The sequence below is a fragment of the Phascolarctos cinereus genome, unplaced genomic scaffold, assembly GCF_003287225.1.
Source record: "Phascolarctos cinereus isolate Bilbo 61053 unplaced genomic scaffold, phaCin_HiC Scaffold_5;HRSCAF=322, whole genome shotgun sequence".
NCBI lineage: Eukaryota > Metazoa > Chordata > Mammalia > Diprotodontia > Phascolarctidae > Phascolarctos > Phascolarctos cinereus.
In genome coordinates this window covers 251,733,618-251,804,516 of record NW_027555958.1, presented here as the reverse complement: position 1 = coordinate 251,804,516, position 70,899 = coordinate 251,733,618, and the positions used below count along the sequence as shown (strand labels likewise).

General features: G+C 42.4%; 3 protein-coding genes across 5 annotated transcripts; 2 read left to right on the top strand and 1 right to left on the bottom strand.

Annotated features, from left to right (window-relative positions):
* The first annotated feature begins 22,756 nt into the window (after positions 1 to 22,756).
* FIS1 (fission, mitochondrial 1) lies at positions 22,757 to 26,866 on the top strand. Its single transcript, XM_020966509.2, has 5 exons — positions 22,757 to 22,898; positions 24,112 to 24,244; positions 25,529 to 25,605; positions 26,019 to 26,124; positions 26,465 to 26,866. Exons 1-5 carry the CDS (start codon positions 22,854 to 22,856, stop codon positions 26,560 to 26,562), a joined length of 459 nt encoding a protein of 152 aa, XP_020822168.1. The 5' UTR covers positions 22,757 to 22,853; the 3' UTR covers positions 26,563 to 26,866.
* Positions 26,867 to 26,964: 98 nt separating this feature from the next.
* Positions 26,965 to 46,220, top strand: CLDN15 (claudin 15). 2 transcript variants are annotated; one of them, XM_020966507.2, is made up of 6 exons: positions 26,965 to 27,129; positions 28,842 to 29,343; positions 32,502 to 32,666; positions 45,226 to 45,307; positions 45,540 to 45,653; positions 45,759 to 46,220. In XM_020966507.2, the coding sequence occupies exons 2-6, from the start codon at positions 29,127 to 29,129 to the stop codon at positions 45,877 to 45,879; spliced, it is 699 nt and encodes a 232-aa protein (XP_020822166.2). In that variant the 5' UTR covers positions 26,965 to 27,129; positions 28,842 to 29,126; the 3' UTR covers positions 45,880 to 46,220. The 2 variants fall into 2 exon arrangements, with proteins under 2 accessions (XP_020822166.2, XP_020822167.1); XM_020966508.2 differs by lacking the exon at positions 26,965 to 27,129 and having other exon boundaries at positions 28,770 to 29,343.
* Positions 42,952 to 70,181, bottom strand: ZNHIT1 (zinc finger HIT-type containing 1). 2 transcript variants are annotated; one of them, XM_020966597.2, is made up of 5 exons: positions 70,073 to 70,181; positions 69,780 to 69,950; positions 67,733 to 67,812; positions 67,427 to 67,596; positions 42,952 to 53,631 (listed from the first exon to the last, which is right to left on the bottom strand). In XM_020966597.2, exons 1-5 carry the CDS (start codon positions 70,092 to 70,094, stop codon positions 53,589 to 53,591), a joined length of 486 nt encoding a protein of 161 aa, XP_020822256.1. In that variant the 5' UTR covers positions 70,095 to 70,181; the 3' UTR covers positions 42,952 to 53,588. The 2 variants fall into 2 exon arrangements, with proteins under 2 accessions (XP_020822256.1, XP_020822257.1); XM_020966598.1 differs by lacking the exon at positions 42,952 to 53,631 and adding an exon at positions 66,426 to 67,121.
* Positions 70,182 to 70,899: the final 718 nt, after the last annotated feature.

The following is a 70,899-nucleotide window of genomic DNA, read 5'->3' as shown; positions in this document are numbered from 1 at the left end:
TAATCTTTGTCAAGAAGGGGGAAAAGTCTTCATCCAAAGACACCATGTGCCCATTATTTTCCAGCACTATGTTCTTGCAGAAGTGTTTCTGTGTGCTCTCCACCTGTTTGGATTCCTCTTCTATTTGTTCATGGCCCCAACCTGCAATTTCTGGAGTTCTAAAACAACAGGTACTGCTCAATGATTACCTAATATACTCACCATTGCAATTTTTTTCATAGCTTCTCCGGTCTCCTCAAACTCAAATTCCTTTCTTACCACTTATGTGCATTAGATGACCTTCACTCCTTATCTATGTTAGAATTTGAGACTATCTGGCATGAACTTAATAATATACTTCCATATTCACCACAGCCGTTGTTTCCCTTTGCTGCAAAGGAAGAAATTTATTTCTTCTTTCTGAAGCTAATTCCTCCAATTGTATCCTGGAGCAGAGGTGTCAAATACACTGAACCAAGTTAAAATGGACTGTAATTAGGAAATTTCAACAAAATAAACAAAACATAGATAATATTACATTTTGAAACTAAATCAATACATGGCCCCTAAGAATCCTTATGTAAAGTTTAGTGGCCCTCATTTCTATTGGAGATTGACACCTAGTGCTATCTCACCTGCTCTGGGATCTCTTCATTACAATTTTTACTCTTCTGGTACCTCTCACTCTTGTATTTCCAATCCCTCCCCCCTCCACAGATTTCTTTTCTTTTTCATTCAAACACACTCATCTATTTTCCCTTAAATAATTTCATTGACCCAAATACTTCTTCTAGTTAACTGTCTAATCTTTTTTCTTTAAGTTTTTTCTTTATGCTGTTTTTACATTGTCTTCATTTCTTTTTTTTATTTTATAAAGTTATCTTTAATTTCAAAAAGTGAAACAAAGACTTGACTTTCTATCTCCTAGAAGTTTCTTGATGTATATACTCTTCTTTCTCTCTACTAGTATCCCATTTGTTATAACTATTATAACTTTGACCATTCTATTATCAATAAAAGTGCTATGCTTTTAAAAATTTTTCATTTTTATTCTCAAATTGCCATGCAATTAAATTTTGGTAATATTCATACTATATGTCAAATATGGCCACAAATCTATGAAAAAGAAACCAACTTGTTATACCTATAATGATACTTATGACTAATACAAAATTATAAAAATCAATAGTGTTCAATTGACCCAAGTAGAGATCCTCACACATTTCCTTATATCCACTATATGAACCATTACATGACTATGCAGAAGTACTGCTTTTCCCTAAGTTCAGGCTAAAGAATGGGGGTCTCTATTATGTTTCTTTTTTTAATTAATTAATTTTTAGTTTTCAACATTCACTTTTTATTTATTTATTTGTTATGGGGTTAAGTGACTTGCCCAGCGTCACACAGCTGGTAACTGTTATGTGTCTGAGATCGGATTTGAACTCAGGTCCTCCTGAATCCAACGCCAGTGCTCTATCCACTGTGCCACCTAGCTGCCCCCAACATTCACTTTTATAAGATTTTGAGTTCTAAATTTTTTTTCCTCCTTCACCTCACCACTCTCTAAGAAAATGTCCTCACCCTCAGTTCTCTACTTCTGCCAAAAATCTCCTTCCTTTCAATGATATACTCATATGTATCCTACTTTTGCTTGATACAATTCCTATGTTCCAGAGTAGCATAGCAGATATAGCATTGAACCTAGAATCAAAAGTCTTAGGTTTCAAATACTGCCTCTGACATTTATTAAACTGTGTGATCAGTGGCTTCACTTAACTCAAGCCTCAGTTTCCTTGGCTGTAAAATGGGAATTAATAACTGTAGTACTTATACCTGGTTAGGTTGTTTTATATGTGACACAAGAATGTAAACCACTTCACAGACTTTAAAAGAATGTATAAATGTCTGCTCTTATGGTCATTTAACCTCCCTTTTCCTATTCCCATCACCCTACTATGTTATTTTTTTTTCCTTCAAAGGCCACCAATGACCTTCTTTTCTCATTCTTCATCTGGAATAGTCCAAAAAGCTGGAGACTTTGGGCCTCTGTGACCCATAAGTTCACTTGCAGCAGGTGACATATGTTCTCATTAGGCATGGTCTCTATTCCTTTGTAACCTGCCTGTATCCAGCCTTCTAAATGCTGGAAACCTCCATCCTATATTGGTACTTCCTATTTGTTATCATTAACCAATACCTAGCATTCTACCTGTGAAATCAAAGACAGGAAAACCAACTGGACATTTTTTTTTTTAGGCACTTGGGGTTAAGTGACTTGCCCAGGGTCACACAGCTAGTGAGTGTCAAGTGTTTGGTCTGAGGCCGGATTTGAACTCAGGTCCTCCTGACTTCAGGGCTGGGGCTGCTCCTCAACTGGACATTCTTGAATGAAACTCCTTCCCTACTTCTACCCCTACCCAAACAATAACAACATCAACAACAAGAAGAACGCTTGATTTTCAGGTGCCACAGTATGCTGTCCTGGTATGAAAGTGAGTGCCACCCAGGCATCCTGCTCACATGACTGACCAGGAAGTGACACAGAGCAAGGTGTGCCAAGTCCCAGTGCAGCCTCTGCAAACATCCAACATTGAACCCCTTTCTCTTTCTGCTGCGGCCTGAAGACCATTGTGCATGAGGCTCTAGTAACTGATCCCTCCAGCAGCTGAGACTCAGTAATATTCTTTGCCCTCATTGTGCTTGTACACCCCCATATGATTCTGCCCCTGGGATTTTCATTTGAGGTCTTGAATCTTCCCTTGTGTGAGTCAAAACAAGTTGTATTAAAAGCCCTATTGTTTAATGCACTACAAGTCTGATTCTTCTGCAACCGCCTTCCCATAAATTCTAAAACTGTTTTTGCAGACTGAGACATCATCTCCCCACATCTCTGCAGCATTTGATGCTGACCACCTTGCATTCTATTATGTAGAGGAAATTCTTCTCCCTTGTTTTTCGTGTCACTACACTGACGTAGTTCTTTTCCTACATCTCTGACTGCTCTTTCCGTCTCTTCAATCGTTTCTTCTTCCTCTCCCCTATGTCTTGCCTTTAGTCACATAGCTAGTGCCAGGGGTCAGATTCAGAGGTCTTCCAATGCCAACCCTCCCTTACAACTACAGTTATTCCTCTTTACTTTGAATCCTTGCAATACTTTTCTGTCCCACACACCTCAGCACTTAACTGTCCTACAAATTGCTTTACATGTAGGGGTTTCCTCTCTCCAGAGAACCTGCATGCGCCCCAAAGGCAGGAATCTTGTTTCCTATGGGGAAAGGATGGATAGTGTACACTTAAGTATGCACCAGCACTGGAGGGGAGGGGGGGCGGTACGGTGTAGACAGGTGTACATGCAGGTGGGAACTGTATCCGCAAGAGGAGTTCCGCCCCCGTCCCCAGAGTCCCTGGTGCAGCCCCCTTGGTTTGGGACTCGGGGCAGGTGCAATCTTTTCACCTGCTCTGAGCCACCCCCGCTCCCTGCCTCCCACCTGCTCCGCGCAGCATCCATCCCACGACCCCCGGCTTCTGGAAGTTCCAGTGCAGATCTTCGCAGGGTCCACGCGATCACCTGGGGCTTCGCGGGCGAGGCCTCGCGGGGCCTGACCACGCCCTCTTTCCCCTCCACTTTGCGGGGCTCTGCTCCCAGCTCGAGCCCTGGGCGGAGCCTCCATCTTCTAGCTGGTCTGTATAAGGGCCACCAGCTTCAAGACAGTGGACTGTGCCGAGTCTGGAGGAGGCCCCGGGCTTGCAGACCTCCTGAGTCTCTGCCTTGGGTATTCGCTGCGGGTACCTTCTCTCCCTTGGTTTTGCCATTCCCCGGGTACTGGTCCCAGGTTTGTGCTTGTAAAAGGAGACCTGTCCGATCCCACTCTCCCACCCCTACCTGATGGGAATATTTTCTTTCTGTTCTAGGTACTGTGATAAGCACTGGGGATACAGAAAGAGGCAAAAAAGACAGTCTCTGCCTTAAGAAGCTCACAATCTAAAGGGCGAAACAACAAGGAAGCAAGTGTACAAACAAGCTAAATACAGAATAAATTGGAAATAACAGAGAGAAGGCACCAGAATTAAGAGGGACTGGAAAAGGCTTTCTGTGGAAGATGAGATTTTGGTTGGGATTTAAAGGAAGCCAGGGAAGCCAAGTTATCAGAGTGGTAGAGAGAGAGTGTCTTTTTCTTGGAATTGAAAGGTGGCCAGTATCAACGGATTGATTGAAGAGTATGTGTAAGAGACTAAGGTTGTTGCCAGCAATCAAATAGTACACCGAACGGGAGGGCGCGAAATAAATTGGAGGCGTGGTCCAGGCGGACTCAGTTTATTCATCTGAGGGTACAGGTTATATAGAGAAAATCTAGCCTACCTACAAAGAGTCATCCCCGTGAGACAATCCCCGAACATCTGCTGATAAGTGACAATACCTATTTTCTCGTAATCAGAGTTCCTAGAGTGGGATGTAAAACTCCAAGACTTTTCCCTGGCGCCTAGGTGCCACCTGCATAGAGGGGTGATATGTAAATCTAAGGTTCAGAGAATGAGAAGGAATGTCTCCGGAACCTCCCTTGCAGGGGGAGATTTGGAGGGCCCTGCCTCCTAAATGACTGAGCCCTGTGGGTTAAGCCTGGGCAAAGGTGAAGCTTTGTCCTGGATCTTAAACCCAGATAGGACCCTTAAAGCCAGCCCTCTACATAAGATGTAAGAAGGAAAGGTAGGAGGGGACAAGGTTACAAAGGGCCGTTAGCACCAAACAGAGGGTTTTGTATTTGGTCCTGGAGATGACCGGGAGCCACTGGAGTTTAAGTAGGGGGTGTGACATGGTCAGACCTGCTCTTTAGGAAAACCAGTTTGGAGGAAAGAATTGAGGCAGGCAGATCTACCAGCAGGCTATTGCAATAGTACAAGTGTGAGGTGGTGAGGGCTTGAACCATAGTGGTGGTAGTGTCAGAGAAAAGAAAGAGGAAAATCTGAGCTATGTTGCAAAGGTGAAATTACAGGCCTTGGCAACAAATTGGATATGGGAGTGAGAGACAGTGAGGAGTCAAAGATGATACCTAGGTTGTAAGCCTGAGGGACTGGGAAGATGGTCTTGTCCTTGACAGTAACAGAGAAGTTAGCAGGGTGGGAGAGTTTAGGGGGAAAGATCAGTTTGGAACATGTTGAGTTTAAGATGTCTACTGGACATCTAGCAGTTGAAGGCATTTGGAGAATGCCTGAAGGCAGTTGGAGATGCCAGAATGTCTATCAGCAAAGAGGTTTGGGAAGAATAGGTGGATTTGAGAATCATCAGCATAGAGATGGTAATTAAATCTATGGGATCTAAGAAGAGAAGAGGGTCCAAGACAGAACCCTGCAGGAACCCTGAAGGTTCTGGTCGTTACAGAAGGAAGAAGTTCTACACTGGGATTACCTTATGTCAAAGGTGTCAAACTCCTCTGCTAACCAGTGCACTTCAACCACATTAAAATATAATAGAGGTAGCACTTCTAGGGCTGTATCCCAAAGAGATCATACAAACGGGAAAAGGACCCACATGTACACAAAATATTTATAAGAAGCTCTTTTTGTGGTGGCAAAAAAATCGGAAATTGAGGGGATGCTCATCAATTGGGGAATGGCTGAACAAGTTGTGGTATATGAATGTGATAGAATACTATTGTGCTATAAGAAAGGATGAGCAGGCAGACTTCAGAAAAACCTGAAAAGACTCATATGGACTGATGCTGAGTGAAGTGAGCAGAACCAGGAGTACGCTGTACAGCTCCGTTGTGCAATGACTAACTTTGATAGACTTAGCCCTTCTCAGCAATGCAAGGATCTAAGACATCTCCAAAAGTCTCATGATGGAAAATGCTATCCACATCCAAACAAAGAATTATGGAGTTTGAATGCAGACCAAAGCATACTATTTGCTCTTTTTTTTCCCTTCTGTTTTGTTTAGTTTCCTCTTTCTTGTGGTTTCTTGTATTGACTTACAACATGACTAATGTGAAAAATATGTTTAATAGGAATGTATATGTATATCTTATATTAGATTGCATGCCATCTTGGGGAGGGAGGTGAAAAGGGAGGGGGAGAAAAATTTAAAACTCAAAAGCTTATGGAAGCGATTGTTGATAAATCAAAATAAATAAATAAAAAAAGTATAATTGAGGAATATTTTTTAAAATAAATAAGAATAAGGGTACCTAGGTGGCGCAGTGGATAGAGCACTGGCCCTGGAGTCAGGTGGACCTGTGTTCAAATCTGGCCTCAGACCAGACACTTGACACTTACCAGCTGTGTGACCCTGGGCAAGTCACTTAACCCCAATTGCCTAAAAAAAAGTATAAGAATACAATAAAACATAGACAACATTCCATTTTAAAACTAAGTCAATATGTGGTCCTCAGAGATGCTTTTGTATGGTTTAGTGGCCCTTGTTTCTATTTGAATTTGAGACCACTGCCTTATATAAATAACATTTATGGCTCAGTGTTGCCTCCTGTCAAGATATTAGGAGACACCCTGTTTTCCAGAGCTAAAGCCCAGCAAGCAATCTGTGTCCTGAGCTTGGCATAACAACAACAATCCTCTACATTTACCCTCTGGATGATCTTACCCTCTAGCAAAATCACATAATTACTGTATTGCTTTGATCAGCGTTGTTGCCATCTGAGAGGTTTAGACTCCTCAAGGACCAGAGTACAGGACGGGGTCATCTGGAATGAATTCACAAACTCAAGCATTCTTTAAGTCAAGGTGGCAAAGATTTATTGTTATGCTATACAGCAGGCAAGGATTCTCAAGGAAACTGCCAAGGTGGGCAGAGGTCCTTAGGAAACTTGCAACCTCACAGGAATGATGCTAAAGCTTATATAGGAAAAGGAGTGGATTGTATGCCAACTATACTAATTAGATGTTAACACATAACCTAGGTCACAGGTGTCATTCACTACTGGAAACCATGGTCGGGGGGAAGGTTTCCTAAGGGGTGGGTTTTTGGTCTGTTGTGTCTATAACCAGATAGCTTCGGGAGCTGACATCTATAGCTTGACCTCTGGATTGTATATAACTGTGGGCATCAGTACTTGATAGTTCTGCTGGTACAAGTTAGTCCTGTTCATAAAAGGAAATTTTACAGAGATCAGCTTGTTCTTGCAACACAGAGAGATAGTTTGCCTCACTGGGGCCCACTCATGAGTTGTTGCCAGAGATAGGGTCCTTGGGCTAGAGGGAAACTGTCAGGGATAGTGACTTGAGGTTAGGGAGAAATATGATCTTGGAATGGGGTCCAAGTACAAGCACCCAAGCACTCCATCCGCATCAGGTGTTCTCTGAGCTCCAACAAGCACCTGCTGTATTTATGTTCTGGTCATGAAGCCCTGCAATGAATCAAACTTGTGCGTAACCCCTCATTGTCAGGGCTACAGCTCACTGTGCAGCCATCGGTATAAGTATTGAGATCTCCCCACACTCCCCACTAGAGGCGGGTCTCTGGCACATGCATCCTTCGCTTTGAAATCAAACTTCTGTTTGATTTCTGACTCTTCTGTCTCCAACTTGCTTTGTTCGGACTCCAGCCATCCACACGTTAGGGGCTGGTTCTGCGGATTGACACTCCTTTACTGTATTTTTATTTAGATAAGTGCAGTATACAAACTGGCCACCAGATGGCAAAGTACTTAAACTAACCACTAGCGCTTTTTGCTTCTCTCTGCCTTAAGTGCAAAAGATAACTTTTCTAATGATCTGCAATATCCCTATTGGTTGCTAGAAAATTACCAAGCCTGCAAACCACCGAGGCTGCCTCTCTCTTCTTCTCCCCATCCTCCAATACATGAAGGTGTTTCAATGGGGAAATGGAATGGAATAAGTATTTATATAGCATCTACATAGTGAGTAGAGAGCTGGGCTGGAGTCAGGAAAACCTGAGATACTCAGATACTCACAAGCTGTGTGACCCTGGGCAAGTCATTTAACCTCTGTTTACCTTAAACGGCAAGCCATGCCAGTATCTTTTGAGCTGAACATGATTAAATGACTGAACAGCAATGTGCCAGGCACTGTGCTAAGAGCTTTTACAAATACTATAACATTTGATTCTCACAACAAACCAATGAGACGTGTGCTGTTATTATCCCCATTTTATGATTGAGGAAATTGAAGCAAACAAAGGTTAAGAGACTTCCTTGGGGTCACACAGCCAGTCTGAGGTCAGATTTGAACTCAGGTCTTCCTGACTCCAGGCGCAGCTCTCTATCCACTATGCCACCTAGCTGCCTCAGTGCTAGGTTAGAAGTGGCTTCTGTTTTAATTCCTTGGAGTTCAAGGTCCAATTTACTCTAAGAGACGAAATGAGATATAGTTCACAATATTAATATACAAAATCTATTGTCTGTTTCAGAGTTCACATCCCACAGGGCTGTAAGACGAAGAAAAGAATATGTCCTATGTTATAACAATTGAAATAATTAACAATATGCTATATACCTTGATACCATTGTCAAGTGAGACTATCTTTTAGTTAGGTTATAGAATTAATTAATCGAACAGACATGTCAAATAAGTGTTGATTCCTAGATAATACTTTTGGTGAATCAATTAATCACAGGTATAAACTAGATGTAAACAATCTAGTTAATCAAGTTGGGAATGAGTGAAGTGCTTGGTTAAATCAGATAATCCTACATAGGAAACATGTTAGGATTGGTTAAAGATAATCAGTCATGTCCTATGGGGTTTGAATAAAACATCAAGCCAGTTCAGAATATTGCTTTCCAATAGCAGGCCAGTCTGGTGTTGAATTCCTCTATTTCCCTTAATTTCTCACCTATTGGGTGAATCTCAACTCTAAGTGGGGAGCTGAAAATTTCCACTTCAAGAGTTGGAGTCAGGCTCCTGAGTGGGCATATTCTTGAAAGAAGGAGAGAGTCTCTGTCTCCCTTGTCATCAGAAAGACTGGACCAGTTGGAGAAAAAATGTCTCCAGAGAAATATATCATGAGTACAAAACATAGATGAATATAGAAAGATAGCCACTTGAGGGAGAAAGCAGATCTTGAACCCTTATTCCTGAAAATATATATATAGGCTGTGGATTCAAAAAGGGATTTCCAGTAACCCAAAGTTTTGATTTACCTCTTTTCCAAATGTTATTATACAAGTTTGCCTTACCACCATTCTGCTCTATGTTTGAGCCCTTCCTATGGACCTATGTGTACTTGCGGGAAAATATACCTTAGACTTTTGGGAGGATATTTCATATTGTTACTATACCATATTAGTAAATGTCCTTTCTAAAAGCTAATTAAGTCTGGCTGAGAAAAAAATGGAGAGCACACCAATAGGGGCTCATAAATAACAATACTAGAAAACCATCCCCAACTCCCTAGGGTTATCCTTAAAGGGCACAAATAGTCAGCCTTCCTCTAGGTATCAAACTTGCCTATGTGAGTGGGTTCTGGGGATACTTACATTAAGCTTAAATCTGCCTCTCTGCTTTCTACCCATTGCTCTTACTTCTGCCCTCTGAGCCAAGCAATCAGTTAACCAGTTAGTCAAAAAACATTTATTAACTGCATACTTAGTCCCTCATGGCAGCTGATTGACTTGTCCTAAAGCAAATTCCACATATCTGGTGGATATGAGTTGAGAGCAGTTATGAGAGACTGACACGGATGTGAAGGAACCTCATTTGCCAGCCAAGGGGTAGAAGGGTAATGAAATTATAACCTTTTTTTCTTATGAAACTTTAACATCAGGGTGTTGACATGTTTAATAAAAGTTATTCAGGAGCCCACATAAGAACCAGGTGCTGAAGATAGGGTAGGGAGAATCAAAGATATAGACTTCACTAACAATGTCTAAGCTCAGAAAATTGGGAGTTTCAATGCTGTGTATCTATCACTTTAAATAGCATTTAATTGTTTTTCCCTTTTTAAAAAGCACTATTACTATTTCTCTTCTCCACATAACTCTCCTACCAAAAAAGGTAAAAATAAATACATAGTAACAAATAAGTATAAACGATAACAAAAATAAATAGAACAAATAAGTATAGTTTAACATTCATTGTGGGGTTTTTTTTGCTTTTTTGGGGGGGGTGAGGCGATCGGGGTTCAGTGACTTGCCCAAGGTCACACAGCTAGTAAGTGTTAAGCGTCTGAGGCTGGATTTGAACTCAGGTCCTCCTGACTCCAAGGCCAGAGCTCTATTCACTGTGCCACCTAGCTGCCCTAACAAATAAGTATAGTCAAGGAAAACAGATTCATACTTTGCCATGTCATAAAATGCATGACTCATTCTATACTTCTAGTCCATTACCTCTCTGTCAAGAGTTAGAAAACATGGTTTCTTACAGTAATGGTTGTTCATTAAATTAATGTGAGTTCTTAAGTCTTTTCAAAGTTGTTTTCTCTTCAATGTTGTAGTCACTGTAAAAAGTGTTTACCTGATTCTACTTCTTTTACTTTTTTTCAGTCCATACAAACCTTTCCAGGTTTCTCTAAAATCACCCTCTTCACAATTTATTTTGGTAATAATATTCCATTACATTCATATACCATAATTTGCTCAGCTCTTCCCTAATTCATGGGTGCCCATTCGGTTTCCAATTTTTTGTTATAGCAAAAAGTGCTGCTATAAATATTTTCATACATATGGATTCTTTCTACATTTCTTAAAAAAAGATTGGGTTTATTGTCTTATTATTTGTTTTGTCAGAAGGGAATAGAAACATCCTTATTTTATCATTTCTATTATTAAACTAATAGCTAGACAGCAGGCCCCGAATGGATTCTAACCTTAGGGTCAGAAAGCTCAGGGCTCAAGTCCTCCCTCTGACAAATACTAGCTGGGTGATTATAAGCAAGCAAGCAACTCTTTAATTAAAGACTTTGAGGTGGTGACCTACAACAGTGAAGGAAGTACTATGCTACACAGGTAGGCAGGGAATACTTAACACAAATTACTAACCAAAAATAACACAAAACACAATTGGTAGATTCCTATAATATTCCTAATATTAACTTTCAAATTGTCCCTATAACTCAGTCCTTCCCACATTATTCAATATAGCAGCTTTGCCTTGTGATGGCTGATCTCCTTTTCCTTTTTTTTTTCCATTTTGAATTCAATTTTATTTTCAGTTCTAAATTGTTTCCCTCTCTTCCCCTCCCCTATTCACTAAGAAGATCATTATAAATATGTATGGTTATGCAAAATAAATCCCTGTATTAGCTGTGTCCAAAGAAAGAAAGAAATATAGAAAGAAAAATATAGGAAGAAAGAAAAAGAAAGAAGGAAGGAAAGAAAAAATATGCTTTGATTGCACTCTGATTCCACGAGCTCTCTATATGGAGGTGGATAGCATGTTTCCCTCTTGAGTCCTTTGGAAATGGGGTTGGTCATCGTCCTCATCAAAGTTCCTAAATCTTTCAGAGCTGATTGTCTTTACAATATTGTTATTGAATATAAATTGTTCTCCTGGTTCTGTTCACTTCACTTTGTATCAGTTCATACATATCTTTCCAGGTTTTTCTAAAATTGTCCCTATCATCATTTCTTTACAACGCATTAGTATTCCATCACATTCATATACCATCTTCCTATATTTCTATAATCTCTTTGGGATGTAATCCTAGCAGAGGTATCAAATCAAAGTATACAAATCAGTTGGTGCTTGGAAGCGGGATACAATTCCTAATTGTTTCTTAGAATAGTTGAAACAATTCACAGATCCACAAATGGTGCATGATTACTCCTAGGGTCCTCCAACAATTGTCATTTTCTTTTTTTTTTTTAATCTTCTTTGTCTGACGGGTATGACATGTAACTTCAAAGCTGTTTAACTTGCATTTGTATAATTATTAGTGATTTGGATTATTTTGTCATATGGCTGCCTCTTCTTTTGAGAACTTCCTGTTCATATTCCTTCCATTTCAACAGGGGTGGGGTAAGAATAGCTCTTGTTCTCATTTGACTTTCCCCTGTATCTTACATGTTAGACTTTTATTAAAGAAGTTTGCTGTGAAGATTTTTTCCTAGTTAATTGTTCCCATCTAATAATAATAACTGCATTAAATCTGCTGTGCAAAACCTATTCAAAATTGTCCATTTTATCTCCTGTTACCTTTTCTGGCCTTTGTTCAATCAAGAACTCTTCCCCCATATACCAAGACACATAAATGAAATACTACAAAATATTCTTTGCAGACATAATAGTTAATATTTATATACCATTTTAAGGTTTGCAAAGTGCTCTGTGATTTTTGGCTCTTTAATAACTATTATATTTATGCAGACTTGCCTCAAATGACCTAAGATTAGTAAATCTGGCTGAAGTTTTACTATATACATTATTTCCATATGGCTAGTCACTGGTACCAACTCGATCTGACCTCTTCCTGAAAACTTTCCCATATTAATTATGCATATTTTGAATGTTTTGCTGTCTAATAGGGTATAAGCTGGAAGTAAAGTTTTTTTTCACATTCTTCATATTCAAAGGTTTTTTCCTTAGTATGAAGGTTCAAATGGTGAATAAGCCCTCACCTGCGACTAACAGCTTTCCTACATTTTTTTTCCTTTCAAACATGGGGGGTTTTTCTACTGTGAATTCTCCTATGATGAAAAAGAGCCAAACATCCCTGAAATGATTTTCCATACTCTACTGTGAAAGCATATTAAAGACCTTTTTAGTTTCTTTAGAAATAAAATTTCTCTAGCCTAAAACCCTTTCCAGACTTTTCCCATTAGGAAAGTGGGTAGAAAAAAAAAAGCTATGGCCTTTCTTAGGGAAGTGGATTAAGGGTAATAACCAATTAATTCTGAAAATACAGCTTATTAGCATACATTGACCATCTGGTGATATCCATGTGTAAAGTCACCTTTTAAGTTGTTGAAAAAGAGTATTTGTTTGACCAGTGTCAACCAGAGGGAAACGCCTTCTAATCTGTGGGTAGACGAAACCAAACACAGCTAGTCTAGAGACAGGAGGGTCAGGAATCAGACAGAAGTTTAATTTTAAAATCAGGGAAACTGCTTGCAAGCAAGGACACACATGCTGGAGCCTTGCCTAGTACGGGGTAGGGGACCCACTTGAGTGTGGCCAAATCTAAGTACTTATGCCAATGGTTTCCCAGTGAGCTGTAGCCCTGACTATGATGGGTAATAGTAACAATGACAAGTTTGATTCACAGCAGGGCTTCATGACCACAACATGGATATAGCAGGTGCTTGTCCGAGCTCAGAGAATGCTCGTCAAAGCAATACAATAATTATGTGGTTTTGCCAAAGGATGAGATCATCCAGAGTGTGAGCACAAAGGACTGTTGTTATGCCAAGCTCCTGGTACAGATTGCTTGCTGGGCCCTAGTTCTGGAAAACAGGGTGTCTCCTAATATCTTAACACCAGTAAGTTATCTTGACAAAATTTTATTAGTCTCTGCCCCACTTCATTTTGTACTCCAAGGCCAAACTTGCCTGTTATTCCAATTATCTTCTGATTTCCTACTTTAGCATCCCAATACCTTATTATGAATGTGATATCTTTTTTGGTGTTATTTCTAGAAGATGTTTTAGGTCTTCATAGAACTGATCAACTTCGGTCCCTTTGGCATCAGTGGTTAGAGCACAGACTTTGTATTACTGTGATCTTGAAGAGGTTTGCCTTGGATTCAAACATATCAGTCTGTCATTTTTGAGAATACACCCCAGTAGTGCTTTTCTCACCTTTTCATTGACTATGAAGGCTACTGGTCTTACTGGTTTGTTTTCAATGCAAAAAAAAATCTGTCTCCCCCTCTATTCGGGGCAGTGCCAAAGCTGAGGAGGCCTGGTCCCAATTTGTTATGCAACTGGCATAATAATATCGATATGCTTAGAAGCTTGAACTTTGTCTCCTCAGTTATTTCAGATTCTACCCACCACAAAAGAAAGAGGAAAATGAGCTATATGTATAAAAACATTTATAGCAACTCTTTTCATAGTAGATAAGAACTGGAAATTAAAGAAATTTCCTCCTGTTGGAGAATAGCTAACCAAATTGTGGCGTGTGATTGTAATGGAGGACTTCCACATCATGTAAGCAATAAGATGGTAGACTAGACAGTTTTTTCCAATCCCTACATCTTCTCAGACCTCTCCAAAACAGAAATTATATGCCAAAGACAAAACAATTTAGCTGTTTCCATGGTCTAGGATATCTAGAATCCAAAAGTAGGTTAAAAAACAAACAAACGAACCCAACAATCCCCAAACCCAGGAACGAATGCTTACTAATCCTCAGCTTACTCAGTATTCCTCCCTTACTTCCTATGGTACTAGCAGTGAGGCTGCACTAAAAGACCTCAGGATACAACACGAGGTTACATCAAACACGCTCACTGTACACCATTCCCCCTTCTCTCTTTCTAGTGGCATATAGACTTCAGCTCTAGGCTGTCAAAGTTTGCTTGGACCTTAACAACCAGCTTGGCCACAGCCCTTGAGGAGCAAAAGCCTGCTGGAGGCTAGAAGTACTGGTGCTGCAAAGCTCTGAACTGCCAGTACTGGGGAAAGCAGGCTTTGAATTGGTGGTGCCAGGCCAGACAAGTAAGGAACTGAGGGAGTGGGACAGATCATGAGGACAGGACACTGTGTGTGTGGGGAGCTGTTCAGCACTTCAGCAGGCCTGAGGAAAGGACCATAGCATCCAGCTTGGGGAAGGGCAGTTCTAACCACCCAAAAGTCACTTTGGGCAGAGACCTAGGCTGGTGAACCATTAATTGCCCATTATGGGAGGAGGCTGAGATGCTTTGAGATCCAGCCCCCAAGGAAACCATAATCAGAGGGGAGGGAGTCAGGGAGTGGTAAGGAAAATAAGGAGGGAAAAGATTGAAATTCAGTACTGAAGATTCCAGGAAGAATAAGTCTCAAAGACCTTGAATGTAAACAGATAAATCAACAGGGAAAAAGTAACAACGAAGGAAATATGGCTTCCAGATTTCATAAATGAGTTCAGGTATCTATGAATGAATACTGTTAAATGAAGGAAAATGATCCAACAATTGATGAGACAGAGGACCCTGTGGAATTTGAGGAAAACATGGAACCACAACACACTATTCCTGAGTGGTTCAAAAGAGAAATGAGAATTATGAGAGCAGAATTTATGTCCTGTGTAGTAAACATAATGAACAGAATAGAAAAACTAGAATGTGCAATGGCAAGCCTCACTAAGGAAACAAAAGAGAAAACAATAGATTGGGAAGGCAAATAAGCAGAAGTTAAAAGCATCCTAAGAGAAGAGAAGCAAAAAACAAGAACATTAAAGGAAAATATGTTCACTATGCAAGTGAAGCATATGGATCTCAAAAACAGGATGTACAGAGACAATGTAAGGATTATAGATCTCCTGGGAGAACACAACAGGACAAAAAAATCAACACCACAATGGAAGAAATAATAGAAGAGAACTGTCCAGAACTTCTGAATGTAGAAAATAAAATTCCAGTTCAAAGAATTCATAGACTGCCTCCAGAAAAACAAACAAAACAAAACTGCAAACTCCAGGACACACAGTGGTTAAATTTAGCAATTCAATTCAGAAACAATAAGTTCTGCAAATCATCGGGAGAAAGACCTTCAGATACAAAGGAAAAGACATTCAAAATAACATAAGACTATTCTGTGCCCACTAGGGAAAAAAAGGAAGGAATGGAATAATGTGTCCTAAGGGCACTGGGGCTTAGGATGCAGCCCAGGGTGATGTATCCTGTGAATCTGAGCTTAGCCATACAAGAGAAAAGATGGACATTTAGTAATAAATAAGAGTTTGAAACATTTTTAGAAAGCTTGTAACAGACTAGCGTGCCATAAAGAAATTATGAAATGCATAGTTTCAGAGGAAACTAGGAAGACATCTATGCACCGATGCAAATCAAAATGAGCAGACCTTGGAGAACATTTTATACAATGATAACAACATTATAAAGAAAAACAATATTGAAATGCTTTAGAACTCTGATCAATGCAATGAGAAACCCTGAGTCCAGAAGAATGAAGATGAAGCATGAAACTCATCTTATACCAGGGAGGTCATGACCTTAAAATGCAGAAAGAGACATGCATTTTCATACACGACTAATATGGTAATATACTTTGCCAGACTACACATATATATAACGAGGCCTTTATTTTTCTTTATTTTTAAAATGTTTGTTCAATGTGTATGTGTGGGTTGGGTGGGTGGGGGCAGTGTCAGAAAGTGGGAGAGGTAGATTAAAGAAGAAACAAATGCACAGAGAACAAAAAGAAGGCCAGTAAGAAACACAGGCAAGTAGGACAGCTTTGAAATTTACATGCTGAATTTATTATGTACTTAAAATGAAAAGCAATCTGTATGCAATTGAAATTCACATTTTCATGTGGAATCCTCATTTTCTGTTTGTTCGTTTTTTAATTTAAAAAATGAACAGAAGAGAAGGAACTTTAGAAGGAAGCAAGTCACCTCAAATCAAGTCAAACATTTGTTAAGGTCCAATTATGTGTTAGGCACTGTGCTAAAATACTAGGGATACAAAGAAAAGCAAAAAAAAAGCTCTCTGCTCTCAAGGAGCTCACAGTCTAATAGATGGAACAATGTGTATACTGTAATGTATAAAAAGTTTTAGAGTCATATTTCTGGATAATTAATCATTTTATTAATCATGCTAGCAGATAATTAATTAGTGGCACTCTCGAATGCCAAAGATCCCTCGTGGAACCCACTCAATGCTTACAGGCCCTTAGAAGATCGGATGTTCCTGAGAATGGCAATCAACTCTGATTGGTTAAAATCAATGAGAAGAATGACTATTATAATGAGAGGTGGGCTTAGTCTAATGGCGGGATGGAGGAGACATGACCGATCACTCAGTCTTGAACAAAGAGATTTATTTCTTTTCTGGAATACTCCCACCCACACCCACCCCACCTAGGGCAATCTAGACAATAGGGGGTCCACCTCTGTTTAGACCTGACTGAGTGGAACACAATGGGTGGGAATTCACCTCAGATTAAATTCTTTGTAAAGTTCTCTAGTTGGGTAGGCTAACAATTCCAAGATTTCAACTCATCATCTACACTACCCTTCAGAGAACTAAGTTTTGACCTAATCTCCAAATGAGGGAGAGAAAAAATCCTACATCTCCCAAATATTTGGTTATTTAATAATCATTTCTCTCAATACATTTATATACAAATAAGACACATACAGGATACAGAAAGAAGGCATTAGCATTAAGAGAAAGGCTTCTTGCCAGTGCTTCTTAAACTGTGGGTCATGACCCCATACTAAATGTGGGGGTTGCAAAACATTTTGCAACAATAAAAGGTTTCTGAATGCGAATGACCAAAAATTAATTAAAAATCAAACACATAATGAACCTGAGGTGTTTCTGGCAGCATATGCCAGTATTGCATCATGCAACTTCTTTGCAGCCTTGCTTCTAAACACATAACATGCACACTTCGCACTGTGCATGATGTCACGCTACTCAACACCAACAAACACTGCCAGAAATATCTCAGCTCATATTTGAGACTATTGTATGTTATTAATTGCAGTGTCTTTACTGGACATGCAAAGTTTTCTGCTCTTACAGAAACATGATAGTTTAATTGCAGAAAATAAAGACTCAGTATTTTCCTACCATTATTCCTCAACATGTAAGTATCAAATTAGTATATCTTTGGAGTGTATTGCATTAGAATGTTTAGTTTTAAAAATTGCAGTTATCTCCTTCTTTTACAGAAACATATTGCTTCAAGGAAAAAATTGTAACATATTTGTGTTAAAAGAAAAAATGGAAAATTTTGCTAAAAAAGTTAACATATGAAAGAACAGGGTGGAAAATGATTCTTTAGACATGTTTACAGCTACAGATGATTTTATAATTGAAAATAACCTTCCCAAATATTTAATTGTAAGAGTCATAAACCATAGTCAATTTAAATAAAAAATGTTAGTCATCTACCATGAAAAGTTCAAGAAGAATTTGCCAAGTTATCAAGTGGCACAAGTAAAACTTGAGTTTCCAAAAAAAATTAAATGAATTTTGGCTTGGAATTAGGACAGAATTTCCAACAATTTCTGAAATGGTCCTAAATATACTTCTGTCATTTTGTATTACATATTTGTGCAAAGCAGTGTTCTCACCATTAATAATTATAAAATCAAAATATCAGTCAACTCTGAAAAATGTTGAAGATGTTCTACGTCCTGCAATATCAAATATTCCACCAAGATTTAATTCTTTATGTAAAAGTAACCAACAAATTTTTTGTATACCTATTTTATATACCTATATACCCGGGGTTTCGTAAAAACTTCTTAAGTGAAAAGGGGTTACAAGTGGAAAAAGTCTAAGAAGCCCTGTTTTAGACGATGGGATTTTAGTGTGGACTTAAAGGAAGTTAGGGAAACCAGGAGGTGGAAGAGATGAGGGGGAATATTTCAGGCTTGGGGGACATCCATTGAAAATACTTTGAGTCAGGAATGTTTTGTTCCAGGAACATCTAGGAGGTCAATGTTTAGACCAGGAAATGGAAGTAATTTTAGGTGCAAAGAAATAAAATGTACTGGGCCCTGGTTCAGTCCTTATCATTTCTCTTCTGAATTGTTGCAAGTAGCCTCTTCCCCCCCTGCCTCAAATATTTACCCTCTCCAATTCCTTTTTCGCATATCAGTCAAAATTATATATTGTGATAGACAGGTCTGTCTTTGTCATTCTCCTGCTTAGAAAGCTACATGGCATCAACCATGATCCCAAAGGACCAATGATAAAGCATGCTACTTACTTCTGACAGAGAAATGATGGATTAAATATGCAGAAGGAGACACACATTTTTGGACATAGCCAGTACGGGAATTTGTTTTGCTTGACTTCATATTTGTTTCGAGAGTTTGCATGTAGGGCAGGGGGAAAAGGTTAAGGCAGGCCTGCACAATCTGAGGCGTGCCAAAGGATTTCTTCTACATACAAAGGATGTTTTCCTGAAGGTTGTCCAGGCTTGGGTTAAGGTATAAGACTGGCAAGGTAGGAAAATACCAAGAAAAAGTGAAGAGCTTTAAAAGCTAAGTAAAAGCTTTTATATTTCATCCTGGAGGTGATAAAAAGCCACTGGAGTCAGGGGCAAGGGTGGGAATGGGTGGTGGAGGTGACGGGGTCAGACCACTGCTTTAGGAAGATTACTTTGACAGCTGAATGGAGGATGGACAGGAGTGGGGAGGAACATGAAGCAGGGAGAACAACCAGAAAGCTATTGCAATAGTTCAGGTATGAGGTTGATAAAGGCCTGTACCAGGTTGGTGGCAATGTCAGAAGAGAGAAGTGGGGTTATAGAAGAAATGTTATCAAGATAGAATTGACTTGGCAACTGATTGGACATGGGAGGTGAAATCGAGTAGGGAGTCAAGGATGACACTTTGGTTGTGAGCCTGAGTGACTGGGAGGATTATAGTGCCCTTGACAGTAGTAAGAAAGAGGAACAGAGGAGGATTTAGGGGGAAACAACAGCAAACATTTCTAATAATACCAATTTACAATTATATAGTGCTTTAAAGTTAGCAAAAACACAAATATTATCTCATTTTATCCTCATGACAACCTTTGGAGGCAAATGCTATTATTATCCCCATTTTACAGATGAGGAAACTGAGGCAGATAGGTTAAGTAACTTGCCCAAAGTCACATAGCTAGTAAACATCTAAGGCTAGAGTTCAACTCAGGTATTCCTTCTGGCAGATACAGTTCTCTATTCACAGAGGCAACTAGTTTCCTCATAAGACAATGAATTCATTTTTGCACATGTTGAGTTTAAAATGTCTATGGGACATCCAATTGTAGTTGAAGATATGAGAATGGTGGTCAGGAAAGAAATTAGGACTGAATAAACATATCTGAAAATCATCTGCATAGAAATGATAATTGAATCTATAGGGGCTGATGAGATCACCAAGAGAAATAGTAAAATGTGCTCCAAAAGTCTTGGTGTAGTTTTATGCTTTAATAGTTTAAAAGTATAACAAGATTTTTGGAACACTCTGTATAGAGGGAAAAGAGGGCTCAAGACAGAGCCTTGGGGGACATCCATGATTAGTGAGTAGGACCTGGATGGAGATTCTGAAAAAGAACAGTCTGAGAGGTAGGAGGAGTATCAGGAGAAGAATGTCATGAAAAACCAAACAGATGATAGTATGCAGGGTGATGCAGACAAACAGGGAAGTTTTGAAATCAACATTTAGAATTTATTATATACTTTTAAATAGCAAGGGGTAGGAAATGGATTTTATATATCTTCTGTAGAATATAGATTTTATATAGAATTTTATATAGAATTTTTTATACAGATTCTGTTTATTTTTATATAGAATCCTCTTTCTGGATTCTGCTGTGTTTACAGAAATGATGTTTTTTGGTGTTAAAAGTGCAGAGTAAAATATACAGGGAATTAACAAATGTATAACCCAGAGCCATCCCTGATACAATGGTTTACAAATTTTCTTGATTGTATACCCCCAATATATGTAAATTTACTTATTTATAAATTATATGCATATACTTCTCTACTAACTATATACTTTGTAAAAGTTACATAAAAACAGACATTAGAAATAGAGAACCATAATAATGGTTCTGCTGCGGTCTGAGAGGTTGTGACCCTTCAAAGACTGGAGTACATGATGGGTTGTCTGGAATGAATTCACAGACTCAAGCATTCTTTAAGTCAAGTTGGCAAAAAGTTTATTGTTATGCTTTTCAGTGGCAAGGATTCTTAAGGATCCTGCAATCTTAGAGTGGTACAGTTAAAGTTTATATAAGATAAAATACAATAAAACATGTGCCAAATATGCTAACTAGGTGATTCAGGATGGGATTAGGGAGTGGTTAAGGAGTGGTCAGTTCTTAAAAGAACATGCACTTCAAGTACCTATTGTGCAGGTGTTTTACCCAGAGTTTACTAAGAAAAGCCCATAAGGGGGGCCACATGGAGGTGTGGTTTTAGGCTTGCTACCTAAGTTAATAAGCAGTCAGGGACAACTGAGAGTTGTCCAGTCTGCCACCAATAAAATGTTTTGTTTGACAAGATAGATGTAGGGAGTATACATATGTCTTAAGTCTAGAATACGGTTAATGAGGAGTCCAGGATGTAGATAATGAGGTAGGGAGGTAGTATAGATAGTCCAGTGGATAAGAATGTCTTTATGACCCAGTGCAAAGCCAGTTCAAACTAATAATTCCTTCAGGTGCTGTTTGTTACTGCACCAAGGAGAGAGATAAGGCTCTTGCTGGGGCCCGCTCATGAGTAATTGCTAAGCAGTGTCCTTGGGCTGAGGAGAAACTGTCAGGGACAGTGTTTCTGAGGCTAGAGAGAAATTGGAGTCCAAGCACAAGCACCCAAACACAAGCACCCAAGCACCCTGTCAATTCTATAAATAGACATTATAAAAAGGATGAGGTAAAGATGAAATATTTCCCCTCTGAGATTACCTTCCATCTACTCTGTACATATCTTGTATGTATACCTATTTACATGTCTCCTGCAGTGTACAGCCTTTAAGACAGTGACTATTTTGGCCTTCCTATCTTGAGAGCTTAGTATCTGACACATATTGCACATACCTCTCAAGGTTGTTGTGAGGCTAAACTGAGGTATTTGTAAAATGCCATACAGCTTGGTCCCCATTAGTACGAATAAGGGAATTCCCCAGGGGAGATCAAATTATTACAATGTACTGTATACTTTTCACTGGGCTGAAATACTTAATTATAACTTTTAATAGTATAGATCGATTATGTAGTATGGATATACTAATAATATATAATAGTATATAATATATATGGTATATATATAATAGTACATAATATAATTAGTATGGATCACTAATAGGGACCTGGCTGTATATATGCTAGCTGCATTTTTTTAAAAAGTTGTATTCTTTAAAGAAAAAAAAACCAACAGAAAAGATTATAAAACAGCTGAACTCAGTTTAAAGCTCACCAACATGAACTCCAGAGAACAAATGATGAAATTTTCTTCTCTGGTAAGACACGGGGCACTATGGATAGGGAATGTAGCATATGCTGTACGTTACAGTGCACTGTCACTGTTTCTATTTGTTTTGCTTGTAACTTTGTTACAAGGAATGGGGTACACATCAATAACAATTTTTTAAAGAGGGTAAGAAACGTCCTTGGCAGAGCAGTACTGTAGGGAACACATGACTCCATTCCCTAGTTTGCCCAATGGCGAGAAAGGCAAACTGAGGGCAATGACATGCTGAATTTGGGTGGGGCAGGTGAGAAATCCAGATTCTAATCCCAGTTCGGCTACTGACACACATTACAACCCTGGGAAGGTCTATTCTCTTTGATCCTCACTCTCCTCATCTGTCAAATGAAATAGACGACCACTGCTTTTTTTTCCACGCTGGTCCTATTTTGCCTTCCACCAATTCCTTCACAAGCCTCCAATTGCTAAGGTCAGCCATCGAGACGAGGCGCTGCTGTCCTAGAGTAGCCACGGCGGGGGGGGGGGGGAGGAAGCGTCAGGGCGTGTATACTTCCGGGCCATGTGGCGTGGTGTCCCAGTACCTTAGTTTCATGGTTCTGGCGGCGGCCCCATCTTTTACTGAGAGTCTGCGCATTGGTGAGGCATTCCCCTAACCCCGCCCAACCTCTGGAGTGAGGTGAAATTTGGCTATTAACGTTTCTCGATGACTTGGAGGCGGGAAGTTGACGTTAGGCTGTATTCGGTGATTGGTTAAATATAGTAGGGCAGCGGAATTAACTTCCGGTCCTTCTCAGGAAGCATTAGAGATGGCGAAGGTTCTGGTGGCTTGGGTTTGAGAAGTACGCAGGGTAGTTGGTGGCTATGGAGGCCGTGCTGAGCGAGCTGGTGGCCGTTGACGATTTAGTGGTGAGGCCCTGCTTCGGGAGAGAGCAGGAGGAACCCGGAGGCGCGTGTCCCTAAGGGCTGAAAGGCTGGGTTGGGCCTATCTACCTTCCCTTCTTCTGTGGGGACGCTATAGAACTACAAATCCCAGAAGCTCTCGGGGGCCGCCACCCTCTGGATATCTGCCTCTTTGCTCAGGGTTTGGTGGGGACTGTAGTTTTTCATCTTCAGCACCCCGGAATTTTGTCAGAGGGTTTGAGGGAGCCTGGGAGAAGATGGATGCCTGAGTCTCTGAGCAGAAGTCGGGGCAGAGGTGGATACCTAGGTCTTTGAGAGGAATTTAGGGCGGAGATGGATACCTGGTTCTTGAGAGGAATTGAGGAGGGGCTTATGATCGCCTGGATTCCCAAAGGGAATAGGAGAGGGAGAGATTGTCGCCTGGGTCTCCGAGGGGAAAGGGAAGCGGAATCTCTCGAGCCCCTCGGGGTGGGGGTAGAAATGGTCCCCAACCTTGTGAGTTTTGGAGAGGGTGAGGATGTACTATGAGTGCCCAGCCTTGAGTCCTCCTCTAGGGAGGGGGCAAAGAAGTGGAGAGTGAGGGAAGCTCATGAGCTTTGCACCAGAGGTGGACACTGAAGGGTCCAGTCCTTGGTTAGGTCTGGGATCAGCTCTGGAGGTGGCTCCTGTAGTAACAGTCAGGTTGCTTCTTCACCTCATGCCTGCAGGCAACTGGCAATGCCTTTCTTCTTCTTCTTCTTGTTATTATTATTAATTTTGTTATTTATTTATTTTTAGTGTTTAGCATTCACTTCCACAAGATTTTGAGTTCCAAATTTTCTTCCCATCTCGCACCTCCTACCCATCCCAAGACTGCGTGCATTCTGAATACCCCTTCCCCTAATCTGCCCTTCCTGCTATCACCTCCCCGCCCCCCTTTCTCTTATCCCCTTCACCTTCCATTTTCATGTAGGGCAGGATAGATTTCTATATCCTATTGGCAATGCCTTTCTTAAGGGTGTTTGTGAGGGATGGTGTTAGTGAGTAGGAGCCACTGCAATTAGAGACTTGCCAGGGACTGGGATGGTCGGATGCCTTGGTTAGTTAAGGGAAGGGAAGAGGGGAGGGAGTCTGCCACATTAGGCAGTAGTAGTAATGGAGGACAAGGAGAGGAGGATGCTCTGAGGGTGGTAATGTTTCCTTGCTGCTTGATCTGAATCATTCTTCTCTCTGGTGGCAGAAATTCGAGAAGAAGTTCCAGACAGAGCAGGCAGGGGGCTCCGTGTCACACAGCACTCAGTTTGAGTATGCCTGGTGTTTGGTGCGGAGCAAATACAATGATGACATCCGAAAGGGCATCGGGCTGCTGGAGGGTGAGGTGCCTAGTTCCCCAGTTCCTCTCTTTTTCCCAGTTTTCTTTATTGACAACTATAACCCTCCTATCCATCTCCTCTGCCATTGGTCTTAGCCCTTTGACTCATCCTCTTGTCTTAGAGGTCTTATTCTCAGCACAAGACTTCATAATGCAGTCAACTCTCAGTTCTGCATATGTGAATTTTCCCAAGACAATCCCAGACAGGTTTCTTTCAACACTTTCCTTGCCACTACCCTTGTCATTGGTTGGTAAATACTCAGATATTCATTCCTTTGAAATAGCTTCTCTGTTTGAAGCCTTTTATTGGTGGCTGGGGGCAGTGTAACAGATTTACCTGTAAATGTATTTCTCAAAAATTATGAGTTAAATGGCATTTTTATATGGTTTCTCATTGATAAAGAGACCCTTTACTAATCAGTCTTTATTGGTTCAGAAACTGGCTTTAAATTTTTCTAGACTTTGATAGAATAATTAATGATTAGTAAACACTAACCTTGCTATAGAAAAATTGGTCTGTAAAAAAAACCTTGGGGCAGCTAGGTGATGTAATGGATAGAACACTGGCCCTGAAGTCAGGAGTACCTGAGTACAAATCCGGCCTCAAACCAAACACTTGACGCTTACTAGCTGTGTGACCTTGGGCAAGTCACTTAACCCCAATTGCCTTAAAAGAAAAGAACTTTATTTACATAAAAGTAAGATTTTTTAGTGCTGCAAATAAGTACCCCTGTATATGTTTCAAAATTTTAGATTTTTTTTTTAAACACAGTAGTAAGATGGCTCTCCAGGCATCCAACTTAAGTTGTGTGACAGGACAACATGTAGAGATTTTAAAGGCCCTATGGCAGAACAGCACACCAAATTCAGTCTATAAAACAGAAGTCATAGAATAAAAAAACATCAAACTTGGGTAGGGGTCAATCAAGAAAGGCTTCCTGGAAGCAACTTTTGTGCTGGTATTTGAAAAGGGGAAAGGAACTCTAGCCAAATTATTCAGCACTGGCCAAAGCCAAGTAAAAGTGATGTGTGTGATACTGTTATTTTATAGTATTATCTGTGCCTTGATTTTCCCTCATGCAGATTAATGAGTAGACCTTGGAACTAATACTTCCTGCCAATGCACGCTGAAGCAGTGCATGTCATGTTAATGCCATCCTTGGAATCAGAGAGGGCTGGTTGGGGGTAGGTAGGGTCAGTGAGGGCCCAGACTAGGGCACTAACTTTCCCAGGGTCACAGAGGGCATTTCAGCCTGGATGTGGTTTCCTTCTACCCCTTCCCTAGAACTGCTACCTAAAGGAAGCAAAGAGGAGCAACGAGATTATGTCTTCTACTTGGCTGTGGGGAACTACCGCCTCAAGGTGAGGGACCTCCCTGGTTTCTCTCTTTCCCTTCTGGCTTCAGTGTGCTGTATTCTGAATTATTGCATTCTTAATTCATAATAGTACCATTTGAATGGGGAAAGGGCACTGCTGGAGTGGTGTTAGGGTGGAGTTAGTGTCAGTGAGTCAGGAAGCTGGAGGGAAGGATAAGGGAAAGATGGGAACAGGTACTGAGGGCATGGGGAGTGAGTTGGGTTCAGCCTCAAGTATCAGGTTGTTATCTCTCCTGTCTTATCTCCCCCACACAGCTGGTGCTGTTTATGAACTACACTGCATTAGACAGGCTTGGGATGGGCACAGGCGTGGGGGAGTATGGCCCCTGGTCCAGGAAGAGAGGGAGAAGGGAAAAACAGTGGGTGTCCTTTTTGTAAGCACCCATCTACTCCACACAGGAATATGAGAAGGCTCTGAAGTATGTGAGAGGGTTACTGCAGACCGAGCCCCAGAACAACCAGGCCAAGGAACTAGAAAGCCTTATTGATAAGGCTATGAAGAAAGGTGAGTCTTCCTCTCTTCCTGCCTCATATACCCCTCACTTGCAGCTCTCTCTGAACTCCTGACTCCTCCCAAGGTACCTTCCCAACCATAGCCCCCCATCATCAGATCTCCCAAGTTACCCATTGTCTGGTACTTGGAAAAACTTGCATTTTTCTCTTAGCCTTGACTCCTCACTCTCCCCAGAAGTCTTTATGCTCTTCAGGCCCATTCCTTTCTCCATGTTATTTCATAGGTAAACATTTGAGGAGGCATTGAGAGGCAATCAGTGGTATATCAGGGGAAGGGGATTTAGAGAATTGGGTTTCTCATTCAAGTTCTCACACTGTTTTCTTCTCTCCAGATGGGCTGGTAGGCATGGCCATCGTGGGGGGCATGGCTCTGGGTGTGGCTGGGCTCGCTGGGCTAATTGGACTTGCTGTGTCCAAGTCTAAGTCTTGAGTTGCTCCATCTCTGCTATCCTTGGAACACACCTCTGACCTGCCCCCCTCCCCACCCCCCGGGAGATGAAGCCGCCAGTTGGGGCCATGGAGTTGCTGATACTGAGGATGTTTAAAGATGGGGGGAGGGGGAGGGCCCTGTCTCTTTTGTACCTTTCTTTCTGTTCTACCCTCTTCCCTCCATCTTCATTCCCTTCCCAGTTTCTTCCCTGATTACTTCATGCCCTTCAATTTCTTTCCCGAGACTTGTCCTCCCTTGGGATTTTGTGCTTTGGTAGAATGTAAATAAAACTGAGGGCTCTGAACTGAGGCTTCTGTGTCTTGAATAAGGTGGGGATTAATGGGGGGAGGGGGGAATAGAGTGGCAAACAGGGATGTCATTCCTCTCTGGCATTTCCCAGTTTTGTGCTTTTTTTGTCTTATGTCCTCTTTTGCCCAGAAATTTAGAGGCCTGACTCTAAGCTCTCCTCCCCTATGACATTGAACAGTGGTAGCACCCAGAAGTGGTGGCATAGATCTCAGCGTGAGGAAGGGCAGAAACTAGGGGGCACAGTGGGGAAGAGCTGAGGTAAGTAAGACTAAATCTTAAGTGTCCTGTTGCCCTCTGACCCACTCGGCTGCAGCTGTAGGATGTGCAGTTTTCCGTACCAACTTGGTGGAAGGGGGTGGCAGTGGGTGGGGACTGGTTGCTATGGGTTTCTTCCTTTTAGCTTCCTTTGTAGCTCCCACCCTTCCCCTCCTTTTGTCTCCCTGCTTCCTCCATCAAGTCCCTCCTCTTGAGGCGGAAGGGGAAACTGAGGTACCCAGGGCTTGAAAACAGATGTTAAGGAAAAATCTCAGGATCTTAGATCCCTGATAATTAGATTTTGGATTAGAAGATGCAGACTCCAGTTTTCTCCCATTCCAGCTCAGTTATTGCCTTGCTCTTTAGCGTCTCACATCTCTGGTGCCAGGCCGAGCATCGAGTTGCTTCATCACATACTTCTCGTTCCACAGCCTACACCAGGCCCAGTGCAGGTTCAGGCCTAAGAGGGAAGGCACAGGGAGGAGGGAAGGGGGTGGAGCAGATACCTGGTGATGATGAGTGGGAGGTACAAGATGGGGTGGAGCAGACCCCTAAGTTTTAACCCATTCCGGCTTAGTGTGATAGCATGTGATCTTGTCAGAGGATCTTTGTGGGGCTGCAAACCAGGACTTAGCAGTGGATGTGGGGGAGCATCACTCCAAGCATTAGCAGCCGTATTCTTAGAGACTCAATGATCCCCCTTAACTTCAAGAATATTACCTGCTTTCCTTAATGGAGGGTGGAGAGTAAGGCTGATGTCCTACCAGCTCTCTTTGCCAGGGGCTGCCTGCTAGATGACAGGAAACTGGTCTTTATTCCTAAAAATCTGAATCCTTAGGCTCTAAGGGAGGGTGCAGGTGCTGAGAAGCAGGATCCCCCTATCTCTAAAAGGCAAGGGCACAGTACAGTAGCTTGTAGTTTCCAATCCATCTTCATTACTACAGTTGATGACAAATCCTAAGAACTCTGGGCTCATTAAAGGAGATTACGTGGGATGACGTTCAGGGCCTGTGACCTGTTCCCCTCCCTCCTTGGGTGCCCAAGGTCCAAGGTCAACCAGCATTCCAAAAAAAAAAAAAAAGCCGAGCCTTCTGGTGGGGGACCAGGGAGAGGGAGGTGGTGAATGGAGCTTGGGTTTCGAGTACAGTGGCAACATGTTTCCACTCTCATACCATCCCTTCAGTGAGGACCCAAAGAACCTCCCTTCTAATCCTTGGAGTGACTGGGATTGTGCTTCTTATCACCCAGGGGCTACTAGTAAGGGAGTCTTAAGACCATTCTGGCTGTGCTGGGGCGGGCCTTCTCTATACCTTCCTTAGGCACTTCCCTGCTCTTTTCAGCATCTCTTAAAATTAAGTCTTAGGAAGGGATAGACAAGAAGATAACAGGATTGGGTGGAAGAGGAGAAGGAGAGGACTACAGTTTAAATCTCTACTGTCGTCTCCCTGTTCTCTAAGTCTCCCTATTTCCCCCTCCTTCCAACATGCAAGTTGAGCCTATACAGATACACACCTCCCTCTGCCTCCCCCACACTGGCCCCTCCCTTCCCATGGGGTATCTTCCTGGGTATTTCCGTTAACTCCGGTCAATTCCTCCTCCTGGAGATGGGAGGGGGTGGGGAGCCTTAGGCGGACCTGGGGTGGAGTGGGGTGGGGGAGGAGAGGAGAGGGTGGACTTTTGGCCTGCTCATTGCATCTCATCTCTGTTGTCAGCAGCTGTAGCTCTCTCTGCTTAGTCCTGGAACTAACCGGAGAGCAGAGAGTCAGAGACAGATCCCAAGAGACAGACAGAAACTTGGCAGAGAGAAGAGCCCCCAAAAGAGAACAGAGAAGGAGACATTGGAAAAACTCAACGTGAAGAGCCCCAGTCAGAGTGAAAGGGAGCTCCTCCCCCCAGCCCTTTCTCGTCCCCCCCACCCCCCAACCCAGGTTCCTGACTTGCAGTTTCAGAGGCTCGGACTCTAATCTCTCTGCCTCCCAGGTGCCCCTAGACTTCCCATCATGTCAGTTGCTGTAGAGATACTTGGATTCTTCTTGGGTGCGCTGGGGCTACTGATGCTTGGAGTGACACTTTTCAACAGCTATTGGCGTGTGTCTTCTGTCTATGGCAATGTCATTACAACATCGACCATCTTTGAGAACCTCTGGTACAGCTGCGCCACAGACTCCACTGGTGTCTACAACTGCTGGGAGTTTCCCTCCTTGCTTGCCCTGTCTGGTACAATTTTGGGTGTGGGGGGGAAGGGGGGAAGGGACAGTTCACTAGGAAAAAGGAGCCCCAAAAGGGGAAGGAACAGGATTGAATTCCATTTCTGTTACTACCTGGGTGTCCTTGAGAAAGTCACTTAATCTCTGGGCCTTAGTTTTTCTCTTCTATATATAAGATATAGTATTAGATGATCTCTAATGTCCTTTTCAGCTTGGAATCTACATTATTCGGATTATATCCTCTACTCTGCAAGGGAGAAAAATGGGAAAGCATTGTGTCTGGCAGGCAGCTTGGTGTAACAGGAAGGATATTGAATGATTTTGGGCACCTCACCCAGCCTTTTCTGTGCAACCTCTTTGGGTCTTAGTTTCCTCTTTTATAAAATGGGGGAAGAGTAAATGGTAGAAGATTTCTAAGAGCTCTGACTCTTTGTTCTATGTTTTAAGGTCTCTTCAAGTTTTGACCCTCTGTTTTACAAATGGGGAGTGGGGAGGGCAGCACCTGCTTCTCAAGCCTCACATTTTACCTTGACTGATATAGCCCTGTACTATGCCTTGAGGGGCAGGGACCGTGGCCAGAAGTTACTGGTGAGAAGCCATGTGTCTGGGCTAGGCGTGTTGCATAAATTGCTGTGACTCTCACTGCACTTGGGATGGGGAATAATAGTGGTACCTTGAATGGCATCTGTCACTCTATAACCTTGAAAATTCATAATAGTGATCTGAACGAGCTGGGATAGATGCACCTGTAGACACCTTTCAGCTCTGATATTCTTTGGTTCTATAACTTCATACTGTATTCAGAAGGAATGACCTTCAGCTCTCACTGTCCGCAGTGGCCTGGGTGTGGTCCTCACTGTATGTCCACAGACAATCAGAAGGATCTCTCAGGATTCTGTGGCAGTTTCCCAGGCTCACTACAGGTTGCTGTGTCCACAATGTAATAACTTTCCTTATAGCTCCTAAAACAGCTCTCCTAGGTGGAAGAGGAGTGGAGCATGGGTTAAAATGATATCCTGTGGCCTTTACCTTTTCACATATAACATCATGACAGGCCCAAGTCTCAAGTCCTACCTTCCTCTTTTTCAAGCTTCACTTTAGCTTCCAAGACCTGTTTCTTCCCTAGGATGGGAGTCTACTCTTTCTGGCACCAGGCCCTACTTTCTGCTACCCTGGAACCTCCCCCCACCTCAGGCCTCACACTTCATTCCTTGTAGATCAGTGGTGTTGAGGTCAAATAGAAATGTGGGCCACTAAACTGTACATAAGGATCTCTGTGGGCCATATATTCACATTATGTTTTCTTGTATTTTTTAAAATTTAGTTAAATATTTCCCAAGTACATTTTAATCTAGTTTTGGCCACACTCAGGAGTGTTGTCGGCTGTGTGAGGCCATGTGTTTGACGCTTCTTCTATTGCCTGAGATGGAGAGGGAAAGATATTGACCCTGTAGAACAACAGAATTACAGGCTTTAGAGTTGGCAGGACCTTAGAGATATCTAATCCAAATCCTTTATTTTACTGAAGAGAAAATGGGCCTGAGAAGGGACCCAAGGTCACACAAATAATAAGTAACAGAGACCATATTTGAACTTTGTTCCTCTTGACTCCAATCTAATGTCTTTCCATTCTTCTATTACCTACCAGTGAGGTTGATACACCTTCCAAGGGTTTGAGGGCAGGAGAAATCTTGCATTTTACAGACTCCTAGGGAGGGTTTTATTGTAGCCTCTGAGCATCTCAGGAGCTTCACCCAGATTCACCCCACCCTAACACACCAGATTCTTTCCAGTGCTCCCCTCTTGGGAGATAGTTCCACAGGTTATTCCCCTGAATAGAAATAGAATGGTAGAAGCACAATTCTGTTCCCAGAATCCTTTTGGAAGCTGTCTTTAACCCTCAGGGACCTTAGAACTACAGATCATCAGAGCTGGAAGGGACTCGTTATAGTTAAGAATACCAAAGCCCAAATCATATACTAAGATTGTGGTTGAGCAGTTTGCCCGATTCCCAGAACAAGTCTACTGTATCATTATATCTCCTATAATAATATTCTCTAGGAAGGATGCTAGTTTTGCCATAGTCCTTAAGACGACCTCTTATCTCTGTGGGTCTGAGAAGGATCAGGTTTTTCTGGTAGGAGTGTGACCATACTACTGCCTAGGGATGATAGGGAGGAAGGAGCTGTTTATCTCCTTACCTTACTGTCTGGGGTGGGGAGCCCCTCCTGGTTGTCTCCCCCTCCCCATGTTGCAATTATTATTGACATAGTCTGTGATCTGATTTGCTGCGAAATCTGGGATAAGTCCATTCCCTTTTCTGTGGTGCAACTTCCTCTTTTGTGAAAATGAGGAAGTTGGATGAGAGATGGTCTTTAAGGTACCTTCAACACTTGACACTTGTGGGTCTCAGATTATTTTCTTCCCCCTCAGCACCAAAGATTTGAGGGTCCAGAGTTGAGGGCAGAGGGGTCTCATGAGATGGTGGAGAGAGGAATGGAGAGCAGTCATACAAAGGGGACAGAAACCTAGGAGGGAAGTGAAGGGCTCAGAATGGGAGTACTCCCAGAGTACTTTGTCCCTCCTTCGACCTTTCCCTGCCCTCCCCCCTGGTTCTGTAGTCTCTTTCCTGGCCATAAGCCAGTCTCTTACCTCCCTTCAGCAGCAGCTCTGCCCCACCCCAGGAGAGGGGGCCAAGGTCCTTAGGAGTATTGGGCAATTGTTGAGAGAAAGGAGAGAGAAAGTCAAGGAGATAGGTGGTGCTTGTAGTCAGTTCCTGAAAACTCGATGCTTTAGATTAGGAAAGGGGTAATACTTCTTACCTCAGCCCCAGGATACTGTTGTTGATCCTCCTCTCTTTTACAGGAAGACAAAGATCACACTTCAAAATGATATGGGGGTTTTCCTGAATCCTGGGGTCAGAACTGGTGGGATGAACCATTGTAAGGAAGGAAGGGGCTATTATAGGGAGCTCATGGGGAAATGGGGGAAGCTGAGCCCAGGGAAGGAGAACGTGCTATATTTCCTCTCTTCCACAGGTCCTGCAAGGGCTAAAGTTGCAATAGGGGCTAAAGGAAGGCAGAAATGGGTTTCTTTGAGAGGATGGGAATGGGGCATAGAGGCATGGGGCTAACCATTATGACCTTCCCTTTACCCCCCTCCCCCCAGGAACCATCCAGGCTTGCCGGGCACTCATGATCACAGGCATCGTTTTAAGTTCCCTGAGCGTCCTTCTAGGCATTATTGGCCTGCGATGTACACAAATTGGGTCTCTGACATCTGAGGGCAAGGCCAGGCTGGCTGCTGCTTCGGGGGCCCTGCACATACTGGCTGGTAAGAAAATGGGCACAATTGTCAGAGGAAACCTTGGACATTCTGGAGGGACCTGAGCGGGTTTGTCCTATTTATCTTGTAGCCCTGCCAAGCAGTATCACACCTGCCACTTTCATCTTCCACCTGAACTGCCTTATTCTGGGTATTGAGAAGAGATATGAAATATCAGTAGGACATAGTCCCTGCTTTCAAAGGAACTTACAATCTAATATGGAAGATAAAACATGTACACAGATAACCATAATGAAGAACCTTCAGTTTATTAAGTCCCTACTTTGTGCAAGGCATAGAGAACACAAAGATAAAAACAAAACTAATTGAGACTGAAGTGGGGAGGGAAAGGAGATGTGACATTGCACACAGGTGGATGTAATATAAGGTAGAACATGATAGAATAAGTGAGAAAAAGCACACCAGGAAGAGTTGAGAAGGAAGAGAACATTTGAAATACATAAGAAAATGCAAGAAAAGTGCTGTTGGAGTTCAGATGAAAGAACACTGAGGGGATAATGGAAGATTTCTCAGAGGAAGTAGTATTTAAAATGGGTCATGAAATATGGGAAAGATTTCAGAATGAAGAAAGGTAGGGTGTATTTCAGCTAGAGGAGATGAATGAAAAACAATTATTAAGTGCTTACTAAGCACCCAGTGCTAAGTGCTGAGAATACAAACATAAAAATGAGACAACCCTTGCCCTAGAGGAGCTCACATTCTAATGGGGGAGATAACACAAATAGGAGAGTAATGACCAGGGAAGGGTGTTTTAGTCTGGGAAGTTCCAAGGGTTGAGAGTGGAGGTGTAGGACAGGGCATTGACATCTAGAAACAATGGTTGTATTGATTTAATTACTGGAGGGGATTGGGTATGTGCTGGCTTGAGTGGATAGCAAGAAGAAGGCTGAGGTGGACGGCTGGATTTGATTGGAAGTATGGCTTGGGCTGTGTGAATTTGCTCTTACTTGATCATCAATCTGGACATCTCACTTTGAATAGAGTAATTCCTTCAGGGCTTGGTCTCTGGAGGTCAGATGGTTCTTTGGGTGCACAAGGCAAAGCTTGGAGTAGATGCAGGGACTTGAAGTTGGGGCCAGCACAGACGGTTGAATGGGATGTGAGAAGATGAAAAAGCAAAGTCACAAAGACAAGAAAGGGCAGATGAGGTAAGGAAACAGCAAGTCATTCAGAGCAGCTGGACAGCTCAGGGTAAATATATGTAAGAAAGTATGTGAAATCAGGTGGGAAAAAAACACTGGAACCATGTTGTTGTGGATCTCTGCTAGATTAGGAGTGACATGACTGAGGCATTAGGAAAATCATTTTGGGAGCCAGCCATGTGAATGAGGGATGTACCAGAGGAGGTGCTTAACCTTTTTGTGTCCTGGACTCCTCTGGCCATCTGCTGAAACCCACAGACCCCTCCTCAGAATAATGTTTTTGAATGCATAAAAGAAGATAACATAGGATAACAATGAAAACCAATTATATTGAAATACTTAGTCACATTGGGTGACTATTAAATAGATTGAGTCAGGGCCATTGTAATAGCCTTCTCCTTTGGCTTCTGTGATATCCACACTTAGTTTGCATCCCCCAAAGCTCTGTCCTGGACCTTCTTTCTCCCTCTTGATGATTTCATCATGGGGTCAATTAGTACCTTTATACAGACAGTTCCCAGATCTACCTCTATATCTAGCCCTAATCTCTCTCCTAGCTCTGTCCAGTCCCAAATAACCTACTGTCTATTGAATATTTCCAACTGGATGATTTGTAGACATGTTGAACTTAATATTTCCAAAACAGAATGCATTATCTTTTTCTCTAAAACCAGCTCTCTTTCAAACCTTCCCTGTTTCTGTTGAGAACACCACTAATTTAACAGATACCCAGTTCACTTTAGTGTCAGCCTTGACTCTTACTTCTTCCGCAGCCCCCATATCCAATCAGTTGCCAAGGCTTGTCAGTTGTAGTTCTGTAACATCTCTCACATTGCCCAATTCTTTTGGCTCACGTAGCATCGACCCTACTTCAGGGTTGATCATCACCTGTCATCTGGACTATTGTTTCCAGTCTCTCGCTTCTCCAATCTATTTTCCACCCACCTGCCAAATTGGTATTTGTGAAATACACCTTGTGTTTTAGGATGTAAAATACATTTGTCAGAAATTTCAAAAATCTTTAGTGGCTCCTCATTTCTTCTAAGATAAAGTATACACTCCTCAGCTTCACACCTAAAGCCTTCCACAATCTGGCTTCAGTCTAGCTTTCCTCGTTCCAGTCAGACTGGCCTGCTAGCTGTTCTTTGTATGTGAATTCTTTCTCCCACCTCTGTGTTCTTTGTGTGCCAGTGGTAATGCATATATAGTCTGTTGCAGTGTCCCCACAATGTAATGAGATAAGTGTGTGTGTTACGTTGAGGTCTGGTAACTACAGGTGCTGTGGAACATCATCCCTCCTACTACATCAAGCCTGGGGCTTTATACGTCTCAGCTAGGTGTGTGAAACATGCTACTTCTTTCTGGGTTTTGCTCACTCTTTGAACCTACTTTTAAAGTAGCAGGTCCCAGTTCCCAAAGATAGGCCACCATCACATGGTTACATTCAAACCCTCTCAGGGTCCTAAGGTAACCTTGTTGAGGAGAAATATACTTTTCCTATTCAGGACTCTAAACTCTTGAGCCCCCCATCTGTGTTTATCTTCACAGCCAGCCTTTCACAATAGATACTAATCTATTAAAGCAAATACATAAGTAATAAAATACATTGCAATACACATTCTTCTCAACCACTTGAACATTGATTTTATAAGCTCTCACAATTAACCATCATTCTTAACAGGGTGTTTAGAAAGGGCTAACTTTTTTTTTTGGTAGTAATCAGAAGCTTTATTTAACCCAAATAAAAATGTGCAAAGTATTTTACTCATTGTCTTCATTCCTTGGTCTAGCATTTGGATTGGCAATTTTGATGGCTAGCTGAGCTGCTCTCTCAACAGTGACTTTCCGATTCTTGGAGGACACTTTGTGAGCAATCTCGGCACAGTAAGATTTGTTGCACGTCAGAAGCACTTCTAGCTCTTTGACGTTGTGTACCAAAAACTTCCCTGAATCCACTTGGGAACATGTGTTTGGTCTTCTTATTGCTTCCATGACTAATATTGGGCATCAAGATCTAGCCCTTGAATCGTCTTCGCACCCTGTTGTCAATGCCTCTTGGTTTACGCCAGTTTCTCTTGATCTGTCAGACTGGTGCCGGATGAACTTCTTGGTCTTCTTCTTGACGATTTTAGGCTTTACGAGAGGTCTGAGGGCAGGCATGGTGCCGGTGAAGAGATAGTGGCCCCTCCAGGGGAAGCGCCGACAGAAAGAGACAGGGCTAACTCTTAATATGAACAGTGGTTCTCTCTAAGCCAGACAACAGCCAAGCTTATCAGACTGGCTATCTGAGGGCTGTCTAAGTCAGATTGGCTATCTCAGGGCTGGCTGTACAAATCAGTCCTATCACTTATCCACCCACCTAGGTGCTACAATGTCCAATTAGAAAGGAGCTCACTGCCACACTTAAGATTCATTCTTTTAATCCAGCAGGGCCACCAGAATTTTCCATAGCCTTCCCAACCCCCTCTGCTTTTCTTTCTGAAGCCAGAGGTGGCAGTAGAGAACAAGCCCTTCTGAAAAGCTTCGCCTCTCTTCAGCTCTAAGTGGCGCTCAAGGGCTGTCTGTCATTGTAGCTCATGGCTGAAAAAACGTCACTTCCCTGTCTAATCAGGAGTCAGTCAGCTGAAGCCCTCAGCTGATTGCTTCAGCCCCAGCTGGGGCAGAGCAGCTTTCCTGCCCTCCTGTGGTGTCTTCACTTCTGCGGTTCCCCTTCCCCTGCTATTACTGTTCTTAGGAGTTTTGCCCTCTTTGGCTGTCTAGAATGGCTTAAATGAGAACCATCTGATTCTCAGGGACTCCCTTGTTAAAAAATTCTAACTTCCCCTATTAAATCGTGTCTTTTAAAAAATCATAACTCAGGCTCCAAGTGTTTAAATGATTTCTCATTTTCTTAGTTTAAATGATCTCATTTTCTTAGTCTCTCATATGTAAAATACACATATGCAAATTAGGGGATATACGCATCTTGCCCTGCTCCAAAGTCTCCAACAAGGTAGTCTGCCTCTTTGGTGCCCTCGAAACTATATTTTGTCACACTTAATTTTTCTGCTTTTTAATATATGAAAAAATCTGCCTCTTTGACATTAAACTATTCCCATACAAGCAAGGCATCAGGCCACATTACTAACAAAGTGATCTGAGTCCTCAAATCTATAGCACATAACATTTTCTCTCCCAAACTGCCCAAATCCCATTTGAAAGCTATGATTCTTCATACCCACAGTTTATATTAAAATAAAGGTTCTTTTACTCATTAGACATAAAATGTTCATCCATAACAGTGGCAATATACCATATCATTTGATGATCAATATAAATCTCTACCTTCACACAAAAACACTTTTTCTTTTCATCATTAAGAGCTCCTTATGAAAGGGGCTTTAAAGAGACAGTCTACCGCACATGTGTATGAGTACAGCTCAGTTGCCACCTCGCATAAGAGGCCTTTATTGGTTCCACCCACATCCTCAGTTACTAGCATTTGTCTTCCTAAAATTACTTTGTATTTATCTGCATACATATTGTAGCACACCAGGAGAACTTAGGTTGCTTGAGGACAGGGATTGTTTTGTTTTTGTCTTTGTATTCTGGCCTAGTGCCTACTATGGTGCCTAATAAATGTTTGTTGAATTGAGTGACATAATGAAAACCTGAACATCGATGGCAGTAGTGGAAGTAGAAAACAAAAGGAATCGAATTTCATAGGTAGAAAAAACATGACTTGGAAGCTGACTGAATATATGCTGCTAGGAATACAGTAGGAATTCAGAGGGGGAAAAAAGAACAGTACTATCTTAAAGGAGTTTATATTCTCCTGGGGAGATATAGTATGTAAACAAATTATTATTTAAGGAAGGACAGAGCAGTAGCTACTAAGAGGATCAGGAAAATGTTCTCAAAGGAGGAGGCACATGAGCTAAGTCTTAAAAAGAAAAGTGAGGATGGTGTATATTCCTGGCATAGTGGATAGTGTATACAAAAGCATGGAGATAGAAAATGGAATAACAAGGTCAAGGAGCAGCCAGGAGGCCATTTTGGCTGGAAGGCAAAGTGAAGGAAGGGATATGTGAAATACATCTAGAAAGATAAGCTGAAATCAGATTGTGAAGGACTTTGAATGCTAGACTGAGAAGTTTATAGTTGAAAATGACTCTGAACTTTTGAATTGGACAACTGGGACTATGGCAACATTAACATATGTTGAAAAGTTAGGGGGAAGTCCAGGTTCTGGGGGGAAATATAGTATAGCACTTGGGGCTGGCATGGCCCCACTCTCACTAACCTGGCTCATCACACTAACCTGCCCTCATACCAGCAGATCTGGGGTTACCAGAGAGAGACCACCATCATGTGGCTATGACAAATTCTCTTGGGGTCTCAGAGGTAATACTGTTGTTGGGGGGAGGGGGATACAGTTTTACTACCTACCTCTATAACTCCTAAACCCTTATCATTCTTTCCATTTATAAGAAATGGGCCACCATGACACCATTGACAAATATTTACTTAATGATAAGGCAAAAAGCAATCATTAACATTACAGTTATTCAATATACAGCAAATTCATAAATAATTAATACATTATAATCCACCCATAAACCTAGGCCACATTCTCTCACCAATGCATACAGTATCGATGGAGTAGTGTGTGCATTATAGAAACCTAGCAAGGGAATGTGCTTGGGGACAGCTCACAAATCAGCATTGCAGGTCTTGATGTCCTTAGAAGGTTCAGAAACAATGCCTGCCACATGAAATTCTTCTCTGCTAGTTGTTCCCCTTCTGGTCCTCATAGCTCTTTTTTCTTTGGCTTTTTTTTTTCTTTTTGGTGAGGCAATTAGGGTTAAGTGATTTACCCAGGGTCACACAGCTAGTAAGTGTCTAGTGTCTGAGGTTGGATTTGAACTCAGGTCCTCCTGACTCCAAGACCAGAGCTCTCTATCCACTGTGCCACCTAGCTGCCCCTATAGCTCTTTTTTCTAAACAAATTCGCTCTTATGCTCTTGAACTGATAAAGCTCACAACTGTCCATAACAGGACCATGAGAAAGTGTTTCACCATTGAATGACAAACAATTCCTTTAAGCCAGAGAACTGCAATGCTCCTCAGTTTAACTTTCTGGGCAATGCACATGAGCTTAGCCACTTCTTCACTCAACAGGATTCTGTCTTGTCCAATCAATTCTCAGCCAAGTCTCTTTTCATAGAAAAGCAGAGCTCACAGCAAAACAGATGCAAAAATTTCCATTCCCCTCTATTTCTCCCTTTCAAACCAAAGAGGGCAGTAGAGAACAGGCACAACTTTGAGTGGTCTCCCTTGTCTTAGGCTATAGATGGCCTTAAAGGCATTAAGTTCAAACAGAAAAATTCGGTTCTGTTCCAGTGAGTTCTCCAGCCAATTAGCAAAGCCATTCCTTTCTTCAGTAGGTCCTGAGCACAACAGCTGAAGCCTTCCTGTCAGCTTACCCTCCTGCTGGCTTCTTCACAGCTGGGTTTTTTTTCTTTCAATGCTTCAGATAAGAGACTTCTTATGTTCAGTAACTCAACTTTACCTTATGAGGTAAAACTCCAGAAATTAACCTTTCTGTCAGTACTGAAACGAGTAGTCTTTATTTGATCTTCCCATAGTCTTCAAACAGTTACTTGATTACCAACTTTGCCAATTATAACTTTTAAAACTCTAGAAACAGTCACATACAAATAAGCTGACTGACAGACCAGTTTATGTCCCTCCATATTTTATGAGACTGTGTTTTTTTACAAGTTGATTTCATCCTTTCCCTCTATACAATTCTTTTTTTTTCTGCTCCCTTTTAGCAACCAAACTGTTCACTTCTGAAAGGGCTAGTATCTTATATCGGTAAGTTCAGTTTTGTACATTTTAAGGCTAGATAACATTAGAATAACCAGGTGGAGATATCCAGTGGGCACTTGGAGATACAGGTCTCACAAGAGAGGTTTGGGTTATATCTTCATAGAAGTGATAATTGAAGTATGAGTATGGATGGGATCCAAAGCATATCTTTAATAAGCATCTAATACAGATTAAGAGACGCTGTGAAATGCTATGGTGGATTCAAATTTTAGTAAGACATGGGCTCTGCCACTTCGTGGAACTTAGTCTAGTTGGAAAGATAAGACACACATAAGTGAAAATAGCTGATTTTAGGGGTGTGACAGAAACTCAGAGGAGGCTAGGAGAATGAGAGATGGAGTATTATGTGTGAGGAACAGCAGTAAGCCAGTCTGGCTGGATTACAGCATGAATGAAAGGGGGTAATATGTAATGAGGCTGGAAACATAGGTTGGGGCCAGGTTGTTAAGGGTTATAAAAGTGACTCACGCATTTTTTTTTCTCCTACAGGCAATAGGGAAGTACTGGAATTTATTGAGTAAGGGAGTGACGTCATCAGATATTCAGTTAAGAAAAATTGATTTGGCAGCTGCATGGGAGGTGGACTGGAGTGAGAACGGACTTGAATTAGTAAGATTAAGTAGGAGGCTGTTGGGGAGAAGTGAAGGGAGCATGAACTAAGGTGGTAGCTATGTGAGTAGACAGAGGTGGATCGTAGAGATATTGCAGAGATAGAAATGGCAAGATTTAGCAACTGCTTGGCTACATGGACGAGGGAGAATGAGGAGTTAAAGTATAGCGCCAAGGTTATGACCTGGGAAATGGGAAAGCTGCTGGTACCTTTGCCAGAAATAAGAAGGTTTGGAAGAAGGGTGGGCTTAAAGGAAAAGATTCTAAGTTCCATTTCATACATTTCGAGTTTGAGATGGCTGTGACATCCAGTTTATCTATAGTTGGTGATGTGGGACTTAAACTCAGGGGAAAGACTGGGGCTAGATGTATAGCTCTATGAGTCATCTGCATAGAGATGATAATTAAACCCATGGGAGCTGATGAAAATCACTGAGAGAGAATGTCGAAAAGGAAGAGGGCCAGGACAGAGCCTTGGAGAATACCCAGTTTTCAGATGGATGATGAACCAGCAAAGGAAACAGAAAGATCAATCATACAGGTAGGAAGAGAACTGGAGAGAAATCTTACAAAACTCAGAGAGTCAAGAGTACCTAGGAGATGAAGGTGGTCAGCAGGGTCAAATGTCAGCAGAAAGGTCAAGAAGGATGAGGACTGGAAAAGACCATCAGATCTGGCAATTAAGAGAATACTGATAAATTTAGAGAGAGTAGTTTCAGATAAGTGATGAAGTAAAAGAGTTGAGGAATGAGGGAGAGGAAAGGAAATGAGCCTCTAATGAGAGTATAGAGGGATTCTTCTAAGCTTTCGGTAGGAAAAGGGAGGAGAGATACATGATGATAGCTTGAGGAGATAGTGTTGTGTAACACATTTTTTTTTTGTTTTTGTTTTTTGCTTTTAGGCAACTGGGGTTAAGTGACTTGCCCAGGGTCACACAGCTAGTAAGTGTCAGGTGTTTGGTCTGAGGCTGGATTTGAACTCAAGTCCTCCTGACTTCAGGGCCGGTGCTCCATCCACTGCGCCACCTAGCTGCCCCTAACACATTTTTTTTTTTTTAAGAATGAAGGACACTTGGGCATATTTGAAGGCAGTTAGGGAAGGGACTAGTATTAAAATCCAGAATCAAATAAAAAATCCTCTGTTTGGCTTTCAGTAGCCTTCATATCCTAGCCCCCTCCCTCCTCTCTAGTGTTACTCCCTGCTCCATACTCTTTGCTCCAACACTGATCTTTTGGTTCTTTTCAGAACAAGACACTGTGTCTCTCAGCTCTGGATATTTTCTCTGACTGCCCCATCCGTGGAATGCTTTCCTTCTTAATTTCTGCCTACTGGCTTCCCTGTCTAACTTTAAATCCCATCTAAAATCCCATCTTCTACAGGAAGGGTTTTCCTAAACCCTCTTAATTCTAGTGCCTTTCTTCTGAATTATTTCCTATTTATCCTACATATAGCTTGTTTGTACATATTTGTTTGCTCTTCTCTTCCCTTAGTTTATGAGCGTCCTGTCTTTTGCCGATTTTTTGTGTCCGCAATGCTTGGTACAGTTCCTGGCACGTAGTAGGTGCTTAATAAATGTTTGACTGACAGTAGATAGGGAGAGATGTATGATGAATGGGTAACATGCTAGAGAATGTAGGAGGAGATGAGATCATATCCAACACCACAGCCAACCAGTTGTCAAATCCTGTTGTAACTGCTTTTGTTACATCTCTCACACATGCCCCTTCTCTCTATTACTCCAACAACTTTCATGCAGGCCCTTATATACTTTATGCCTGGACTATTATTTTTGATTTTTCTTTTTCTGATTGGTCTCTCTACCTCAAGTCTCCCTACTCTAATCTGTTCCTCCACTGAAGCTGTCAAATTGATCTTCCTAACACTCAGATCTCCCTATTCAATAAATTCCAGTGGCTACCTATCTCCTTCAGGGTCAAATATAAAATCCTCTGTTTGGCTTTTAAAGTCCTTAATAACTTGATCCCTTCCTACATTTCCAATCTTCTTACACCCTACTCCCAGCTATGTACTCTATGATGCAGTGACACACTGGCCTCCTTGGTATTCTAGAGCATGACACTCTGTCTTCCCACTGGTTTCCTTCAATTCTCAGCTAAAGTCTCATCTTCTGCAAGAAGGCTTTCCTAGTGTTCCTTAAGCTTTCCCTCTGAGGGCTACCCCTAATTTATCATGTATATAGCTTGTCTGTACATAGTTGTTTGCATATTGACTTCCTTGTTAGAGCTTCATGAGAGGCTTTTGCTTTTCTTTGTATCCCCAGAATTTAGCACAATGCCTAATACATAGCAGGCACTTAATAAATGCCACTAGACTAACATTAGAGGATTTGGCCTTGGAAAGGAGAAGGCTACCCCATCAGACACTGGGAGAAAAGAGAGAGAGAGATGATGTTAATCAAGTGGTTTTAAGCTTGAAGAGGAGAAAAGAAAGAGTTCATGGTGAAAATTTTCCTAAATTTTCTAATTAAAATAAGATGCGATGTCCTCAGCTGAAAGGGTTGGAGACAAGTGTGGTAGGCTTGAGGAGACAAAATAAAATTTGGAATATCTAATGTGTGGAGTGAAATAGGGAATTCAGGGATAGGGACTGTGACAAGTGAAACTTGGAAATAACTGAGGAAACAGAGGTTTGAGCTTCTGATCATATCACTTTATTAAGCAGTACATACCAGTTGTATAACAGATTGGGACCAGGCCTCCTCAGCTTGGCACTGGACCCTGAATACAGGGGGAGACAGATTTTTATGCTTTAAAAGAAAACAATTAACAGGATATAGACCGGGATAAAAGATTAAGTAATCTGATTTCTAATTAAGGAAAGATTAGGGGCTTTCCAAGTGGAGAAGGAGGGGTGGTGGTAGTAGTGGTGAAAAGGTGCACTTCCCAAAATCAGGAAAAGAGGTGTCCCAGTCCCCTTCAAGTGGGAACAAGAAAACAGTAACTGATTGACCACTATGGAGCCAGTTTTCAAATAAGACATATGGGCTGCTTGAAATGTATGATTGTGAGAAAACTCTTTGCCTCAATCTTTGGATCTAGCTAGATTTCTGGTCATCATAACCTAGGTCCTTAGTAAAGGGTCTTAAGTAAAGTAGGAGGTCTTTAGTAAAGAGGAGGTACAACTTCCCAGCCATGCAGGGCTAGGTTCAAACAATGCAGTAAAGTTTTCTCACAGTTCCCATAACTGAATAAAGTTTTCTCACAAGACAAAATGGACTATACCCATAATTGGATAGAAAGGGAACTGAGCTAGATCCAGAATTGAGTCACAAGATGGAGTCAGTGTAGTTTACTTGATTCCCACAATTCCCTTAGGACAGTGATTTTATTGGCATAGGGAACTTCTGGATGAGGATATTTTCTCTACCAATTAAGTAACTGTAGTCTTATCACGTCACACACATCCCCCAATAAATTCCTGTGGTTTTTTATTACCTCTGGGGGTAAATACAAAATGCTCTGTTTGGCATTAAAACCCCTTCATAACCTAGCCCCTTCTACCTTTGCAGTCCTTTTTCACCTTACTCCCTAACACATACTCTTTGATCCAGTGACACTGGCCTTCTGGCTCTTCCACAAATAAAACACTTTATCCCTCAGGTCCAGGCATTCTCACTGGCTGTCTGCCACACCTGACACACTCTCCCTCCTCTACTATGATTACTGGCTTCCTTTAAGCTCCAACTAAAATCCCATTTCCTTCAGGAAGCCTTCCCCAATCTCCCTGAATTCCAGCGCCTTTCCTCTGCAAATTATTTCCTATTTGTCTTGTATGTGTGTTTGCATGTTGTCTCCTCCATTAGATTGTAAGCTCCTTGAAGGCAGGGGCTGTCTTTTGCCTCTTTTTGTATCTCCAGGTACATGTGCTACGTGCCTGGCATGTAGGTGGTGCTTAATAAATGTTTATGGTATTGTAACTTGCAGTAATGAGGTCAGAAGTGAAACTTTGAAGCCAAGTATTCTTGGCTCTGAGACAGGCTGGGAATCAAGGATAAATAAAAGGATTGTCTTGTTGTATTTATACCCCAGTTGAAGTAAAAAACTGTGACTTCCTCCAGCTCTCTTCAACATAGGTGAAAAGATAGCTAATCCTAGATTATACAAGTTTATGTATAATTTCTCCTCCCTTTTGCTCCACTTTGTATTTGGAAATGCCCATTTTGTTTGGTGATTAAGTTCAGAATAAAAAAAAATACAAATATAAACTCTTTGAGGACAGGACTTACTTCACCTTTGTATTTGTGTCTGAAGCACTTAGAAGAAAGCCTGGCACATAAGCCCTTCACTGTATGACAGTGGGCCTGTTTATGTAGCTAGGGAGAAGAAAAAAAAAAGAAAAGATACTTAACAATACAAGGCAGAATATGCTTTAGCAGCTTATAGGAGGGAGAAAATATTTTGAGTCAAACACTCCAGGAAAGTTTCATGTAAGAGGTGTGCCTTGAGCTGGAAAGACAGGGAAAATTTGAACCAGGGAAGAAGAAACTGACCAGAGGTACAGAGGTGGGAATATGCAAGGCATGGTCAGAGAAATGATAAAATCATTTTGACTTAGATTCATGATAAACAAATAAGGCTCAGAGGGTGGGTAGAGTCAGATTGTGGAGGGCCTTAAATGCCTGGCTGAGGAAATTTACTTTCATTGTGAGTTTCATAGTTTTCCTATAGGATCTGGCAGGTTAAAGTGTTTTAGGACCCGTGCCTCCACTTTTCATTGAACTATCCGTCCTCTCCCCTACCTCTGAGAGCACAGGTTCTCTTTAGGGTTTCTCTCTTTTCCCATTTCCCTCCCATGGCTTTGTTCCTTGTTCTCTTTCCTTCCATGGAGTAAGTGTGGGAAGCTGGGGGTGTTCAGTGGAGGTTCTGTGTAATTCTCCCCTCTTCCCATCTTTCCTCTCTTAGGTATTTGTGGGATGGTGACTATCTCCTGGTATGCCTCTAATATCACCCGACAATTCTTTGACCCCTTGTATGCTGGGACCAAGTGAGTATGGGAACTTTTTCTAGCATTCTGTTTGCCCTCAGGTTCCATCCCCAGCCACAAAGTTTCACAGCCCTGTTCCATTCTGCAACTCTCAGGTCCTGCCCTACCCTGCCCACCTCAGTCTGAACCCATCCCACACATCTGTAAGGACCCCTGCCCCTTTCAGTTCTCCTCTTCAGCTCTGGCCCCAGGGCTCCATCCACTCACCATTCCAACCCTGTGCTGCCCCCAGGTACGAGCTGGGCCCTGCCCTGTACCTAGGCTGGAGTGCCTCCCTGCTCTGCATCATCGGGGGTGTATTACTCTGTGGCCACTGCTGCTGCTCATCAAAGAGACGTTCAACAAGGTGAGCCTGGGGAGGGGGCAAGAAAGGGAGGGGGCACAGGTAGGGCAGCTGTAGAGGAGGGGAAGGGACCTCATCGCCTGACTCTTGTTCCCATCCTGCTTGCAGTGTACCCTACAAGGCGTCCCAGACTGTAGTGCCCTCCATGGATCCGGCTTGCTTGCCCCCAGGGGCTTCAGACAACACTGAAGTAAGCTTCGACAAATACGGGAAAAACGCCTATGTGTAAAGGGACTTAGGCGGTAGCTTTTGCTCTCTTCTGTCCAACCAGCTTGGAGGGAACAGGAGCATGGGCTCCCCAAAGTCAGACCTCCACCCACCCCCAGCTCTTTGGCTTCACCTCAATTCTGAGCAGACTCCAAGCACTCCACCCTTACTCTGGCCCTGCCACTGAGCTTTGCCTGGAATTTCATGTCCCAACCCCTCCAGAGAGGTCTGGTTGGACAGCTTTCTTGCCATTGCCACTTCCCTTGGCCAGATGTTGAGAGGCCCTATGGAATACGGGGTAGGGGTCGGGGTAGGGAACCACCAAGTATGTGTATTTTGTATAAATAAAAGTTTAAACTACAACCATAGCGGTGAAACAGAGGGATTCTTGGTTGCTGGGGCGGGAGTGGGAGGTGGGGGTGGGGCGGGGAGAAGGATGGGGCAAATATATGTAGGTAAATTGTGCAAGCATAAGGCTCAAATGGGGGGGGGACACAGAGAGGGAGAGAGACAACGTATCTATAATCAGAAGATGAGTTCACATTCCAACTTTGGCAAGTAACTTCTCTGAAGCTCATCTGTGAAATGAGAGTGCTTGAACTTCACATTGTGAGGATTAAATGAAACACTGATGTAAAAATCTTTACTGTAAAGTGCTAAATAAATGTCAGATATTATTGCTGGTCAGAGGGTATTAAAGGTATTTCTGAAAAGGTGAACTCCTGCACCCCCCCCCCAAATTAATACTGAACTCAATTAACTGGTTTAGAAAATTAGTGGACATCTTTTTGTTGTTTTGGGGGGGAAGGGGAGGATTACATATGTGCAAGTTTGAAATACCTACTCTTTCGGGGAATTTACCAAATTGTTATTAGCCTGTAGTAGATAGAGTGCTGGTCTTGAAGTCAGGAATACCTGGGTTCGAATCCCACCTCTGACACTTAGACTGCTATGTAACATGGCAAGTCTGAACCACTTGGGAACTTCAGTTTCCTTATCCAGAAAATGGGAATAATTACTGTAGTAACACACACTCAGGATCATTGTGAATAAGAGAGATACTAGGTAAGATAATAGACTTTACAAACTTTAAAGCAGTATCTAAATGCTAGTAGCAGAAATTCTTGATAATACTGATACTGAACACTCCTCTTGTGAAGCTGTTTGATAGCTATCTCAAAGAGAGGTAGTTATCGAGACTAAGAATGCTATCAGTTCAGCAGCCTCCAAAAGCTTCTTTTTAACGACTGGGCAAACTATCTAAAGTCAATGAACTTAGGATCTTCGCTTCGTCCGTACGTGTGTGCCACACTGGTGTACTGGGCACTACACAGTAAGTTCCTATGGCTTACCTAAATTTTACGCTTTCACTGTGCAGCTGGCACCAGTTGAGGGCACTTTCAAACCCCAGATTGCTTTCAAGTCTGGAAACATCCATCTCAGGATTGCTGTTCAGTTATCTATGCTCAGGAGAGAAACACAGAGCAAAAGAGAAAGCTGCACCTTTGTGGCAGTCTCAGGTTATGTGCTGACTGTCAAGTTCCTGAAGTTCAGTGGTTTTTTTTTGGTGAGGGAAAAGGAACCCATGGCTCCTCAGCTTCTCCTGGGACATCCACGGAGAAAGAACTACTTGGCCACATGTTCCAGGGAGAGGAAGAGGAGGGGAAGGAGAGGAAGTAGATCGAGGAGATGTTTCCTCTTTGGAAGTACTGAATAGGTAGTTCTTCCTGGATCAGTAGAGGAGAATCCTGATGCAAACATCCCCTTGCTGCCATCACAGGACCAAGAGCCCTTTAACAGAATTGCTCCATCATCCCAAAGAACCCAAGTAATTCAGTACTGAGTCACACTTGGTCAGCCGGAAGCAGCCAGAGCACTTCAGAGCAAGACCAGCGGAGCGGCACCCTTTCATGTCCATCTCCTTACACTCTCCATGGGGGTATATGTGCCAACCCACCAACATAAATAAAAAGAAAGATAAATTAGCAATTTACATAACAAACAGAATCACTACTGGGTTCAAGGAGCTGGATTTTGTGTTCTCTCTCTCTCTCTCTCTCAACTAACTGGTTCATCTATTTTGGACACATACTTGTGGTCCCAACCAGTTCAGTCCTAGGGAGTTTGACTGCCTAAAAGAAAGGTTTACTTCTTTTTTTCATACTCTTTGCTTCATTATATCCACAGGGGAAATTATTTAAAAGTTAGGTTTGGGTCATGTCTCGAGTCTCCCCAAATTGAGGAATAGAAATATATTTGATCTACATTATGGATCAGGTTTAGACAGGTACTGATTTCCTCCACACAAAAGAAATGTTAAGCACAAAAGGCATTGACAGAAATTTAAACAATAAGTAATAACTATTACTATACCAAAGGCAGCTAGGTGGCACAGTAGAAAGAATGCTGGGCCTGAAGCCTGGAAGACTCATTTTCCTGAGTTCAAATGTGACCTCAGACACTTATTTAGCTGTGTGACCCTGGGCAAGTCACTTAACCTTGTTGCCTCAGTTTCCTCATCTGTAAAATGAGCTGGAGAAGGAAATGATAAACCATTCCAGTATCTTTGCCAAGAAGACCCCAAATGGGATCACCAAGGGTCAGACATGGCTGAAATGACTGAACAACAACATTACTGTACTGGAAGGTTGAGACTTAAACATTGGAACATGAAGTAGTTTGTGGGACTGCTGAATAGCACTGTTACATTTCACTTTCATCTTGCACTGTCCAAACAACTCCCTCCAGGTCCATGTTATCTGGCAAGTCAGGCTAGGGTTTGAGCTCCTTCCCCTGTTGGTGGCAACTGTCAGGTACAGAAACTCTGAAGCAGCTAGATGTTATAGTGAATATGGTGTTAGCCCTCTGGAGTCAGGAAAACGGCCTCGAATTTGTCAGCAGACACTTACTAGCTGTGTGACTTTGGGCAAGTCACTTAGCCTCTGTCTGCTTCAGTTTCCTCATCTATAAAATGGGGACAGTAACAACACCTATCTCCCAGGGAGATCAAATGTAAGGAACAAATGAGATATTGTTTGTAAAGTGCTTTGCAAATCTTAAAGTAGTATATAAGTTCTAGCTGCGAAGCCATTATTTTACATTTTTCCTCCCACCAGTTAATTCCAGTTGAGGACCCAGGATCTCCAAAACCTCTTGAACTCACAAGATGGCTTACAAGACAAAATGTTTCCAAATTAGGGTTGCTGTTTGGCTACCTGCATTCAGGAAAGGAGACACAAAGCATAAAACGCAACCAGAAGCCCCAAGATCTAGGCTTAGGTCACCTAGCCAAGCACCTCTTCTAGCTGCTATTTGAGAGTGGTTGCCATGCAATGGAGGTAGGGTAGGGGGGTAGCCCCTTCTACCCTTCATAGAAGCACTTCTTCCCACACTGAGAGTCAGAGGAAAAAGAGATATACGGGCAGTATTATTCTCAGGCTCTTCCTGAATTAGCAGCCAGTAATGGGGTTTGCTGTGTCATCCCTAAAGTGCCTGAGATTTTCAGTGCTGAGTCACCCATGGCCAGCTGGATACATCAAGGAGTTTCATCATCCCCAAAGCACCCACGCACTGAGCTAACATATGTGGTCTGCTCAAGTAGTCAGGGCAGCTTTGTGCATGCCTTATTACATAAATAAGTTCAAGCAACTTGGGATCGGGCAGGTAAATGGAAAGCGGGGGCAGGGTGGGCGAGGGAAGAGAACCTGTGAAAATAGACTAACATTAAAGTAGTATAATAAAAGCTAATAGAAGAGACATCCTATCTTGGCGAAGCTGAAACTGCATGCCATCTCCAAGGAGATTAGGATGCCTGCTGGTTCAGGCAGAAATTTCCCAGCATCTTCTTCTTTGACCTCATCCCCCAGTTTTGCCCTGACATCAAGGCTGAAGGGACTTGTGGGAGCAAGAGAGGATAGATTAAAGTAGAGGTAGGACTTAGGAGTCCTATCTAGTCACAGAGACTGTGGTGTGAGGCTTGGGATAGCCCCCAAACTAGTACTGTGGAGGTGACCTGGGGTGCCTATTACTGAGATAGTCAAGAGATTTTCTCTGGTGGTTTCTAAGAGAGATGCCCTCATGCCCTCATTTACCTGCCCTAATTTACTTTTTATCTTCACCTATCCTCACAGAATTGGAGGGAGGAGGCTGTGGCTGACCATCTCCTTGGTGCTGTCTTCAGATGGTTAAAGATAGTGTTGTACTAGCAGCAAAGTATCATAAGAAAAACTAATGGAAATGGAAAAAAGAAAAATCAATACAATTTCATTGACTTACAGGAAAACTTGCCTAATCTAAATGGCAGGAACTTTAGGAGATGTTGCTCATACCACAAATAGTTATACCATACTGTTTAACTGGGCAGGGGAGGGGATTAGAGCATGGGTTATGGAAGGGGTATAGAGAATGAGGAATGTGAGAGCCCCACAGGAGGAAGCCACTGGGAGGTTGGGGATATCACAAAGAGAGCAAGGAGTTAGGAAAGAAAGATGGAGGACTATTACAGCAGTGGCAACCGAAAGGATAAATATGAGGGACCCAAGGGGGTGAGAAATGGAATTATAATGGGGGACCTACTGCTTAGTCCAGTCCTTATGAGCATGTACAGAGTACCTGAATAGCCTGAGAAGTCTATGGCCCCACTCTCCTAGGCTTATCTCCTTATCTCTTTGGTACAATTGAGGTTTAAACTATACTCTCCTGCAAATTTTCTGATGTGGCACAGTTATAATTCCTTGTTCCTCATTCTAAGTAGGCTTTCCTGGTCAATTTTTAGAACATCCCCACCCCTTCTGTTACTGGTCCATGTTCCTTGACCCTCTTATCTCACTATGTGACAACTATGATGGCAGGTCCTTTGTTGAAAACTCTATATAAATCCCAATCCTTAGCAGCTTTGTACCTTTAACTAGAGGGCATATCCCACTGCTTATCTGGGTTATCACCCAGAATGCTACTCCATGGGACAGTAGGGGCAAAGGCAGACACATGCAAGTCTGTCTCTTACTGAAATAATGTTTGTTCATCTGTCCATACCCTCTAGACCACATTTGGCTGTGAATACAAATAAGCCATTCTAATTGATCCTAATGTAACTGTACAAATTCACTTGAATTCTACTTTAGATTTGCATGACAGTAGCAATAATGCAATTCTCCTGGGGAGCCTGATTCTGGGAAAATTATGATGACTTGTAATGGAAGTGCCTTGCGGAGATTGGAAACCTGTTTCATAACTGGCTCTGGTCCCTAACCATATGCTGACTAGAAAGCTCTTTAATTGGCTGTGGCAGTGTAAACTAAAGCAGAGTGCATTCAATACTAGCTGGCCTTCTCTCTGTACTTTTTGGTTGACTTCTTCCAGTCTGATGGCATTCTGGTGAAAGAAGAGAGACAGTGCTATAAGGAAAGAAGTCTGGGTCCTCCTTATCCAAAGCAGACATATGGCCCATGAATGAAGGCCTCAAGTTCTTTACCACTATGCTTGTAAGTTGAGTCCTTAATGGGGTTTTCAGCCAGCTTATCCAGCTTTGACGAGCAAGGAGTAACCTTCGGGACTTAGCCCAACAGTAGCTGAGATAAGGGCTTACCCAGTAGCAATACTATATTTGGATGTGAACTTGGTGGGATCAATGCTACACAGAAACCAAGTTAAGCTTAAACCAACTCTTCCCAGAGAACAAGTTGATATAGGAGAAGATGTGCCCCCACAGTCTTAGGAGGGAAATGTTTGTACTTCTTCCTATATTTTTGAAGTAAATATTCCTTTGCAAAAGCTGACTGAGGTTAATTGGTTAAATAGAGCTGGGGTGCTAATTATTGGTGGTTAACTGTGGAGGGAATATATTCAGGGTGGGGACATGAGTTAGTATCAGTAGAGAAGAGCTGATACCCCAACCTCTGAAGGGTACCCCTTAGAACCAACCTGGAGGGGTAGATGTAGTCAGTCTAGCTCAGAGAGTAAGGTCAGAGAGTACTCTATATATATATTCAGGGATAATCTGTAGGTATGGGTTATGTTGGCTAGGGGTGGGGGATGGATTGGATAGCTATTTTTTTTCTTTTTTTTCTTTTTAGCCAATTGGGGTTAAGTGACTTGCCCAGGTTCAAACAGCTAGTAAGTGTCAGATCCTCCTGATTTCAGGGCCGGTGCTCTAGCCCCACTGGGTAGCTATTTTGCAAAGACCTGGTTTGGGGGGCCTTATTCTTTCTTACACAAGCTTTGGTACATGTGCTATAAGAGAAGGAAACAAGCAGAGAAAGAGAAAGGGTAGAGTGAAGAAGGACAGTACCTGGGAGGGGAATAGTCAGAATCAAAACAAACTTACCGATCCTAAAGGGGGAATTGAAAGCATAATGGAAATACAGATCCAACCAGCTTACTCAAATGATACCTCTCCATGTGGAGCATCCTGGGGAGATCAAGATTCTTCAGCAAGGGAGGTACTTTGGAGAGACTGTGGGGCATTCCTGGTAACCACATGGTTCAGAGGAGGCTGGAAGCAAAGGCTTTTTTTGTTTGTTCGTTTTGTTTTGTTCTAAAGGGCTGAATCAGCCCTGCTGCCTCTTTTCCTTCATTCACGTCTGGAAGAATGAGATGACTCCTTCACTGAATTGGACTAGCGAGAGACTTAAGACCAAGACCAGTAAGAAGGCTATTAAAATGACCTAGAACTGTGAATGAAGAAGATATGTACATGTGAATATATATATATATGTATATATATATATATATATATATTAATGGTGTGAAGGTAGAACACTGAGGTTACAAGCTTGGATAATTGGGAGGAAGCTCTCTACGGGAACAGGAAAATTCAGAAGAGGTGAGTTTTGGAAAAAGATAATGAATTCTGTTTTGATATATTGAGTTTGAGATGCCTATGAGACATATAGTTTGAGATGTCCAAAAGGCAGTTGAGGATGCGAGCTGGACATTAGAGATAAATATATATAGATCTGGGAAACATCTTGCATGGAGATTATAATTGAACTTAGAGGAGCTGATGAAATTGTTAAGGTACAGAATAACAAGAGAAGAGGACCCAGGACAGACTCTTGGAGGATACACATATTTATTTATATATTTTTTGAATAATACTGTTATTTTCCTCAATTACACGTAGAAAGCAATTTTTAACATTTGTTTTTTTTTTTAATTTTGAGTTCCATATTTTCTCTCTCCCTTCCACCCCTCCCTGAGATGGTAAGCAATTTGATATAGGTTCTACATGACACCTCTATTTAGTAGATGAAGATCCAGCAAAGGATTCTGGGAAAGAGTAGACAGGTAGAAAGAAAAGATCATAAACAACTGAAAATAAGTCCATATTGCGACTTTCACTATTGTGGTTTCGATAATATCGCAGGTCAAAATAAGAAATTAAATGGGGATTTTGTGGAAGCTGCAGACAACACAGGAAGGCCAGCCGATGACAGAAAAAGTTTAGAAACTCAGAAATGCATAAAAAATACGTATAGTATTGAATATATTTTATCTTTTAATACGTACATACCTCATAAAAGAAAAAAAAAATCAGACTTCTTCTCTGGTGTGAAGGGAGGGCCAAAAAGTTTTAGGCAGATTTTCCATATCACTGGGGCTCCACACCCCTAACTCTTGCGATGTGGAAGGGAAACCTGAATTCTCTCTCATACTGCCACCTTCTGGTAGGTTGAGGTTTCTTTTCCTGAGGGCCTTGAGGACATGGTGACCACTGGCTGAGGCCTTGGATTAAATTGTGCTCCATTGTGGGACAAGAGGTAGGAAATCAGTCCTAAGAAAATCCAGGGTCCAGACTGTTAGTCACATTTTGGGGAATGAAGTGGATAATACTGAGAAAAGTCCAAAATAAACAACTGACATTTCCTCAGAATTTATGAGGAAAGTCCAGGGGCTTTTTGGAATCTTTGGGTTTTTCAGAACCCATATTCCCAACCTGGGCATCCTGATGATTCCATTTACTCAGTCAACCATAAGACCAACTCTTTTGAGTGAAGCCCAGAATACACTAAAGCTTTGTGAGACTATCCAGTAGGTTCTTCTTCTTAGGACTTATGGTCCTTTGGGGCTCATGTTTTTGAAGGCTTTGTCCATAAAAACCAGGCTGAATAGAACCTTTGGCAGGCACCAAGGTGTGGCCAGAAGTCACTATTAGGCTTCTGGAGCTGCAAACACCCTGAAGCATCCACTCACTATACCACTTTTGAATAGTATTCATCAGACACTAGTTACTATTAAACAGGTAAGGTAAGGTCATACCTTTGCCCAAATCTGCCCATCATGAGTTAAGTGATGCAAAATAGTACCTCTAAGTAAGAGGGGTAGGGCACAGGAGGACCCTACTGTTCAATAGGAATGGGATATTCAAGATCATGCTTGCCTGGGTCCCTGAGGGCGGTTAGTACCTCACACAAACAGGTTATGACTCCAAAAGAGACTAAGGCCTTCAGTCTAATCCCTGATGCCCTGCCTCTTCAGATAGCCCAATGAGCCCCCAACAATCAGGACCTGGCTCCTGAATAATGCCATCTCCCCCTGGTTATTGATGTTTCTATGTACTAATAGTCATGGGCAATTGGACCTCAGCAGCAATTCATCAGGTAATAAGTGATATTTTGTGTATGGGGGTCCTGACAAGTGTTCCCAATGGGCTGAGCTGTGAGTCCCATGGCTGATATGTAAGAGAGTCTTGAGGGACAGAGTATATGAGATCTTCATCTACACTAATTTCTGCATGGTGGTCATGGACCTGTTAGCCTGGAGAGAGTAGGACTAGACAATAAAAGGCTGTGCTCTTTGTGATCAAGACTAGTGGAGGAAAAATATTCTTCCCTCCTATTTTGGTTCATGGGGCCATATTTGCCTGGATGACCACTGATATCCTACCCTGCCACTCAAATTTCACTAACTGATCTGTATGACTGTGTGGTGGGGAGATCTGTAGTTAAAGCCTAATGTTATTTGAGTGAGACTCTACCCAGAAGACCAGATCAGATTGCTCTCTAAGTCAGAACATGGTGGTGGTGGGGTGTAGGGAAGTGCATAGATTCAATCTACCAAATCCATCTCTTTTAGGAATGTCATCCCTCATCTTTACAGAGCTCCATTGAGGGTACCAGATGGAATGGGAATTCATCTTTATGGGACCAAGTATGCAGGACTCTCTTAGCCATCTAAAAAGGGACAGAAAGCAGTCTTCATTTGGAGCATCGAATTGATTTAACTATCTTCCAAAAAGTAAGTCTTCTGAGAACTCTCCAAATTGATGGAACTCTGCTGTAGAGAGGAGGATTCAATTCCACTGGACCACATTCTCAGTTATTTTTCCAGTAACCCATCAGGTTGCTATTTAAACTTCTTGTAACCTTCCCAGTTCCTTGGTGATGACAGCTCATCTACTTTCTGCTCCCTCTGTGAAGGAAATCACACTTGGGGGTGGGTGGGTAATGATAGGCTAATCTTACCACTAGTTCCCAAGTCTTAAACTCACTTCTGTTCTGAATTTCATGTCCTATACTTCTGATCTCAGTGGGATGCTGCACATTTTCCAGAGAAAGCTCTGGGTTAGAGGTCATACTTTCTGCCAATGGTCATTGATTGCTCTTTCATTTGAGCCAGCTCCTTCTGCTATCTGCCTTCTGCTTTCTCTGCATGTTCTTAAAAAAATGGAAAGCTATCTTTAGTTTCTGAATGTGTTGGGCCAAATTACTTTCACTTTTCTTATGCTGGCAATCCAGGTTCTCCAGAACAGTTGATAATAGATAAGGAATGCTAGATCTAGTGCTTTCTTTACCTTTCCTGTCAGCCTTATTTAACTAATTGGTTTGAGTCAGTGGAGACTTTCTGGTTCTGTCGAGAAGACTCCGTATGCCACCAGAAGGTCCCTTGCTACTGGGTGCTCGCTATCTGATTACCTTGTCTGTTTGCATCACTTTCCCCCAATTTCAACCACAATGTGAGCCACATTTCACTCTAATGTGAGAAAGGGCATTTCATAGCCCAAGAGATCTAGCAAGAGATCCTGAATTAGGTGGAGATTCACAAAATACAAATGATTTGTTATAGAGAAAGTGGGACAGAAAGGAGTGGGGCAGAGGTAGGCTAAAAAGGATAGTGTTGGGGCAGCTAGGTGGTGCAGTAGATAGAGCTCTGGCCTTGGAGTCAGGAGGACCTGAGTTCAAATCTGGCCTCAGACACTTGACACTTACTAGCTGTGTGACCCTGGGCAAGTCACTCAACCCCACTGCCTAGCCAAAAAAAAGGATAGTGTTCCACTATGTGTAATGGGACCAACTACCTGTGTCATGCTCATAATGACTGAGATCGTGGCAGAGGAATTGAATAAACCCATGAGATATCAAAGGATGTTTCTCAGACCTCCAACAGACAAGAGTGAGGAAGGGCTGGAGGGCACCAGAAGTAACATAGAAGGCATTCATATACATGGCTGCTCAGGGACTCAAGGTGCAAACAAGATAGCCTGGAAGAGAGAGGAGCACTGATCTTTCAATGCATGTTCTGTGACACAGAAGGGGCCCCAAAATGTTAACTCTGGATTTCCTACCCCTAGACCAATGACAGTAGGGATTCATCAGGAGAAGTACTCAAAATGGGCTGACAAGAGAGTGGATAGAGAGGTTGTCCTCCAAAACTATTCCAGGGCTCAAAAGAGTCAAGAGCAATACCAGAGGGGGGCATGTTATGGTGAATGGCACCAATTAGATTTAAATGATAAAAGTCACTTATTAGCAGGAGAGCAAAGGGATTGCTTGTTATTCAGTCTTTGGGTCATGTCTCACTCTTCATGATCCCATGGACCAACTGTCCATGGGGTTTTCTTGGCAGATACTGGAGTGGTTTGCCATTTGTTTCTCCAGAGTAAAGGGATATGGCTTCGAAAATATACAGATGAATCCAGCCTTAGACACTTGACACTACTAGCTATCTGACCTTGGGCAAGTCACTTAACCCCAACTGCCTCATTGCCCCCCCCCCAAAAGAAAGTATACAGATGCTTTCTTCCCATTGAATCAGAATAAAAAAAATATATAAAAATAATAAAAATATTGCACATTAGTGATTGGAAAACAGACCACTACAGGTGAGAAGTAAGGTCTACACAGTAAGTGTGGCCACCTTGATGGTTTGTTTTGCATAACTGATTTTCTTTCTTACAAAGGAGGGCTCTGGGAATGGGAGGTGTTACTGAGAAATAGTATAAAAACCCAGAAATATCAACAAAACACTTTTTGGTTTGTTTTTTTTAGGCGACTGGGGTTAAGTGACTTGCCCAGGGTCACATGGCTAGTATGTCAAGTGTTTGGTCTGAGGCCGGATCTGAACTCAGGTCCTCCTGACTTCAGGGCTGGTGCTCTACCCACTGAGCCACCCAGCTGCCCCTAACAGAACACTCTTTAACCCTCCTTTTTCTCCTGATCCTCCTAGACCCTGGCTGCAGGTGTTGGGCAGATCCAGTGAAGCTGGGCAGTCGACACAAAGATCCTCATTGGCAGTGGCCCTTTGTCATGTGGCAGCAGCCAGGGTGGCTGGATTTGTCTGTCCTCCCATCTTCCCGGCCTACCTTTTTGAGCTCAGGGGTATTCTTAGGACAGCAGATGCTCTTAAATGGTTGGTGGCTACTGGCCCCTCCACAGGCCCCACCCGTTTGGAAGGCCATTCTTGGAGCTGTCCCTAGGTCCTGGACCCCAGTGCAGAAGCTTCTGAAACATCACAGGTCCAATGGCTTAAGGAGTATAGTCAAGGCCTGGGCCCTGGGCATCCCCTCATTGGGCAGTCCTTTTACTCCCCCACAAGAAGGCTCAGAAGGGGTGGAATCACTGGTTCCTTTACGTCCTGGGGGCCTCTGTGGGAGCGTGGTTCAGGGTTGCTAAACCTTCCACTGGCCACAGAGGGCTCAGAAGGCTAGGTGATTCAGTGAGGCTCCCCATGCTCCATCCGCCTCCCAGAAGATGTGTCCTCAATAAATCTATGCCACCCAAAGAAGGAAAGGGGCTCTCTAGTCCAGGAGCAGGAAGAGCTAGTTAATAATGATGAACTGGTTACCCTCTTAGGCCCTTCCTTGTTCTGTCCCCTACATGGAGCCACCAGATCTCAGGGTTCCCTGCCCTCCCAGGGGTTACATATATCTTGGGGAAATGGCTCTATTGGCAATTCTCCTTTCCCCCCAGGATGGTTCAGATAACTCCTTTGTAGAAAGGGTTTGGGGGACCAAGGAATGGAATTATTGGGCCTTACTTCCTAATAATACAAGGAGGTCTTTTCCTACTTTTTCCTACATAACTATGGTGATGAATTTATTTTTATTTTTAAATTGACATTTTTATAAGCATTTTTTTCTCTCTCCAACTTCCTGCCCTCTAATAACAATAAACCCCCCCCCAAAACCCTAAAATCTTCCTAATAAATTTTTGTTCTTCAGTCATTTTCAATCATGCCTGACTCTTCATGACCCCCTGTGGGATTTTCTTGGTAAAGATACTGGAGGGGCTTGTCATTTCCTTCTCCAGTTCATTTTACAGATGAGGAAACTGAGACAAACAGGGTTAAGTGACTTGCCCAGGGTCATACAGCTAGTAAGTATCTGAGGTTGGATTTGAACTCAGGTCTTCTGGACTCCTGGCCTGGTGCTCTATCCACTGTGCCACTTAGCTACCTTCATAAAAAATATACACTATGAAATAAAACAAATTCTCACATGGCCATGTCTAAAAAAGTATGTCTTATTCTTAATTACAAGTCTATTGATCCTGTGGCAGTGGGTAATGTGATTCATTTATGGGCCTATAGAATAATTGCTGGTCATCGCATTGATCAGAGTTCTAAAGTCTTTCCAGTTGTTTTCCTTTGTGAAGTCGCAATTGTAGAAACTATTCTTCTAGTTCTGCATGATTTGCTTCTATATTAGTTCACAGATTCTTCTCAGTTTCCTCTGAAACTGTCATTTCTTGTGGCACAATAACATTCCATAATATTCATAAACATTTTGTTTAGCCCTTTTCTACCAGGAGAAACCCCTACAGAAACTGCAGCATTATCTGAAATCATAATTGTTTTGAACTCAGCTGAAGATCTTGCTCTAGTCCCTCATTTTAACTGTGAATCTTTGTGCTTCAAGTGCGTTTCTTACAAACAACATACTGTTGGACTGTTTTCTAATCCATTGTGCCATCGTCTTCTGTTGTATGGGGGAACTCATTCACATTTACAGTTGTGACTGTTTATTTCCCTCCATTCTATCCTCTTGTATTTTATTCTTTGCTCCTATCCCACTTTACAAATAAGGTGGTCGTAGAGAGGGAATTTGCCTGACACTCGTGATCTAATAAGTGAAACAGAAAAAAAAAAGTGAAACAGCCTGTTTTCTCTCTGTTGCTCTTCTCTTTTGTTTATTCTACTGGATTCCAGGGTTTTTTTCCTTTTAATTCCTACTTCACGTTGCTCTCTCCAACATGTTTGCTTTGCTCATGCATATTCCCTTACCTATCCTGTCTTCTCTCTTACTTTCTCCTTTCTACCCTTCCCTTGTCCCTGCCTCCTCTTATTTCTCTGGTGCATTTCATGTATTTCTATACCAAAATCTGTGCGTGTGTGCATGTGTGCGTGGTGGGGGAGACGGGGGGAAAGGAAGTGTTCAATCATTTTTTATCTGGCTCAGAAGAAAGGAGGATTCTTGGGATGCCTGTTGCCCCACTCTTTCCTTCATGATCACTTATGTACCAATTATGTGATGATTTTCCTTCTCTTTTTCCTCCTTTCTTCTCCAGTAGTTGTCCCTCACATTTTTGTCCTCTCAAGACCATTAAACAGAACACAAACTCTGTTATACTTTTCTCTATGATTATAGATATGATAAGGTTCTGAGAAGAATCTGATTCTTATGCCCTTTTGAACATGTAAACAATTCATCTCCTTTCAATTAAATGTGTGTACCTTTCTACATTTTTCTTGGATTCTATTTTTCCATTTCCAAATGTCTAATCAGTTCTGGCCTTTTCTTCAGAAATCCTCTATTCTATTAAGTGTCCCCTTCCCTCACAGTATACTTAATTTTTTTTCTCGATAAGGATCCCTGGTTATAATAAGCCTTTATTTCTTGACTTTTGTAATATTGTATTCCAAACTCTTCTCTCACATATGAAGGCAGACTAAGTCTCTTGTGATTCTGACTGTGTCTCCTTGATACTTGGATTCCTTTTCTGGCTTCTTGCAGTATTTCTTCTTTGACCTAGATACTATGGTTTGGGTCATGACATTCTTATGATTTTTCATTTTGGGGTTTCTTTCAGGAGGCAACTACTTCTAGTTTTACTTTGCTTCTAAGAGATTTGGGCAGTTTTCATTTATAATGTCTTAAAATATGGTATCTAGACTTTTTAAAAAAATCATCTTCAGAGAGTCCAATAATTCTTAGATTATCCCTCCTTGAACTATCTTCCAGGTCAGCTGCTTTTGATACATTTCTTATATTTTTCTTTCCTAATCTTTTGTTTGTTTTTTTGTGAGGCAATTGGAGTTAAGTGACTTGCCCAGAGTCATGTAGCCTGTGAGTGTTATATGTCTGAGGCCAGATTTGGACTGAGGTCCTCCTGACTCCAGGGCTGGTGCTCTATCCACTGAACCAACTAGCTGCCCCTTTCCTAATCTTTTGGCCTCATTTTAATATACCTTGTCTTACTGAGTCATTGTTTTCTGTTTGACCCATCCTAATTTTCAAGGCATTCTGGTCTTGGGTGAAGTTTTCCACTGCCTGTTCCAAGGTAACCATTTTTCTTGCCCTCTTTCCCTCTCAGCTTTTCTATTCTGTATCATTTGTTTCATTTTTTCTAGGTATTCCTATAGTCCCTATGTCCAGGACATATTTTTATCTATGACTTTACTTGGACTTGTGGTATTACTTACTATCCTCCTCAGTTTACTCCCCTGGATGTCTCTCAAACCAAAGTACTTGCTCATGGCATCTGCTGTTTTTCTTAGTTTGCTCATCTCATCCACTTTAGTACCTAGATTTCAGGGCCTGTGCTTGGGTCAGTCTCTAAAATTGAATGGCATGGGCACGAACTTCCTGGTCCTGAGTATTGGAGAAACATACTAGGACCCTTCTTCAAAGGACGATGGAGTTGCTCTGGTGCTGGGCTCTGCCTGGGGGCTCTTCTTGCCACAGGACTCTGGGACCTCCTCCTCCATTAGGCCCCCTCCAAAAAGCCTCCCCTCCTGCTGCTGGAGCAGCATTGCTGAGCACATACCACAAGCTTCAGGAACTGCTGAAGGTAGATTTTGTCCAAAGCCTTTCTCCTGGGCTCAAGGCACTAGGGTTAAGTTGGACCCCTCCTGGAACTCCCTGGGCTGATCTCTTTTTAACTGGGATCCTGTAGCCATAGGCTTTGGGATGGTTTATGTGCTGCTTGGCTCAGGATCACTGGCTGCCTAGCCCATTCCGTCTCAGGGTCCTTGAAGGATGCTGGGGAGACATCTCTCTGTGGACTTCTGGGCTAAGTGAAGAAGTCCATAGATGGTTATTTCTTTTTTGAGTGACTTTTTAAGCCCCTTTGGGGTATTTTCAGGAGATCTAGGCTCTTCTACATTCAAGGCTCCCTTTCTCCTCTAATAAAGGTTTGTTGCATTTGAGGCTTTGAATTTTTTTCATAGAGGTACATCTAGACAGGGGATCCCTATGGGTAAATTGAAATCTACTATTTTACCTCTAATTCAATTTCCACACCACCACTACCAAGTCCCCTTTCCCTCATCTGCCTCTTGTTTTCACAATTCCTGGCCAGGAAGCAATGGGCAATCATTACCTCTGGTCAAGAATTTTATGCACAAATATTCCGGTTTCCAGGTTTTGTGGGGATCACAGGACTATAGGATTGGAAGAGAACTTAAGAAATCGTCTCATCTGACCCCTGATCCTGAGGGAGATACAGAAGGCCATATGTATGAGGCAAATCAAACCCCCCTCAGACACTTGCTGGCTGTGGGATCCCGGGCAAGCCACTTCACCTCTGCTGGCCTCAGTTTCCTCATCTATGAAATAAGGAAAATAACAACATCTACCTCCCTAGGCTTGTTGTAAGGATTGAATGAGATAATATTTATAAAGTGCTTAGGACAATGCCTGACGCACAGTAGCTGCTTAATAAATACTTGTTTCTTGCCTTCCTTTATTCATTCCCCTACCACTAACTTGACCACTATTTTCCCTAAGACCTTGGGAGACAGCCCAGAGCCCTGAATCCAAGAGCCTTGGGAATAGCCACATCCCACAAACGACCAGAACTGCTTCCAGTCCAGCTCCCACAGCCATCATTGAGGGGAGACATTATTGTGGAGAGAGGGCCACCTTCATTACCACCAGCAACAGCTGCTGACCAAATACCACTAAGAGATGGGCATGGGAACCCAGGGAGTGGCAGCACCTACCAGTCGAGTCCTGCTTTCAGCCCAGTCCTCACAGCCATCATCTGGGGAAGCAATGCCTTTGGAGACTGGGACAACCACCCCTACCACTTGCCAACTAACTGCCACACCCAGGGCAGGTAAGCCAGCCTACCTGAAGCACTGAGGCACCCTGAGGGAGAAACAGGAGGCAGCCTGTGTCAGGCAAGTCAAGCTATCATTATCACCACCTTGACCACTGTCTTCCTTCAGACACTGATGGAAACAGTCCAGAACCCTGAACCCAAGAGTTTTGGGAATAATGATGCTTCCAGCCCAGTGCCCTCAATAACCCCCATGGAGATGCAGCCTGGCAACTGCTCCTGTAGGTGCTGCAGCCATAAGCTAGTGACCCAGAAAGGAAAGTTCTTGCCATCAAAGCCCTTGGTACTGTCAAATGTTTCAGTGTCAGAAACTGATATGATTTTATCAGCAGAAACGACATTAAAGAAAAGGCACTGACATTTGCTGTCATTGCACCGAAGTAAGAATCATGGGCCTTTTCCATTGGACATGCAACTGAAACTTCCGTATGTGTTGTCTTCTCCAAACCTTCTTCCTGCCTTTCCCATTACTGCTGAGGGTCCATCAACCTCCCATTCACTTGGGTTGAAGATCTAGGCGTCATCAGACTCACAATCTCTCACTCCCCATATCTAATCTGTTGCCAAAGCAACACTATCAACAACCTGGTGCAGGCTCCCAAGGCTTGACACCTGCATATCCAAACAGCCTGTGGGTAGATCTGCTTGCTACAAGTCTCTCTTCACGCTCCAGTCCGTCTTCTGTGATAGATGATCAATCAGACCCCTATTTATTTCAATCAGTATCAATCAGTTTGATATGATTCCATAAGTTCTATATATTAGGCCCAGAGCTGTGAGCTACCAGTTATGAAGTTCACATGCCTAACTACAAGAATGCTGATGACCAAGGCCAGAGAGGGTGGCAAACTCTGGCATCATATGGAAAGCCTCCCAATTTGTTTTTCGTACCTCCGTGCTACTGGTACCATCTCCTCTTGTTCAACATGAGGAGGAACCCATCCATCTTAGGATCAGTTAGTCAGCAGAGATAGGCCCCAGCTGACGCACCATTTTTGGGCTGATCCATCATTTCTGGTCCTCAAAAATACGTCTGCCAACCAATGGGATTTTGTATTTGACTTTGCCTCTGCTGAGTAGGTACCAACTCTAAAAAAACAAGGTCCTGGGGATCAGGGGGCATCTCAGATCATGAAGAAGATCTGAGGTCCACAGACCCTTACATGAAGTGCTACTGGCTTGGAGCCCTGCTTCAGTGCTTTTTCTTGCAGATTGGACAATTTTGGACCCCACACTTTCACTCAGTTGCCAAAGTGATATTCCTAAACCATAGGTCAGCCCTCACCACTGTATAAACACCAGTGGCTCCTTGTCACCTCCAAGATTAATTATAAAATCTTTTGTTCACCTTTTAAAGCCCTTTATAACCTGCTCACTCCCTCACCTTTCCAGTCGTCTTACAACCCTATTCCTTCTTTAAGTCCCCCTCCTCCTGCCCCAATTCTCTTTAATCCAGCGACACTGATCTCCTTGCTATTCCTTCAACAAGTACACTCTAGGCATTTTCACTGGCTGTACCCCATGTCTAGAATAATCTTCCTCCTCTGGCTCCGGGCTTCCTTTAAGTCCCAGCTAAAATCCCATCTTCTTTAAAAGTCTTCTCAACTCCCCTTAATTCTAGTGCCTTCTCTTGTATACAACTTGTTTGTACATAGTGATTTGCATGTTGTCTCCCCTACTAGACTGTAAGCTTTTGGAGGGCAGGGACTGCCTTTTGCCTTTCTTTTTGTCTGTCCCTAGTGGTTATCACAGTGCCTGGTATATAGTGAGCACTTAATGTTTACTGATTCACTGACAGAATGTTAAGCTCTTTGGAAACTGTGACTGTTTTTCCTATTTGTATCCCTAGTGCTCAGCATACAGTAACTTAGCAATTAGGAAGTGCTTTATTCATTCATTCAGGGTACACTGAAGATGAAAAGACACCCTTCTAAAGGTGATCCTGGTAACACTTTGTTAAGCCACATTAATACCTTTTTAAATACATGCATTCACAAGTATTTAATGAATACTTCCTAGTATTAGGGATAGGATCATAGATTTAAAGACAGAAAGGACCTTAGAGGTCTTTTTGTAGGTGAAGAGATTAAGGCCCAGGAAGGTTCCTGGCTTGCTAAAGGTTATACAGGTGGGAAGCAGAAGCATCATCACCCTGCCATTGGAGATTAGGCCTTTTTAAGCTTTGGCCAAGCTCCAAGAAACTCTACTGTTCTAACTTCTCATGTGACCAGACTGTGTTCCCGTGGCACTTTAGAGAGAGAGCAGGAAGGGACCATAGAGGTCACCTAGTCCCTGATCCAACCCAACACATGTGAGCACACACACTGGTCTCCAAGGACCATCTTCCTTCTCTATTTACTGGCTCCTGGCCAGTTACCTGCAAACATCTAGACGTCCCCTAGACTTAAAAACCTTTTCCCTGATGCGGCCCCCACCCTTACAAGCTGTGGTCCAGTCTTTTCCTTTCCATAGCTAAACCGATAAAGAATGGCTTATGATCAGAGCCCACAATATTGGTGTCATTTCTACTGTCTACCCCCTAGATTTGGTTGTTAATTATTTATTTAAATAGTTTGGGATTAAATTGTCTTGATTATATGCTATATGTTATATGATTATATATAATATATAATGTATATTATCTTATTTTTTAAAGCTAATTTTAATCTTAGATCCAATAAGCTGATAGCAACCACAAATAATTGATTCAGAGGTAATTCCTACATCAGTAACAACTCTTTTTGTGGGGTTACTGGCACTTTTCCTAACCAGTATTTATCAATTCTTTTCTCAAAGTGTTTACAATTTAAAAGTATGAGGCTTTTGTGTAACCTATATGTATTTGTGTTCTGTCATTCTTTATTCCAAAGCCATGTTTACACACATACAACATACATATATGTGTATATATACACATGTATATATATATACATATTTCTCCCATCTCCACTCTTCCACTTTTGCATTGTCACTAAGTGTCTGAACGTATGAAGATTTAATTTGGAAGGTTTTATCAAATTCATCTCTGCCTCTTCATCCTTGATAACCAATGGTTCAATAAAAAAGGGCAATTTTCATTGTTTTCTTTTGACAAATACTTATTAGCACTGCAATATATAATGTTCAAAGATCTCACAAAATTGTTTTTGCCCCTTTAGCTTAAATTTCTTTCTTTCTTCTGGTTTGGTTTACAGCAAGAATGTCAAGGTTGATATAATTCATTTACTCCAGCATATTCAGCCACTGGACAAGAATTTCACATTTAGAATAGCAATGATTACATTAAAGTTTATAGATGGTCTAAAAACTGTGTGAGGGCAGTTAGGTGGAGCAATGGACAGAGGGCTGGATCTGAAGTCTGGAAGACTCATTTTCCTGAGTTCAAATCTGGCCTCAGACACTTATTTGGTTGTGTGACTCAGGGCATGCAACTCTATTTGCCTCAGTTTATTCATCTGTAAAATGAGCTGGAGAAGGAAATGGCAAACCATTCTAGTATCTTTGCCAAGAAAACCCCAAACAGGGTCATGAAGAGCTGGACATGACTAAAAATGACTGAACAAAAAAACCTGTGTGATTCTTAGCACCCTCTGCCCCATTTTCAGACGCTTCAAACATCATTACTTCTGGTAACAGAAGCCAACAGACCTGATTGTTAGTTACAAGGGCCAAGTCTTCTCGTCCATTTGACTGGAAAACCCTAAGGGCACAGATAGGGTCAGTAAGCTCTCCAATTTCTTCTGCACCATTTCCTCTACTTACTCCCTCTTACTTCAGTAGGTAGCCCAGTCATCTGCACATACAGGTTATTTGGAAATGAAGTAAAAAGAAAGAACATAGACACCAAAGGAGAAACCAGGAGATTTAGTGACAAGAGGATGGTTAAGAGTAGAGATACTGAGGACCAAACAGACACTGACAGGGTGACAGGATGAGCATAGAGTTGTGAGGAGGAACAGAAGGACCTCAACCATCATACCCACCCCCAACAAATAAAATGTCAACCTCATATGGTGAAACTTTTTCTTATGGCTTTATTACAGACACACATATCAGACTGCAGTGTTTTGCAGATTTAGTTCCATACCACCTCCCCCATCTAAACTGAAACACTGGGGGACTTAGAAAAGGGGCTCTCATTTTCCCAGTTCTTATCTTCCTTGTTGGAAAAGAAACAGGATTAAGAGATATACCTTTTCAGACACAGCAAAGGTAAGGAGCTGTTTTGCTTGATTATGCTTATTTATTACAGGAGGTTGCTTTTTTTTTTAATGTGAGGGATTTAGAAGGGAGAAGAGAACTAGCAGTAGATATGCCAAAAAATAAAGAGTCACTACAGCATTTTAAAAATGCATAGAAGAGAAGAGGGTTCAGAAGGAGAGACAAGCAGGATAGCTCTAAAATTAACACATTGCATTTATTATATCCTTAAAGAATGCAAGATGTATATAAGAATTTTGTGCATAATCATATTTTGTGACTTCTGTGTATTTGGAAATGGTGATTTTGATGATATTTGTGGAGTACAGAATGACAAAATTAAAAAAGAAAAAAAAAGAAAGAAAAGAAACAGAGACTGAGGAATAGTCCTGTCTAGGAAGCTGTAAGGTTCCAACAGTTTCATCTTTTCTCTCTGGGAGAGAGCAAGGCAGGGTTTTCTTTCCTTGGGGAAAGCTCCCAGACTTATACTGTCCACTTCAAACACCTGGGGACAGAGTTGAGGCATCAGTTATATAGGGGAAGGTGGGGAGGGTAGGATAGGGTACAGAGACAGGAAAGGAGAGAGTCTCTTATGGAAAACGAGGTCTGGTCCTTTTTCCCATCAGTGAATTTACCTAGGTTATTTCACAGCAAGCAATTGTGAGTGGACAGTATATATGGGGACAAGTGGGAAGGGAACATCTTCAGGTTTCACCAGCACAAAACACATTGGGAGAAGAGGTAGAAGTAGACTGGCTTAAAGAGGGACTAGAAGAACTGTGCGAGGGGAAGAATGGGGTACAATCTTACCGAGTCTCTTGGTGTGTGCCAAGGCAGCGGACAGTACAGTATCTAGCCCCACAGCTGACACAAGTATAAGGAGAAGGGAAACCACACACTGCACAGAAGGGGCGCTGGGGCCGGGTCGGGGGCCCTGCACAGGCTGTGAGATAGTTAGGGCCCTCAGTCACACTTAAATTCTGGAAAAATGAAAGAAGTGGGGACATGGATCTACAGTTACCTCCTTATTGACCGATTCAACCTTGCCCCCTTCCCTGATGTTATTTCTATTTTTCTAACCTCTTATCCCCTAAGTCCCCGGCCCCCGATTCTCACCTGCTCTTCCAGAAGGGCCTGGAAGTTCTTTCGAAAACGCAGTTTAAAATGATCACCTCTAGTTTTCTTCTTCTTCTTTCCTGAAGGGGAATTGGAGTCATTCTGTGAGCTTTTCCAGTCACCTTTCTTTCCACACTTTTCCTCATCTTGAGGCAGATATCCCCCTAGACCATCACACTTCCACTGTGCCCCTTTCAGAGAATCACAGATTTCTTTTCTTCTTCCCACTTAAGCCCCCCTTTTATCTTTCCATGTCATTCACCGATTACCTCAAAAGCAGAGGTCATAGATCATGGATTGAAAGCTAAGAGACCTCAAAGCTTAGAGAGGTCTTCTTGTTCCAAGTCCAGTGTTCTTTCTACATGACCACGCTGCCTCAGATACAAAGACTAGCAGAGCTAGTCTATGAATTTAAATGGAACTGAGGGCTCCAACCTGTGAAGGGATTAGGGATATTAAGGGTTCTGCTAACCTAATTAGCTCAGACAAGAAAAGTGACTTGCCCAAAATCATAAAGGGAGTGAATGGCAGCACTGGGGCTAACAAGAAAGTACCCCTGACAATCAATCATTACAATCATCTTTTTCCCTCTATCAGGATGTTTTTCTTTCCCTTACAAGCTCTCTTGTACTATCCTGTCTAGTCTCTCTCCTTTCCTTTGGTCCCTTTTACTTCTGAAGCACTAGAGTGAATGCTCCAGCAGAGGATGAGTACAACATCTCAAACATGCCTCATCTCTATAACCAGCCTGGCCCTAGAACTCTACCCCTGTGTGGACTATAAGGCAGGACCAGGGACTGGATATCTGCCCTGCTTTCACACATATCACTTCTCCCTGGCCCCCCCACTTCTTTTTCGGAGTTGATAATGAAGTGAATATTGCCTCTTCTACTGTGAAAGGCATGACAGCCTAGTGCCCTACAGCTCCATGTAGAATCCATGCTTAGAGAAGGCTGCCTAGGCTTTCTACCACCACTCCCTGTTCCCTAAAACTCATGTTGGCTCTATTTCTCCAGTGTCTCTTTCCCACTCTTCCCTACCCTTGTATTGTGTCCTCTAGAACCTCTGTCTTATTAAATAACCCTACATATTAAGTCTGTACTCTCCACCAGGAAAATTACTTATATATTTGTATTTATATTATATTTAATTTCTGCCCATGAGAATATGAATTCCTTAAGGATGGGGCCCATATGCTTTTGTCTTTCTAACACAAGTAATTAACACAGTACCTGGGACTCTATATAGGCTTTTTTAACTTAATTGAATTAAGAGGCCCATATTTGAAGTCAAAGGACCTGATTTTGAATTTTGGCTCTTCCACTTACTCCTCCTGTGTTCTTCGGCAAACCACTACTTCTCTCTGGGTCTCATTTTCTTTTTCTTCAGGATAGGGGTTGGAAAAGAACAGAGGTTCTTCACCTGAGGCTATACACACACACACAAAATATATTGATAACTATATTTCAATATAATTGGTTTCCTTTGTAATCCTATGTATTTAAAAATTTTATAAAAATATTATGCAAAGGGTCTGAGGGCTTCACCACATTGCCGAAGGGAGGGTAGGGGGGAATGATCCAAAAAAAAGTCAGCCTCCAGTTCCGAAGATCTCCAAGGTCCCTTTCAGCTCTAAATCTTAACCTTCAAAATTTATATAGATAAACCACATTTCAATATAATTGGCTGCCTTTGTAATAGTACATATTTTACACATTTAAAAACATTCTGCAAAGTGTTCAAGCACTTCAGCCCACTGCCAAGACGGGGGCCCATGACGCCAAAAAGGTTCCGAGCGCCTGGTCCAGAAGATGCAGCTCTAACTCGCAGCCTCAGGGCAGCCAGGTGACGCAGTGGATAGAGCACCGGTCCTGGATTCAGGAGGACCCGAGTTCAAATCCGGCCTCAGACACATAACATTTACTAGATGTGTGACCCTGGGCGAGTCACTTAACCCCACTGCCTACGCAAAAAAACCAAACAAATCGCAGCCTCTGGGGCCGCAGCCGTCCGTCGCAGTCCCTTGCCCTCTCTCGCCCCGGCTCACCGGTGTCGGCATCATCGTCGAACTGCGGCAGCCTCTTGCCCAGCTGGGGAAGGCCGGCGTGGGGGTCGTCCTGGAAGTTGTCGTTCTCCAGGGCCTCCAGCTGCCTGTTGATCCGGCGCTGCCGGGCCGCCCGGTCCAGCACGCGTCGCTGCCCGGGGTCCTGGGACCGCACTGGGTGGAAGGAGAGGGGACAGCGGGGTCAGGCGGGGCGCCCCCGTCGGGGGACTGGCTGCCCGAGCGGCGCCGAGGGGCGGCGGGGTCCGGCGGACCCATCCGGGGAGGCTCACACTCACCCGAAGTCTTCTTCTCCACCATCCTGGCCGATGCAGCCCGCCGACAGCGGCGGCGCAGGCGCGGACTCTCGCCCGGAAGCGCCGCTGCGCTGAGATCCCAGCTACTTCCGGCGGCGCCTCTTTTACGTCAGAGGAAGGACGACATTTCCGAGGCCACCATTTTCCTTAAGGGCACCTAAGCGTAATCGAACGCGGGGCCCTACCGCTGCCACGTGTTGCCTAGGAGACAAGGAAGCTTTACACTTTGTTTCTTAGAGGAGAAGTCACTTCCGGTGCCACCGACGCCTCAGTTTCCCCATTTGTAAAAATGAAAGCTTTGGACCGCCTCTGGGGGTCCCTTCTAGATTTAGAAATATGATCCTATGACTTTTTGGGCTTGGAAATTTTGACGATTGTTATAAACTGATGAATAATGAAATAAACAGAACAAGGAGAACAATATCCCCGATATAAAAACAACTCTTCAGGGGGAATCTAGGTGGAGCAGTAGATACAGCACCGGCCCTGGAGTCTGAAGGACCTGAGTTCTAATCCCACCTCAGACACATTACACTCACTAGCTGTGTGACCCTGGGCAAGTCACCAACCCCATTGACTAGCCAAAAAACAAATAAATAAAAACAACTCTGAAAGCTCTAAGAACTATGAGCATTCATACGATGAGAATTCATAATTCTAGAGGACCAGAAATGAAACCTACCATCAATGATGTATAATGAATTTAGAGTACAGAATGAGATATCTATAATATACATTTATGTGCATATATTTACATACAATCATACAGAAAATTGTTTTTCTTCCTATACATATTTGTTACAAGGAAT

What these genes read in the sequence shown, in the direction of transcription:
- CLDN15 (XM_020966507.2), top strand. Translation starts at nt 29,127, where the DNA reads ATGTCAGTTGCTGTAGAGATACTTGGATTCTTCTTGGGTGCGCTGGGG. An exon ending in CTCCTTGCTTGCCCTGTCTG is followed by an intron (nt 29,344 to 32,501) that starts GTACAATTTTGG and finishes CCCTCCCCCCAG; the next exon opens with GAACCATCCAGGCTTGCCGG. An exon ending in TCAAAGAGACGTTCAACAAG is followed by an intron (nt 45,654 to 45,758) that starts GTGAGCCTGGGG and finishes TCCTGCTTGCAG; the next exon opens with TGTACCCTACAAGGCGTCCC.
- FIS1 (XM_020966509.2), top strand. Translation starts at nt 22,854, where the DNA reads ATGGAGGCCGTGCTGAGCGAGCTGGTGGCCGTTGACGATTTAGTG. An exon ending in TGGCCGTTGACGATTTAGTG is followed by an intron (nt 22,899 to 24,111) that starts GTGAGGCCCTGC and finishes CTCTGGTGGCAG; the next exon opens with AAATTCGAGAAGAAGTTCCA. An exon ending in GGGCATCGGGCTGCTGGAGG is followed by an intron (nt 24,245 to 25,528) that starts GTGAGGTGCCTA and finishes CCCCTTCCCTAG; the next exon opens with AACTGCTACCTAAAGGAAGC.
- ZNHIT1 (XM_020966597.2), bottom strand. Translation starts at nt 70,094, where the DNA reads ATGGTGGAGAAGAAGACTTCGG. An exon ending in GGTGGAGAAGAAGACTTCGG is followed by an intron (nt 69,951 to 70,072) that starts GTGAGTGTGAGC and finishes CCTTCCACCCAG; the next exon opens with TGCGGTCCCAGGACCCCGGG. An exon ending in GGCACACACCAAGAGACTCG is followed by an intron (nt 53,632 to 67,426) that starts GTAAGATTGTAC and finishes GGATTTTCTTAG; the next exon opens with GACTGATTTCCTACCTCTTG.